Source organism: Larus michahellis, chromosome 3 (assembly GCF_964199755.1).
Source record: "Larus michahellis chromosome 3, bLarMic1.1, whole genome shotgun sequence".
Lineage (NCBI taxonomy): Eukaryota > Metazoa > Chordata > Aves > Charadriiformes > Laridae > Larus > Larus michahellis.
In genome coordinates, this window is record NC_133898.1 from 118,907,723 (window position 1) to 118,979,811 (window position 72,089).

Here is a 72,089-nt window from a genome sequence, read left to right on the forward strand (position 1 = left end):
CGATTGAAGGAGCTGGGACTGTTTAGTTTGAGGAAGAGGAGGCTGAGGGAGACCTCATCACTCTCTACAACTACTTGAAAGGGCATTGTAGAGAGGTTGGTGCTGGTCTCTTCTCACAGGTCATTAGCGATAGAACAAGAGGGAATGGGTTCAAGCTGCAGCAGGGTAGGTTTAGGCTGGACATTAGGAAAAAGTTCTTCACCGAAAGAGTGGTCAGACACTGGAATAGGCTGCCCAGGGAGGTGGTGGAGTCACCATCCCTGAATGTGTTTGAGTTGTTTAGATGTGGTGTTAGGGGATATGGTGTAGGGGAGAACTTTGTAGAGTGGGGTTGATGGTTGGACTCGATGATCCCAAGGGTCTTTTCCAACCTAAATGATTCTATGTTTCTATTCTTTGATTCTTCTAGCTGTTATGGTCGTTCATTTTTAATAAAGGTCAGGGTAGCTAAATAGCTTGTCAGATAGAGAAATTACACCTACTCATTTTGTCTAAAGAGATCTTTTTGGTGGCCTTTTGTACTGATATTCTGAGGTTTTATGAAAGATGTTATTACTCAATTCTTTGATTGATTGTTATAGAGTAAATATACATGCAGAGAGAGAGATGAAGGACATGGTGTGCCTGAGGCTGGGGAACAGCAAATACAGGAGTGCAGGAAAGAACACCACATTTTATGAAGGACTCAGATGAAAAAACTTTGGGAATATGACCAATATCTTGAGGAAAATAAAGCAGATACCTCATTTGAAATAATGATTTTGTGAGAACTATATGCCACAGTATTTCTAAGCTTTTATAACTAAAAGACCAAATCTCCAGAATTCTCATGACATCTCCCCAAACAATTTAACTAGGGTACAAATCAGTAATTTAGTTTTACTCTTCAATTAACCCTCAGGATGTAGCTCAAAATTTCAGGTGTGACTGAGGAAGGGATCAAGTCTGCCCAAATTAGGCATCTGATAAACCATTTCTCTGTATAACCTTCCCTTTCTTGAGTCTTTCGGCAGCAGCAAAGGCAGTGGAAGTAGGTGGTAGGTACTGTGTATCCTCAACTGGACAAGCAATTTCTACCATCCATACAGGAGGATGCTAGCTTACTTGTTGTCTTGACCCCATTGTGCTTTACCTTGCTAGCTCTTTGTTAGCTACAGGCTATGCAGTCAAGGTAAGCAGTTATTTTTGTTTTGAAAGCATCAGGGCCGACTTCTACAATTTTCAGATGGCCAGTTTTCCATGATGTCTACATTTCCTATTTAACTAGAAGCGATGCATAGAAAATTGCATGGGGTTTTTTTGTTTGTTTGGGTTTTTTTTTTTTCATGAAATTGATTAATTTCTAAGCTGCTAAACTGCAGAATTCATTTTATCATATTGTCCATCATCTTACAATTCCAGTTGCCTTCCAGCTGAAGCACTGACAGCTCTATCAAAAAGCACACATGGGCCAGGTGCACAAAACCATTTTGGTGCTGAACTGTATCCTGGCCAGAATGTGGGTATCTAAGCTGAAGTCCGGAGGCCACGAGGTCCTCTTCCAGACTTTATATACATTTTTATGCTTTAGATTTAAGGTAATTACCTTAAGCCAACTGAGGTTCACTTGCTCTTGAATGGTAATGTTCTGGAGCTTGGAGAAGGGATGTGGAGGGAAAGAGGTAGGTGGAAATTCACTGAATCCATCCTTTTAATAGATTTCAATCTCACCTGTAAAAAGCTGAAGGTTGGGAAGTACAAAGTACCTTTAGATGGAATGCCTCCACCCATCATGACAGCAGAAATTTTGGCAAAAATACTTACTTTCACTGGGGCACAGTTCAAGGTGTACTAAATGAGTGAGTCTGTAACCCTTTCGAACTTAGCCCTCTGCAAAGTTGTCTGTGAGGGTGACGGGGAAGAATTGTAATATTTTAAAGAACCTGTGAAGCTTCATAGCTCTTTAATTTATTTATGTGGAATGAATGGACCCAACCCTGTGATGTCAGTCTGGTAGGATGGAAAAGAAATCTAGAGACTATATTGCAGAAGAATTCACTGGCCCATACTAGGTGAGGCTGATGGAAAGAATTCTGCTAATAAATCAGACTTAAATCTCTAGTCAGTGTGATGCATGCACAGATTTACTTTCCACTGGAGAAAAGAGTTGGTGGGAGTTAATTCTTTTTATGTAACAACTCAGAGTCCAGTGATGTGTGGTGTGTTCTCCGGGAACACAATGTGTGACATCAGTCATGGCATTATATGTGCTGTTTTTTCTGAAGGTCTTTCTTGAATGAATTCCATTCAATTCATTGCTCATTCATACATTAGATACTGCTGTGTTTTCATTTAGCTGTGCTTTATTTTCAGTGAGTCACCATCCATGGGCAAAAAAACCCAAACTTATTCAAGAAAGAAACATCAGAATAACTATAGTGTCAATATGTGTTGTGAAATAATGTGTTGTATGAAATTACTTCTGGTTAATTCTATCATAAGACATAAGAGTATCCTTCAATGGCATGTTGGAAGATGTAAAGAAGAAAGCATACAAAATAGTCTCAACCGGAAAAAATCTATTATTTCAAAGTTTGGTTTTTTGTTAGCAATAATCAAGCCACAATTTTTTAAGGTCAGAATTTTCCTTCTTCTGTTGGGTAGAACATAAATGAAATCTTGATCAGGATAGAAAAGCATCTTTACTTAGAAAGAGGCTAATTAAGGTATTCATTCAGTTCAAGTGCAAATAACAGGAGAAAATCATGTTCTGCCAACAGAATAAAATAATTTGATAGTGTATCAGAAGGAAGCTGATCAGAAGTGTGTCAGGAAGAAAGCTAAAGAGCAACACAATACAAAATTAAATACTTAACAAGGCACAGCAGATACACAAGACGAATTCACTGCCCATTTCAGACTGCTATTTGGGACACTTAGTGTCATGACTTTATTTTTCTTACTTTCTGGATTGGATTACATCCACATTCACTTTATCATCATGACCTCTGCTGAAAGTTTTCTAGTATTTGATGGAACTGTTGTGGAACACTTGCTACTACTTATTTCCATACGTTTTTCCATTACCTGAGAAAATGAGTCATAAAAACCTCTAATACAGCTCATAACCATTTCAAGAGATCTATCTGTATAAAACATACAGATGATGTTGTTTGATAATGATAATGAAATGGAAATATTTGACATGGAAAGAAGTGTAAGAACAGTAACATTTTTAAAGAATGATGAGAACTTTATTGGTCCTTATTCTGTAGTCCTTTGGAATATTCTTCATACTGCATGACAAAGAGATGACACCAAATTTCTGATCAATTTTTGTGCAGACAGATAGTAACTTTATGAAGTACTTAAAGTATTAAATCTCCATTTATATTTGTAGTTGTTTCAGATATGATGTCTATCTCTTGAATCAGCACAGTATGAGCATTGCAGTCTAATAGCAAAGCACTCATGAAGAGTTTTGGTTATACTTCTTTCATTCTGATAGCACTGTTCCCATCAGTTCAGTTTTATTCTGTTTCCTTGGATCCTCTTACCTCTACAAGGAACTGTTGCTTTTAGACCTATCTATCTATTGTTCTTTGATCAATTAAAGAAAGATTTTTGTGAAATTCTTCTCTCCCTTTTTAATTACTATTAATTGATATAGAAGCCAGACAGTGCTGACATTAATGGTCCTTCCTTCGAGTTTGATCACCTCCATTTGAAAATGAGCGCTAAAGGTGCTGGTATGAGACCTCATGCAGTACAGCTCTGCAGAGAATATGTGCCCAGGTCATACAGCAACAGGTGATCTGCAGCCTGCATAGGTCACTGTCCTTTTTGTTGTTTATTTCTGATTAACTTTGTTTCAGTTTTTCACTGGACTCGTTCATCTTTCTGCTTGTACTTACTCTTTCTTTTTCAGCTACATTTTGTGCATAAGCACTCAAGAGATGTGGAACATCTTTTTGTTCTCTTTCTACATGGATTAACACAATGAGGTCTTGTCCATTGTAACGTCCCTATAAAACAACAGAAATACAAAGAACAGCAGAGAATATCAACCAGATATTCCTTTTGGCTGTCATTTCCATGAAACCACTCAAAACTTCTTCTTTATTCCCTGATCTACATTCTTCAACACCAAGACTTTTTTCCCCCTATATTCCTGTATTTTTAATTCCATCAATTTGTGATGATTGAGTTGGTTCCTCCATTTCCCTTCAGTTACAAGAAATCAGACCTATATTGATAGCCTCTATTTTACAGGATTTCTGTAATTCTTCCACTAATACTATTGTTCGCCACACTTAAAATGGCTGAGATACTGGGTTTCCATACCTATGGTTAGATACGTTTTTTCCCCCATTCTTGTTCTTTCTGTCTTTTTCAGCTCTTCTTTACATTATGTCAATTTGTGCTGACTTGCAGCAGCAAATACAAGATTAATACTGTTGAAAGACACATGTTTTTCTTTTTTAAATTTTGAGCTACAGGAAAGCAGTCACTGTCCTTTTTTGTGTAAAAATAAAGAAAAAGTTTTTTTTCTTTAATTTTAACTACAGAAAAAGAATTAAATTCTTGTAGCTAAGGAAGGCTACCATGTATTATCCCATCAGAGCCTCTCAGGTCCTTCTTGGTGAAACAATTTTTTTCCTAGTTTTAACTATGTTTACTTGGAAAGACAAATATGAAAGGTTTTCATGAAGTGGTAGTTTGTTCCAACGAAATCAGCTGCAAAAAAGGAAAGTTTTTACAGGACAAATAGCCCTTAGTCACTACCCAATGATGATACTCAGTGCCCAAAAAGCCATTCACAGCTGACCGGTAAGAAAAAGCTAATGAAAATTATTCTTTTATACAATATCTACCTAAATACTGAGATTGTTCTGTGAAACACAGGAACAGCTGGACTTAAGAAGAAATTAATCTATTAAATAATTAATACCTGTGTCTACATCAACATAATATTTTCTGTATATTATTTATGCAATGGTGGGAAGCCATTTCACTATTTCTGCCTATAGAAACATAAAAGCTTACTGTAAAAACAATCCTGGCATCTCATTAAAAAAGTTACATTTTTCAATTTCCTTTTGTGTAAATCCATTTCCTTCAAGGATTTTATATTTATGCTTGTACAAGCAAAGCCTGGATAATAAGGCATAACAAAGTGTGTGGAATTTTAATTTAAAATTCCCATAATGCATATAAAAAAAGAGATATGATATATGAAATGCTGAAATACAGTTATGGATAAGCAACTGTGTCTCATTGTTTTGTTTTGTCTTAAGTCCCTGAATGTTTCTTGGAACTGAAGATGCCAGGGTGCTTCTCTGGACATACAGAATGACAAATATTCACAGATCTGCAGGCCTTCCTGAAGGTGGCTCCATTTGATAAAGGTTAAGTTAGACAATCCAGGATCAGCTCAACTGCAAATTCTTATCAGAGCGATTGGTCAGAAGAGGAAAACCCAGCGATAATTGCTCAGATAACAGGTATGGATAATGTCATAAAAAAATTTCCATGAAATAGTTCTAGGATTTAACCAATGTATTCTTGAAATTAATCAACAGAGCAAAGACTGTACGAAAAATATCAGAACAGTCTTTGCTCATTTATATTGTATATCTCAGTCTCAGTTCTGAACTAAAGACTGTCTTAATTAGTATTTTTTTCCTTTTTTTTTTCGATTCTGAGTACTAAAAAGTACAGGTTCATTAGACTGTATCTCTTTCACACATGATTGTTTTCAGGTTCAGTGAAATAAAGAGACAGAGAGCAAAAAAGACCGTAAAAAGAACACTTGTTTATTTTAGGATAGTGCTCAATTCTGCCTCAAATTACTGCAGCTCAGGATATAGATGAAAAGATAAAATGTAACAAGCTTCATTTCAAATGAAATTCTAAAATAGGAAATGGAAGAGGAAATTAAATTCCAGTATAATTCAGAAGTGAAGAAATATAGATTCAAAAACTTTGAAAACCAGAGAATATAATTATATTTTGTATGTTGATTTTTAAAAAAAAAAAAAGAAAGAAAAAAGTGGTGAAATATTTTTAGTTAAATTACTAACATATAAAACCTTCCACCTTTGTTAGCAAACGTTTTTTGAACACTGGGGTTTTCCATGGTATTCTAATGGCTCAGTGGCAACGAATGAATAATGAAAAGACGTTATTTTTCCACTGTAGAAGATAAACATTTAAAACCCTACAGAACCTGAGATATGTGGCCAGATTGTTCTGGAAGTCAATAGAGTTCTACCAGATTATCTGAATCTAGACTAGCCTTTGTCTCCAAACTCAGGTACAGCATCTTTGAAACATATTGCATCAATTAATCATTTTCTGTTTGATACATTTTGAGAGAAAGGCTTTAAACCTACTTTAGGTACTTCAACATTGTTCATAGCATCATATGTAATATTTATATATATTCATCAGCCAGTAACGCCTTCTCCAAATCATTTTTCTTACAATTCTGATGTAATGCCCCACAAATTGATGATGACATTATAACTAACCCCTTAAACCTGTGTGCGCACAATGCTTGCATATGAAAAAGTGTTATTTATTAAGACTTAAGGCAAATCCAAAATTAATAGCAGCATTTGTGGTAGGTGGCTGAACAGATCTACAGGACAACAAAATCGTAGCTTCAGCTACAGCAAGGGGCCAGAAAAGATCTTTCTCTGCTGTGCAGAGGACTTTTAAATCTTTGATGTCTGCTCCTGTCAAATAAATATAAGATGGTGTCTATTTATACTTATTATGTGTAAGTATTATGTATATTGGAATCCAATAAATCTTTACTACATTGTACATGTAGTGGAATTTTTGCTTTCTGATCAATACGGCACATAATTCTTGGGAAAATATCACAACATTTCCCCAGAAGCTGAATCACTTCAGTATGAAACCATTTTAAGAAAAATATTCAATCGATTCTGTCTTTTTCTGTCTTGAGCTGAAAAAGAGTATGAATACTACAGACATGTGAGTAGTTATCTAAGTTAAGTAGAAATGGATTTGATAGAGTAAGAAGAACTTTTTGGTTTCTGTTTTTTCAATAACTTGGGAATAGGTTCCCAAATTTAAGAATCTTGTCCTACACTCAGGAAAGCTCCAAAGAATTCAGTCAGGAAGGAAATGGCACAGGTGAGGTGAAGAGATGAGTACATAGATGAAGACTGGAAATTACATTGCATAACTACAGAAATACTAGTTCTAGCTGCTGGCAAAGCAAGATGAGAAATGAGAGAAATAAAAAAGTAGCAGCCTTTCTGTACCACAGGGAGAAACCTACGTTTAACAATTTTTTATGGTTTATTTTTAAGAAATCTTAGAAAATTGATATTCCATGACTCTCACCTCTGTAAGGATTTAGGAAGACTTGGAAAAGGACAGATGTTAATTCTGTGAAACAGTCTGAACTTGAAGGCATTTTTTTCTACTTTCTGTTGGAAAATTAAAAAATCATTGTGTCCTGCTGGAAGTTCAAGGCTATTCTTCTTAGTGTTTGATCTGTAACACACCAGATGCTTTTTATATGTGCATTAAGGTTAATTGTTATTTTAAAGTGGTGGGTGGGGTTTTTTTGCTTTTTTTGGTTTTTTTTAATAAGAAGTAGCAGTTAAATATTTAAGTATCTTAGTGTCTTTTGGTGATTGTTTTTGTTTAGAAGAACAGCATTTAAAATCTTCTCTCCTGTTCTCTAAATGACTCTGTGACTGTCAAGCAAACTGCATACTTTTAAGGTTAAATAAATAATGACTTTTAAAAAAAATATGGTCAGCAAAGAGCAATGAGTTAACTAGCTTCATGTAAATTCTAAATAACGAACACCTTCTATGGTCTGTAGAAAGGACATTTCTGCTTTAATAGTTAAATAACGGTTGAGTTTAGAAACTCAGAAAAATATTCTGAACATTTCTGAGTAATCTTTTTATAAAAATATGGCTGCTCAATGGCTTTTAATTCTGCTTATTTTTTTTTCTGCTTGTATCAGAATGCAGTAAACTCCAGAAGAACCAGAAATTGACAGAAACATTTTATTTGAAAAGATTTCTATAAAAAGGTATTTCTGTCAAAATCAAAGTGTTTGGAAATAAAATATTAAACTTAATGTTGTTAAAATAATTTCATTGACAAGATAAAATTCAGTAACATATAGACATTTCAAATGAACATAATTAAATTTTCTGTCATTTTGATTTATAATGCCATTTTGCTTTCAATTTTTCACTCTTCCCCCTTTGTCTGTCTAGTTTTCTTTCCATTCTATTGAAAAAAAAAAAGAAATGAAAGTATCAAAACAAAAATGCAAAAGGACATTTAAAAAAAAGAAAAATGACATTTGATTTTTTCAAAACATTACTGCTTTTTGAAATAGAAACTCTCACTTTTTGGTGTATGCACTATTTTCAAAAGAAAAGTCTTCCTGTGTCTGTGATAAACTATCTGGAATATGAATAGGAAATTAATTTTCAAGTTTCAATATTAACCATGGAATAATAAAGAAATTCTTTTTTTTTTTTTTTCCTTTTTCTTTCGGATACACGTTTTGCAAGTATATTCTCCTTTTGATAGTGTTTTAAATGCCATGAAGATAGGTTTCCTATTCATCAATAAAGGCAAACATTTTGGTTTTCTTTGAGAGTTCCAAAAGTTGGAGCAGAGGAATCCTTTTTTCCTCACTTTCTCTCCATTGAATTGCAGCAAAATATAGGGATCCAAAATTATTCATATAGTGATAAAAACAGGCATATCATTTTTCAGGGTTAAAACCAATTTTGGGGGAAAATAACAGCAGAACAAATAATTGGTAAATCTTGTGTTGGCACAAAAATTAAAATTCATGCAATATTAATGAAAATTATTATCCTACTTTTAGAGAAAAGTATTGTACTCCACAGTCATTCTTTGCAAGATTGATTTAAGCAGCAGGTTTTCACATTCATTCTTGCCTTTCATGGTCTATAGTATATAGAAACCGGGGACCATTCTGTTTGATCAAGGCAGTTAATGCAGTGTCTTTTCCAGGCCATGAAGGCAGCAACAAATCCATCATGAGGTCGGGAAGCACAGCAAAGTAATTCTTGAAGGAAATGTCTTCTTAACAGAGATATAGTTAAACACAGCTGGAAGCTTTTTGTTAAAGAATTGCATCTTTTTACATTAAAAAGCTAAATGTTAACACTAATTCATCTTAAAAGCCGAATGTGAGCATCCTCACTCAATTCTGGCCTTAGCCAAATCTCATTTCCATCAGGATCTCAGGTAAGGGGAGACATACTAAGAAAACATGCTTTGAATTTGAATTTTAAAGGATTTTCTTTTCCTGCTTAGGTCTGTGAAGCAGCTGACTGTGCTCTTGTGCCCAGCTCCATCAACATCTCTTCTGCAAGCAGACACTCACAAATCCATGCTGTCTGAAATGCCCAGACATAGAACACAGGTTTGATGCAAAGTCCCAGCATCTGTGGCATTAAGTTGCAGCTAAGGAGCCTTCAGCAGGACTCAACGGTTCAAGCTGTACCACCACCACCAGTGCGGCTCCGAGCTGGCTCCTGCCCACCCAGGAGGTAGCACAGGCATTTTGTTATCACACCCAGCTTTTATTATCACACATCCATTATAATCATTTAGTTCTGGAAGTCTGAAATTGTTCTGGTCTCCTAAGAAAACACAGGTTCTCCAGAAAGAATATCAGCACTATAGTTTTACTTTTGTTGGTGACAAATCTCTAACAGCAGCTACAACCTACATCAGCTTTTGCTCTAAAGCATTTGAGCAGAGAACTTTAAATAAAACCTCTATTATAATTAGAAGAAACTATAATCATCATAAATTGCTAAAATACCAATGTTATGATAAACAAATCTGACAATATCAGTGTGATAATTATTTTAAAAAATAAATAAAACATGTTCCGTCATGCTTGACAAATTTAATTGCGGGATGTTTTTTATATGCAGAAGTTGCAGACTGTTAGTGGTAATCAAACTAATGATTTGTCCTTGCCACTTAGCAAGGTTTATTTTGTCTTAGTGAAAACATAAAGGTAGCACAGTAGGCATACTACTGGCATCTGTATTAGGATACACATGAGGTTGATATCCTTCCTGTACAGAAGGATGGAAGCACTGTGGAAATTTTTATTTTTCTTCATTTCCCTATTCAAAGGGTACTCAGAAACTGAAAAGAAGGCAGAGATATTTGTGCCTGTCTTACTTATCAGTGTAAATTTTGAATTATTCCTGTGATTGCAAATGCTTTTCTTATGTCACTAGAAGATATAGGAAAAAAGGAGAATTAATGCTCCATCCCATGTTACCAGCACAGGGCTTTGAGAAGAAAGTGAAGAAAATCCCATTTATTAATCAGTTTCATCTCATTCAAACTTGCAAGTCTCTGAAGGAGTCATCCCAAAGGCTAAACTAAGTATGTTTTAAGTCTGATTTCTTTGTTTTGTAACTTGGAGCAAAAGACAAGATGATTTCACCTGGCCTCCCTCTTCCTATATTTTTACTGATCTGATATATATTGTTTTTTCCTACTCTTCTAAGCAGCTCTCAAACTGAACACTATTCAAAAGCACTAATCAGTCCTGTCACTTTAACGTTGGAAAGAGACTCTTCCTTCGCTATACAATTATTCATCTCAAAGTAGCTGAAATTGAAGTGGAGGTTACTGTTCTTTCATATAATGATATATTCACTATTCTTATTTCTTTCTGTTAGAATCATAATTCCAACAAGCACACTGTTGCAATTTAAAACACCCTTCTCTGAACTCTCTGAGTGGTTGATTTGAGGGCTTCTCTCTGTTTCTCTAAAAGAAGAGCTGTGACTCTGAATTTGACTTCAAGATTTTGCATCCTACTGTAAATAGATAGATTTCTGTTGAAAAACTACCAATCCCCTTTCTTCCCCAATCGCTGCTTGTTTTTCAGGGGGGAAAAAAAAGAAAAGAAAGACCTGATGCCTCTGGCCTGCCAACGCTTGCAGATCCAGGGTCAAGAAAAAATGCTATATTCACTGCAGCTTACATTGTACCTCTTCTGCAGAGCAATAGGAAAATCTTCCTCTGGTCGCCAGTAGGTACCGCGTCTGCTGAAATGTTTCCATGGAGACAGGGCATCGCTGAGCGCAGCAGCTGCGGCCGAGATGCCTGTTACAGCCCTTCCACAGGTTCCGTGTTTATTTCTGTGGCTGACGGAGCACACAACGAAGGCATCTCCCTTCTTTAGGAATCGCATTTTGCTTGAAATCAAATGCTTATTTCCTGAAGAAAATGTAAAGCTCTTTCAACTACACAAGGGGGAAAGAAAGAAACAAACGTGTAAGCATGTCACACAAATTTCACTATTCCAGTGGTGCTTGAGGAAACTTGAAAGCCCTGTATAGCTGACATCCTGTTTTCTTAGTTTGGGCTTTATTTGCATTTCAGATTTATTTATTTCTACATCTAAAATCAAACAAATATCGTCTTCTTTAACATGAGGTAACTCTAACTAACCCACTCCTTCGCTTTCAAATAAAAACGATGCTTCACCCAACATATCAGAATGTGAGTGGTTTATGTAAGCACTTTTACCTCTGAATTGGTTTCTCAATCACAGAATGGTGTTTGAAATGTATAATTATGATTGAAAATTTGTGTATGTTTTGTTTGGATTGAATTATTCAGCAATTATTTTTTCATTAGAATATACATGTTTGCTTCATCAAGGTTAATGAGCTGAGAGGAGGAAAAGCTAATGGAAATGTATTTTATTTCAAGAAGCAGGTATTCAGTTTTCTGTCTGGTTGTGGTGTCCGAACCATGCCTCATTCCGCAACACTTGTTGGAACAAGATGCTCCTAGGAGAAAGGCTTTGGCATTAAACTCTGGGATGTGCTTCACATACCACAGGTAGGTAAAAAAGAAGGGGTTCTTTATGAATGTGGGAGCGAAATACTGACCTCATTAAAGTCAGTGTTAAAACTGTATCTTGGCTTCTTTAAGGTATTTTTTAGCAAACCCATTAAATTATTAGTACTGCTATAGAAAATACTGATAAAACTTCATTTTAGATAGTTCAGACTTTTCTAGTCACCAAGACTGAAATGAACTAAAACTGGAAAGAGATGCCAATGGAGTGCTAAGATGATTTTGGAAATGTATTATGAAACACTGAGTGTGTTGAGATTTGTTGAGTTTGATCAAGCAAAAGTTGAGATACACTGATTCTTTATAAATAAAAACTTTAATAACTTTAAGTAACTTCAAAATTATAAGCACTTGTAAGACTCAATTCTATTTAGTTCTTAGTAACATTAAATGCTTACACGTGTTCAGCTGCTGACCCAGCTCAACATGTGTTAAACCAGTCATCAGACATGGGTCCAGAGGAATGTTTCTCTCCTAATTAGGAATAATTTCCGCAGAAGAAGAATTTCCTTTTTTTTTTTTTTTGTAGGCTGAAGCATTGTCGTCTGGGAATTTTATTGACAAAGATCCAGGAACCTGCTATGCGGATGATGATCTCACTTCCTCCTGCTTTCTTCCTGTGGCACAACATAGTCCTTTGGTAGGTGTTTTTAGGTAGCATTCCCTGTCCCACGGTGTTTGCGCTTATGCGGGATAATGTTATTTGTTTGCTAGCACTGAGGTTCAGGCCTGCACGCAGTGACTCAGGTGGCCTCTTACAGTGTCCTGTCCCTGTGCTCTGCTGGATGGAGGGTCAATATGAGTATGAAAACAGAAGTCACACGCACAGGAGCCTGTTGGGTCCCATTTGACTGAAAACATTATCTCCCATCAGAGCTACTCATGTCGTGGGTGACGTGTTGTCTTTGCTGCGAGGTCTGTGAGGGAGGCAGGAGAACTGTATTCAGCCTGGTGTAAAAATAAGGCAACCCCAAGGCACTGACTTTTCACAAATGATGCTTTCCCTTTTGTAGTCACACAAGACACCCTGCTTGAATTCAGGGAGCTCCTGCAATGGAGGAACCAAAAGCCTGTGAGAAATTCCAGGTTTGATGCCTGTCCTAACATTTCCTAACCTCTACCCCCCTCCAAATTCAGTTTGCTGGAGCAGTACTTTCACTTGCTGTTGAAAATGTGGAAATATTTCTTCTGTCACGTTCTCATCTCACGTAGTATTTGCAGTAAACTGTATTGTAGCTATTTCAGATTCAGCTCTAGTGATCTTCAGACTCTTAACTCTCATTTGCCACACCTCGCTGTTTTCCAGAAGTTTGAAAGGTTATGATTTATTAAACAAGTTAGATTAGTGGAGAGTTGTTCTGCTTCAGAAAAGGCTCTTAAAATCTGAGCTGGCTCACTGCAGCCTGGTGGATATGTCTAATCTATGCTGTGGTCACTGATGTACCCAGGCTCAGTGTGTCCTGATCCAATGAGTGTTACAGAACGATTTAACAAAAGATTTGGGTCTATTCCATCAGACTTGAAGAGCCACTCAGTATGACCCAGAGATGAGGATGGACAAAGAGATTATACAGAAATTATTTTGCCCCAAGATCTATATTCTTATCGCCCTGCTTGCTTGTCCTCAGATTAGAGGACCTCGTGAGCACCAGTCAGCATTAGACACACAGGTGAGCAGAGGATGACATTCAGAACTCTATTTCTCTTCAGCTGAAGACAGAAATAGGTAAGACAATATCACAGCGAAGGTTATCTTCAATCACTTGATGGAGAATGAGCCATCCTATTTTCAGAGCTCCTCTCTGAACAGTAGAAGAAACCAAGGTATTAATCACAAAGCCAAATCTTGTCTTTTGCTTCCCTTTAAGAGGTGATCAGATGCAGGGAATGCTTGACCCTTAAGTCTGTTTACTGTGGAGGACTGTGCCTTCACTGCTTGAACACAGGCGTGGTTTCCGCTCAGCTTTGCAGTCGAATTTAACAGCCATCTTGAGCTGAAAAATCACACAAGGACTTTCAGGATCAAACTTATTATGCATTCAGTATCCCAATACTCCATCTGCTGTTTCCTTGTTCCATATCCCATTAACAAATGCTAAGCTGCAGATTGTTTTTCACATAGTAATGAGCTGCATAAGTATGCAAACAAAACAAAAGTTATATATTTCTGTTAGAACAAGTGCCAAGAACACCTCCTGTTGCAACACTACTAATGACAGGATAGCAACAGTGGAATAAAGAGAGTAATTTGTAGTATTCCCAGGTCAGCTGCACACATGGTTTCTCCAAAAATAAGTAAGTGAGGCAATTTATGCTATACTTACAATGCACCAGATTCATTCCTGCTTTAATTGCAGTAGCCTCAGTGGGTCTGTATCATAGAAGAATTTGGCCATGCCGTTGGAATGCTTCCTACAGATGGTGGTAAAAAAAGGTGACCAGCATAAATAATGTCATTATCCCAATTAACTGGAATTGATTAATTCATCCATCCATTTCCCAAGTGATTATCTCCAATTAAAATAATTGCCTGGATAGCATTCCATTGCTAGATCCCTGGGTGAAACAGAGATCTTCTAAATAGCGTTTTAGTCATATGCCAGCACAACCACCACTACCTGGCAGTAGGGAAACACATTGCAATCCGCTACAGTTCAACATGAGGACAGAGGAAGCTTTGGAATGTCTCTAAGAGACACGGACTCACATACTATTATTTGCCTAAGCACAGGGTTACTGTGGAACGGGACTTGATTTGTTGCAGAAGGCGAGGGGATGGTGCCTGCTGTAGAGAGCTTACATTTCTAAGCAAGCACAGACACAGATCAGGAGCACAAAGAAAACTGTGGGACACCATCAGTAGGCATAGCCAGCCCTGGCAGCGGCACCACAGCAGCCTCTCACTGTTGTGTATTTGTGTAGGCATCACAGTAATGGATGGTTTTTCAACCACATCTCTGAAGGTAGCTAGCTCTCTTGATGCTTGCAGAGATATCCTCCCAGCTGTGAAAGCAATAAAAAATCTCATGACACCTGTCTGAAAATGTAAAGCATGGGCAGGGGAGCCTGACACCACAGACCTACCAGCGGCAAGAGTCCACTTTCCGATTGTGATTAGGAGATGATGGGTGTGACAGGGATGCCTTGAAAAGGCAGTTTCTGAAATCTCCTGTGACGTGTGAGAGAGATACAGAGTAGTCATTTAAAGAAAGGGATAACAAGCTCAAATGTGCTGGGTATGAGGAGGATGCCTGTAGCCACAGTATAGCATCTGCTAAGTTCAGAGGAAAGGCTGTTCTAATAAAATGTGAGAATACACATAGATATATGCATAGATGGAGACAAAAAACTGTTTCAAATAGATGTTTTGTATAGAAAATATGCAGAATTTAAGCATAGTTTGCATCTAAAAAAATTTAAATTCAGGGCTGAATAGGATGCTCAAATTACTGGGCTGCATAATCACTCAGTACAGTAACTGCTATACTTTTAAGAAAACGAGGTAGGAGAAAGCTAGGAATAAGAAACAAATTTTTGTTGAATCTGAGCTCCTTGCTACATGATGAGAAAACATCAAAGGCGTTACAATTTTAATTTGAGCAGAAAGACAGTTATATAGTTCTGAGAGACAACTGTGAGTTGTTCATGTAAGTAATAGCAAATTATTTTTATTTATAAATGAGATAGTAACAGGATAAGGCATGGAGGGAAAAATCCCCATTGGCTAAGTACTGGGGAACCCGGCAGAGAACAGGTAGAGGGATGAGAAGGATTGTTTATGGGACATACTAATAAAAACATAATGGAAATATACAGGGGGTAGGGAAGGGATAGATTAATGAAAACCAGTGCCAGGAAAACTGACAAGGTAGAAAGTGCCCAGCGCATCACAGAAGATGAAGCAGAAGTCTGGTTTTAAGCATACACAATGTAGAGTCTATTTGGTTGCTTAATTGTAGGCATGTCATGAGAACTGTGCAAGGCTCCTGCGTGGCCTCCAGCCACCCCTTCCACACTGTGTTGTAACTGTCCCTCCAGGCAGGTTTTTCAGATACCTTGTTGTGCCTCAGAGGCACTAGATGTCTATGTTTAGGTAACCAAATACTGTACTACAGGTGTGATTCCATTATTTTTACACTGAAAGGGTTATTAAGCATTGGAACAGGCTGCCCAGGGAAGTAATTGAGGCACCATCCCTGGAGATACTTAAAGGATGGGTAGACAAAGTGCTTAGAGGTATCGTTTAATGATGGTTTTTGTCAGTGTTAGTTGACGGTTGGACTAGATGATCTGAAGGGTCCATTCCAACCGAGGCAACTCTATGATTCTATAAGGTGCCTACTAACATGTTAAGGTTTTGCATTCACATTGCAGTCAGTACAGCTGGTGGGGCTTGTGGAGCAATCCATGTCCCCAACTGAAGTACGGAGCTACTCAAGTTAAAGTGCTTAAAATGCAGGTGTATAGTGTCACCTGAGACACGCTAGTGTATCTGGCAGTCATATGGTGTAAAACAATGAGATCAATGCCAAGACATAAAATGAGTATCACAAGAAATTAAGTCAATGAGCTACTTGAAGAACAAAACCATTTTCTTTCTTCTTTTTGCTCCCAACTCCCCTCCTTTCGAGAAAGAATTTGTTTCCTCACCTCCAGCTTAGACTGTGTCTGGTGAGACCCAAGATACTCAGGGATGAGACAAACACAAAATGTTGGTTACAGACATCAGCTTACTACAGCAAGCAACTCCCCATAGCTGATGGCCTCTTGAGAAAATTAAGAATTTTAACTAGGACTGCTGCACAAAGCATCTTGAGGAAGGTTTATATGGACGATGTTTATTTTTGGGTATGTAGGTAAAGGACAACATTGCCTTCAAAGTTACCTTAGGGGATAAACAAAGAGGTGCGGGGTGGGAGGTGGAAGGAAAGGCCAGGCAGAAAGAGCAGCGGTGGGGTCTGCAGACAAGCGTTCTCCTCTGAGCGAGGTGCTTCCATTGCAGCAGGTGAAGAAGATGAAGATGACTACATTGATCATTTTTGCCATGCTTCTCCCTTAGCAATATACACTTTCCACTTGATCTGTTCAAATTCCCTGTTAGTTGTTCCTATTTATGATGTTATTAATGCTGATTGGAGTATGCTTAATCAGGCACAGGCATGGCATGCTGGCTGGTTGCTAAGCTTTTGTGCATGAATATTATTGGGTAATAGTTAATAATTATTTAAATGATACTATCTATTTTGTTATACACTAAGTTCTAGGCTTTTTTTAACAAACTAAAAGCTACATGAGGTTGACATGGAGAAGGGGTGAATCTCACGTTGGTGTTAATTTCTTCTTACAAAAGCCTGTTGTAGCAAAGATACCTGGACTTATAGGTGCAAAGCAATGAGAAATACATGTGAGAAAAACAGCATGAAGCAAGTTGAAAATACTGCCCTCAAGGCTTTTGGAAAGCATTGCTGAAGTGAAAAGCTATGGAGTTGTGAGCAAAAGGCAAACAACAGAACTACAAATGGAGGAGAGCCCTTTGCATTGTCCAGGTTAAGGGACTATCTGAGAGGACCATGCTAGTTCAGCTGCACAGTTGGAGGTGCTCACAAGAACTGTTTCCTTACTAACACAAATCACTGTCTTAGAGTATCTTTTAAATATACAGCTACAGAATATGTTTTACAACACATTTGGGTTCTCTCTCTGTTTGTCGTGGTCAAGTATTACTCTGAGAATACAGACATATTCCTAAACCCTCTCATTTGCAGTACAATGTATGTGACTGCTACAAGGGATTCTTAAAATGATGTTCTTTGTAATGACAGGTCTCAGAATCAGTAGTAGAAAGACTTTACATTAATGTTACTAGAACAATAGCAGTTCTTAGTATAGGGAGATGAGCTGGTATGAGCCACAGGATGCACCAAGCTGCAGCGAGTGAGAGGTCAATTCACCTTCTAATGCTACCATGAGCTACCTAAATGTAAGCAAATTAATCCGTTCTTCATCAGTCATTGTTTTCTAGATTTTACATGTTATGGTCACAGCTACATCATCTTGGAACACTTTAGCCTGGATATGATGTGTACAGACCTGAGGGTGTACAGTGACTAAAGTAAAATGGTTATTACAAAGACTGTAGGAAAAATGTTAGTTGTTTTGGGGGTTGGTTGGGTAGGAGGGATCAAGCATCCAAGAAGTGAAACAAAACATGCAAACAAAAGAAAGTCCTTTTGTTTATCTAGAATAGAGTTTTTTGTTGTTTATGAAATTAAATTCCAAAATAACTTTTTGTGAATGGAAAGTGTCAGTTGACTCATAGCTAAACAGAAGATGGGAATGAAGGGGCTAGCTTCACAAGATGGATCTGAAAAAGCTTAGGGGCTAAAGCAATTGTGTCGGGAGTCCAAGCTAAAATCCCTTGTCTGCTTGGGGAAAATGAACCAAGGTCTCCTACCGAGCAGCTGATTGTTGAACACCTTTTTCTTGGTGTTATTCAGGTTTACCTAAAGACCTCTCACTGTCTAGAACAGGGACTGAAAACGTTTAAGCTGAAAGTTTGGAATCTTAACCGCTCAGAGAGAAGAATACCACGCAGTGAGAAACATATTCAACAACTTTGAAGGAACTGCAGCCAAGGACACAAACTTCAATATAGCCTATGCTGGGGTGCCTAGAGCATTTGCCCAATGGGTAGGAGGCTCCAATTCAGACCTTTTCCCATAACCCATGTTCAAATAATGATTAAACTAATACAGAATAGCTGTGGAAAGTGTCAGAAGTGAATTAATGTGTCTTTAGAGGGAGAAAAGCAGGACACAGGGAAGGTAGTCAAAAGCGGTGGTATTCAAAAGGCAAACTCTTGCTTTCTTCTATAGTTTCAGGAATACAGTTTCAAAAGCTGCTTGACATAAGGTCACTATCCATTTCAGGGCAGCTGATACTACTTTTTTGTCCTATCGTTATTATTACATTTTCATATAAAATACCCAGTTCTAAATAGAAAAATTTTTCAGATACATGAAAAATATCAAAAGTCCTTTTGGCTACCTATAAACTTGTTAGCAGATAGAGGCATGAGTAAAGACACAGCATTTTCATTAAATTTTGCACGCTGGCACTGTGTCCTAAGGTAATAACAAAATGCCTATAGAATTGATGCAGTTTAACATGATGTCAGTCAAATCTTTGTAATGATTTTTCTTTTGTATTGGGTTTGTCACAAACAGCTGTTCTATGTGCCCCGTCACATTGTTTGAAATAATCTCACTAAGTCTTCTGAAAGCTTGATCAATTCTACCAGTGCTTAATCAGTTTTGGAGGGTTGACTGTTGTTAGATCAATGGTCCTCCTCCAAGTCTAAATCTATTGGATTTTAAGAAATTTGATGAAAACTGCTCAGGTCAGCGGAAATGAAGACACATAACCAGGAACACCTATTTGAAGACTGTCGATATGGCTATAAGCCCGGCAATTCAGTAATCGAAATAGGTTTTTTCCGAAAGACTTTGAGGTTTGCACGATAAAAGTGAAGATGTTTGTTTTTATGAGAACCGAATAACATCAATTAAATTTAAAAAACTTTTCTCACAGTAAACTGAGGATGATTAATTGGGGTTTTTATTTTCTTATTTTTCGTATAGAAGGATATAATACAAATAAGCCTTCATTAGATATCAAAAGCTCTAAGATCATAGCCATCCAGTTTGAATAAAAAAACTGACTAAAGAACAGCAAGTACCTTAATGTAAGAAAGAGAGAACATGTCACACAGGTAGCTTGCCTATCTAAACTAAACTTTGGGATAAATTTTGAAAAAAGAATCAAGGGATGGAGGTAAATGGAATAAGATGTACTATTGCATTACCAAAGATATACCATGCTAAATTAATCCAATATTGTTCCTTGAGAACTATTTTTAATGATGGAATACGTATGCATTTTTATTCACCAGGACCTTACAAAGAGAACTAAAATGTTGTAAATGGGAGACGAGAGAGATTGATTGAAAAAGGCTGAAGCAGACATGATCACAGAATCATAGAATCATAGGAAAGTTTGGGTTGGAAGGGATCTTTAAAGGTCATTTAGTCCAACTCTCCCTTCAATGAGCAGGGACATCTTCAACTGGATCACGTTGTTCAGTCCAACATCACCTTGAATGTTTCCAGTGATGGGGCATCCACCACCTCTCTGGGCTACTTCTTCCAGCTTTTCACCACCCTCAGTGTAAAAAATTTCTTCCTTCTATCTAGTCTAAATCTTCCCTCTTTCAGTTTAATGCCATTACGCCTTGTCCTATCGCAACAGGCCCTGCTAAAATGTTTGTCCCCATCTTTCCTGTAGGCCCTCTTTAAGTACATAAAGGCTGATAGAAGGTCTCCCCAGAGATCTTCTCCAGGCTGAACAACCCCAACTCTTTCAGCCTGTCCTCATAGCAGAGGTGTTCCAGCCCTCTGATCATCTTCATGGCCCTTCTCTGGACCCACTGCAAAAGGTCCATGTCTTTCCTGTTCTGAGGACTCCAGAGCTGGATGCAGGGCTCCAGAGCTGGATGCAGGACTCCAGGTGGGGTCTCACCAGAGCAGAGTACAGGGGCAGAATCACCTCCCTTGACCTGCTGGCCAAGCTTCTTTTGATGCAGCCCAGGATGCGGTTGGCTTTCTGGGCTGCGAGCACACATTGTCGGCTCATGCCCAGCTTTTCATCCACCAGTACTCCCATATCCTTCTCAGCAGGGCTGCTATCCATCCCTTCATCCCCCAGTCTGTATTGATTCCAGGGGTTGTCCTGACCCAGGTGCAGGACCCTGCACTTGGCCTTGTTGAATGTCAGGATGTTCACACGGGCCCACTTCTTGAGCATGTCCATGTCCCTCTTGATGGCATCTCATCCTTCAGGCGTGTCAACCACACCACTAAGCTTGGTTTTGTTTGCAAATATACTGAAGGTGTACTCGATCACACTGTCTATGCCATTAATGAAGATATTCAACGGTACTGGTGCCAAGACAGACCCCTGAGGGACACCACTTGTCATGGATCTCCATCCGGACATGGAGCCATTGACCACTACCCTCTGGATGTGACCATCCAACCAATTCATCATCTACCAAACAGTTCATCCATCAAATCCATTCCTCTCCAATTTAGAGAGAATGATGTTGTGGGGGACTGTGTCAAAGGCATTACAGAAGTCCAGATAGATGATATCCGTAGCTTTCCCCTTGTCCACTGATGTAGTCCCTCCATCACAGGAGGCCACAAGTTTGATCAGGCAGGACTTGCCCTTGGTGAAGCCATGCTGGCTGTCTCTAATCACCTCCCTGGTCTCCTTGTGCCTTAGCGTAGCTTCTAGGAGAATTTGTTCCATGACCTTCCCAGGCACAGAGGTGAGGCTAACAGGCTGGTAGAAAAAAATAAATATATTTGGAAGCAGCCCTGAGCAGCAGCTCATTACTTTAATAACGCCATTTACTTATGTACACCCTCCCCCCGACAAAAGGGGGCTTTAGCTAGAAAAATAAAGGGAGCTGCATGGGGGAGTGTGTGCCAGAGGATGGTGCCACGTCTCCTGCTCAGGCTCTGCCCTGTGATCTTCCTCCTCTGTTACCATGCTGTCATGGTCTCCCCACAGCAACAAACATCCCTGGCCTTTGTTGGCCCTGGACTCTCTCACCTGACAGCCCTCGCTGCCACACCTGTGGTCACCCCCTGGAGACAGAGCCAGGAGACTCCAGACAGAGGGCTGGCCCCTTACCCTCAAGGTGTTTAATGACTGGCAGGTAAACCTGGGCTATTGAGCATCATGAGGCACATACAACAAGACATCAAAACCACAACAGGACTCACTGTCCCTGGTTACAAGGCTGCTAATGTTTCTTGTGAAAAACTCATACTTGCAGACCACTATGTATCCTTCCCATCTGTCTTGTACTTTCATGGCAGGAGAAAGGGTGATCATGGAGAAATGTTGGAAGTTGACATTCTGAGCAGCAAGTGGAATCAACCATGCAGTGACTATCAGTAATTAACCATGGGTTACTACCAGTGTAGAGGGAGATTAGTGTCGGGCACACGTGAAGGAGGGTTTCAGTGGTGAGCGTGGGACTGGATCCAGCAAGGTCCTTACAGTCCTGGGCTGAAGGTGAATCTCAGTAGTTATTTCCTGAATGTAAGTGATAGTTAGAAGTTACACTGCCTCTTCGAAAGTTGTACTATTGTTCCTCAAGAAAGTGAACAGTGTGACTTTTCTAATACAGATGAAAGCATAACCATAACTATATATTTTTGTTTGTAGTCCCCATTTCAGAAGAGTATGCATTGATTCTTAAATAAACTGTTATCTCTTAAGCTTTTGTTTCCTATTTCATTGCTAAAGAATTGTGTCCTTTTTTTCGCAATAAATTTACATTTTAATTTTACACGTATATATGTAATGTTTATTTTTTGTAATAATAAGCAGCACAGATTAGGTCTTTAGGAACAGCAGGTTTCCTGCTTTTAAAGAGTAACAAGCCATTTCTAAGGGTATTGTCTTGTGCTGCTATTTGGGTCAGGCAAAAGAAAATCTTTGGCACCCTTATAATATCGCTTCCCAAGGGAAGGAGCGTGCTGTCTGTGATAAAAACATGAGAAGACCTTTGAAAGATCCAGGAATAAGAAGCATTGTGCCAAAAGGCCTGTCTGAAATGGCCCTTTCCAGACAACTTGCAATCCTGAAAGTAGGAGTTCCCTTATTTTTGCTATTCTTTGTTCTGATTTACAACACATTTTTACAACATATTACTGAGGAATCATTTGGAAAATGTGTTCGGAAACATATAGTGACATTGAGTAGCTGTCAGGCATTTAAATAAAGAAAACGAGTGTGTTTCACATATACCTGCAAGGGTGGCAAGGAGTCCCAGTTTGGCTGATTTACTGTTGCATTCTGCATCACTTGTCATCATGAACCCAAGTTAAACATTTGGTGGCCAACTATGTTTGCAAAATTTGTTGTATTTGTTTTCATAAAGTGGCCGAAAGTCCCAAAGTGCCTTTATGGTAGTAAGACCAAGACTGTATACCCACTTCCTCGTTCCTTGTTGCCTCACTCAGAAAGGAGGGTTGGTTGGGTGGCTTTATTCAGAAAAGGCATTGGATACTCCTACTCCCTCCTTCCTTCCACAATATTTCTCCATCTTGAAGAGAACAGGAACCACCACAGATTTCTCCATTCTTTTGCCTGATCCAGGGCTCCTCTGATTCTGTTACAAGTTACCCAGAACATTTTCTTCTTAAAAAAAACCTGTTTATCTTCTTACCTTCCCCACAAGACCCCATTTCCTTTCTTAATGGAGAATAATATAGCTAATTTTAAAGAAAGAGTTTGAAGTCTTAACTTTGCTGTCACCGCCGTGCCACCACAAAAGCCACGCAGGTGGTCCACTCCCACTCTGTCTTAACAGGCGCAATCATTATTGGCTACTGTCAGCGAGGTCCACTTATGTCTGTGGGAGGGCTGCAAGAATGAGTTCCGTAATGCCTTGTCAACAGGCATTATCTTGCAGCGCCCTCTCTACCGAGCTCTACAGTTCCTCCCATTTCTCTTTCACACTGCTCACCACTCTCGTACTGCTGCTGCCCGTGCTTACTTTAAATGACATAAAAAACTGTCCATGAGTGTAAGCCATTTCTCAGTTAAGTCAGCTTTGAAATTTGATGTCCTGTTTCAAGCAGTTATCTCTGCCAGGAAATTCAGGATTATAATGTTTCTCAAGCCAGGACAGTAGTACACTGTTGTCACTGGGAATGAGTGGCTGGGATGGGAAGGCACTTCATTGTGCCCACATCACTGAAGTTTAAACCAAAAGTAAGACAGACGAGGGGGTGGAAAAGAGCAGCAATAAGAAACTCAACCTTCCTCTGAAACCTGGGAAAGCAGATTGTCGTAAAGGAGCCTATCTCATGGTTACAGTCCTTTCCTGGAAACAAAGTTACTCTATGTCGTTTGAAAAGGCTAATGAAGCTGAGCTACTCCATACCCAGCTCATTCCCTTCATTGGCACTGTATGCCCATCCATTTTCACTGTTCTGCTACTCATGGAAGGTAGAGAACTAAAGAGCGTATAGCATCTATAATCCTGCACACGGAGTTTAGGCGGTGACTGAGTAAACTAAAAAGAATTTTCTCCTTCTCATCTCGGCAGCTGGAGAAAGTCAAAATCCAGTCCCAAGCAGATTTAGTGAATTGGAGAGAAATGACAGCTGTTGCTGTGGTGGAGAAGGCACGACTGGTCTCTGCACCTGGGAGGTGATTGCCTGCGCTTTGCACAGCTGCAAGCAGCAACAAACAGAACGGGATGTCTTCTCCTGATCTCTAGATGCTTTCAACCATTTTTAGAGCACCTGAAACACTAGAATAAACTCAAACAAGTAAAAGATCAAACGGCAGCAAATTTTCTACCTCTGAGTAATAACCAATTAGAACAACAACAAAATAATTGGGAGTAGTGAGGCAGAGAGCGTATAAGATATGTCCTCCTTCAAAATGGCCCTTTTATGTAACAGCAGCCTATTCTAAACACCCCTGAAAATAATGAGCTGCAAGCTGCAATTAGCATGAAAATCAGAGATCAAACTTTTCAGAGAAAAGTTTGAAACAAATGCTAAAGCAAGGGGAATTTTGTGAAGAGAGTCCTGCCAGAAGATCTTATTTTTCTTAGGTCAAAGGGTTCCTGGCTAAAATGCCTTGCTGTCCATTGCAAGGAAACTGAGCAGAGGACTTATGGCAATCTTGTTATTAGTTAATTTTCAATAGGAGATGACAACAGAATGAATACAAACCATGTGTATGCAGCACAGTATGCTACATCTTGCTCTGTTGCTTGGATTGTGAACAACACCTCGGTTGATGTGTTCGGGACTTGACTCTGGTGTGAGTCAGTGGCGTGAGCCCCTGGGGTGCTGCTCTGAACTGCAGAGCAACTGTGCCCAATACTGGGCTGTCATTAAATAAGTATAAGAAGTTCTTTCAGAGGCATTGATGGGAACCAAAGTATATTTTAATACTAGAATGATATTCTAAGTAGAAAAAGCTAGGACTTTTAACTGCAAAGTCCCAATTTTGAGGTGTAACACAAAAGAATGAAAATTAATTCAAAGTACTGGGCTGTTCTGGTTTCAGCTGAAAATACTTTTCTTTCTGGTAGCTGTTGTGTTTTGGGTTTGGTGGGAGAAGGATGCTGATAATTCATATTGGTTTAGTGGTTGACAGGTGATGTTTTACATTAGTCAAGGACTTTTTCACCTTCCCACAGAAGCTGAGAGGGAGCATAGACAGAACAAGCTGCCCAATGGAACATTCCATACCATAAGATATCATGCTCAGTATATAGATGGGGGTTGGCCAGGGGGCAGGAATCCGCAATCACTGCTTGGGACAGGCTGGGCAACTGATCATTGGGTGATGAGAGCGACTTGTGTTGTTTTACTTTATTTTATATATTCTTTTACCATTATTGTTATTATTATTGTTATTTTCTTTTTCCATTATTGTTCTACTAAACTGCCTTTATCTCAACCCATGAAGGTTTTTTTTCCCCTTTCCCTTCCTTTTCTCCTTCTTCTCCCTACCCTTCTGGGGAGGAGGGGGAGAAGTGAATGGGCACTTGCATGCTCCTAGTTGCTGTCTGCGGTCAAACCACAACATGGGCTAAAAACTCCATCTTAACACAATTTGAAATGTCATGCCAATATGTAGGAGGGAGCTGCTTGGTCAGTATCACAAAAATTTCTTTACAGTATTGGACAGGGAACTGCTGGAGAGGGTGCAGCAAAGGGCTACCAAGATGATGAGGGGACTGGAACACCTCTCTTATGAAGAAAGGCTGAGGGATTTGGATCTCTTCAGTCTGGAAAACAGATGGCTGAGGGGGGACCTTATCAACACTTATAAATACTGAAAGGGTGGGTGTCAGGAGGACGGGGCCAGGCTCTTTTCAGTGGTGCCCGGGGACAGGACAAGGGGTAATGGGCACAAACTTGAGCATAGGAAGTTCCACCTAAACATGAGGAGGAACTTCTTTCCTTTGAGGGTGGCAGAGCCCTGGCACAGGCTGCCCAGAGAGGTGGTGGAGTCTCCATCTCTGGAGACATTCAAAACTCGCCTGGACACGTTCCTGTGCGACCTGCTGTAGGTGACCCTGCTCTGGCAGGGGAGTTGGACTAGATGATCTCCAGAGGTCCCTTCCAACCCTATGATTCTATGATTCTATGATTCTATTGAAGCCCTAGCACACAATAGTATTCTTATCCTAAATTTGAGACAAAAATGCACAGTAAAGCTATATTACACGTGGAAATCAGACTCTGCCTTACCTTTCACAGTGTTCTGCCAAATACAGAAACAATCTGTATTTATCCCTGAATCTTTGGGGCTTCAAGGGAGGTGAAAGTAGTCAAAAAGGGTCAGTTAGAGGAGTAAAATGAGTTGAAGTTTCAGAATTTGGACCTAAATTTATTGCTAGAATAAGAGAAAATTCTAAAAATTTTGGCAACTCATACTGTCAAGCCTTGCTAAAATTAAGTCGTACAAAATGCATCATTATTGAGACAAGAATATAAGCAAGCAACTAAAACTATAACAAGAATAGAAGCTATGACCCTGGGTGATTCTCTGCAAAGATTGAAATTTATATTTACATTTGCAATAAAATGTATATACCATAAAAGTGACTGTGCAAACTATACATGCAGAAAAATTAATATCTGTCACAATGAAACAGTGAAATACCCAACATATATCAAAGACAGGAACCTGAATCTGTCTAGGACATGTTGATTAAAATCATAGACTCCTTCAAATTACTCATATTAATGAAGTCTAATCTGTTTGAATATTGCTGTGATTTTTTTGTATGTTTGTTTGTTGGCTTGTTTTCCATCAGGAAGATTCTTTTTGTTTCAATTTCCTGTAATTTGTTTCGCAGTCCGCAAAACAAAGAACCTCTTTAGGAGCTCTTCAATATCTGTCATTCTCTTACAGTATGAATCCAGTTAGATTAGGTCTTCAGGCAAAAGTGGTGACTTGTTTTCATTATTAAAAAAGTACTTTGTTATTCGACATGGTTTTTTTATTATTATTTTGTTTTCTTAGTTGAACACAAGGAGCTCCCATCGCAGTCCTGAAAATAAATAAATGAGAATTTGTCAAGCCACATTTTTAGGAATAAAGGTCATTACTCAAGCTCTAGGTGATAGTTAGAACGACTTTGTTAATACCTGCCTAGAGTTCAACACCGCTTTCAGAGTCCCTGCAGTTAACCTAACATAATCATGAGTGTCTTCTTGCAGGTGTGGGTTTTTCTATCAGCATGTGCTTGACTGAAAGCATCTGATTCCCAGCCTGTGCCAGGACAGCAGATGCTGTGCGAGTCATTTCAGAGTGATACAGTGTGTAGAACTCATGACTGTAAAAGTAATAACTTTCTTCTGAGATCTTATTCCAAGATATTTTTGAAGTATTTTCTTTTGAAACCATTTACTTTGGAAAGTTTTAGGAAGAGAAAACCAAGTATTTTTCTTATCTGTAGGTTTGGTTCTATGTTATTTTCTTATATTCACGGATGTTGAATGCTGACAAATTAGTGGGTTGAGTAAACTTTTGTCCATGGTTTATCTCTGGGCTTTGTGCAGAAATAAACTCACATAAAGTCTACTGATAGAGTCAGTCCTGGTGATCTGCAATTCAAGGTGAGCCTCTGAGAAAATGGCTACAGATTTCTGATGAACAGACTGAGAGAAAGATACAGCACAAAGGCAAAAAGCAGAAAGTGCCATTACTTACTATGGAACAGAAATAATCAAAATGGAGGGTTCTAGGTTAGAATCACATCATGAACCTAAGATTTACTGTAATTCCGACGGAAATTAAATATTGGAACAGGCATTTAAGTAACTGAAGGAAAACTGCTCTGATTGCAAGGCAATTGTCATCACTGAAATCACTGCCAGCTCCGTTCAGTTCCTCTCAGTTATGTCTGCAACTGGCGTGGAGTGCAGAGCTTCAGACAGGTCTTTGAAATAAGCGTTGAAAATGTCAGCTGCATCCATTTATACAAGACAGTACAAAACTGCCTTTATTATTACTTTTTTTTTACTCACACTTTAGGAGCTTGGGGTCAAAACTGTTACTCTCTTAAAATCTGAAGAGCTGTTGCCTATTCTGGAGAAGGTAAAATTTCTGTGAATCCAGGGTATGCTAAAATTTTAGACTCCTAATGTACAAAGCCCCTTAAAGCAAACGCCTAAAATGCCTATATAATCTACAGTGAAAAGCAGGTGCTTTTGAAAATCTCTTGTCTCTTTAAGCTGAAGAGAGACAGCCGATTACCAATGGCCTTTGAGCATCGCTGGAAATAGCAAACAGAAAACCTGCAATTTCTGAGCTGTCCCCACTGAATATTGTGGTTTTAATTTTATATTCTTATATGAAAGTGTACTTTAACCTTGTGCACCTTTTAACACCTGAGCCGCTAGATAAAGTGACAATCACCGTTACCTCCTCTTCCCACAAACTGGAAATGCAGGGGTTTGAAAGACAAGGACACAGCACCTAAAGGAGAAAGAAAAAAGCCTGTTTGAAAATGGCTTATGACCTTTTACCGTTGTTTCTGCCTCTTAGGAGAAAGACACCAACCACTTGTGTTGGCTGCCATTTACGACATTTTTAGGTCATTGTCCCCTCTCATAGATGGTATATAGAGTTTAGACTCACATTCAGGCCTCTATTGAAGATGTTTACATCCTGTTGTATTTTAGCTGACAACTGCTGTTTGCATATGCCACGCTTGGTGAATACAAAATCAGAATTGGCCAAGAACCAAAAGCTGAGACATCTTCAGTTTTAGTCCCTGTGCTAACATATCGTGCTGCCATGGCTTAGCTATCCGCTGCTGTCTGTTTCTTTTTCTGAACTGTAATCTGCCTCCAGTACTTGCACACTACACAGGAGAGGAATTGAGAGGATTGATAGTGCCCTAATAGAGCTGTTAAACACAAATCTATTCATAATTATTATTATCCAACAACTGATTTCCATCTACAGAAAAAAAAATTAGTCATGCTCTGTTGTAATTTATTGATCTGCAGTTAACTTTACTGGGACTTGATCCTCTCTGGTTGCAAATGAACTACAAAAAAAAATATCATACTTCGGAGGGATTTTTCCTCAGTAGCATGTATTATATATTCTTTAGAGAAAGTTTGTTTTTTTTTTTTTTTGCAATGAAATAGCCAACAAGGAAGCTCAGTTTCTAGTGGCTTTTAGAGCTTAAATATTAAAAAAAAAATCACAGCTAAAAGAAACCTTTCTACAGTTAACTCTTCAGCTATCTGAATTTACATATATATATGAATAGATATGTATATGTGCCTATGGTACATATCTATCTATGTATCTATCTATCTGTCTATTTTTACTTTTTTTTTTTTTTTTTTCCCCCAGAGCTAGACACAATCCCTGCGTGCTCACAGGAAGAATGGAGGCTTCCCCACAGTTCTGATTTTAAAAATAAAATAAAAAAAATTATTAAAAAAATCCTGCAGGATCAATTTAGCTCAATTATGTTTGTTTCCCGGCTACAGAAGAAAATGACACTCATTCTTCCTTTTGTATGCGATCTGACTGGGAAGTTCCATCATTGTATTTCTTTGCTGATTCTCCTGCTAGTACTCACTGCTTTTCACTCTGTCTTCATCTGCAATTTATCCGGTAAGCATCCATATCATTTAGGCTAATGTAATGGTTCAGAAGCATTTTTTTTTTTAAGAAACTGAAATTTAGGATGAAAAGAAGTAGAAATCAGAGCACACAGCTTGAACTCTCTTTGAGTTACTTGATTTTGAAAGTGTCTGGAACATGTAGTCATCCAAGCTCATTGCAGCAACAATGCCAAGAGAGTTATGACATATTTTTATTGCAAAAAAGATCTATTTTAAATGTCAACAACTTGTTAAGTCAGTGCTTTCACATTACCTCAAGTTTAGGGCTTAATCTCAGGCCCATACAAACAATTTCAACCTCCTTAGCAGACTTTAGAAGAGACAACAGGAGCCTATTTCAGTGATGAGTCTCTGGAGCGCAGGTCACCACTCAGGCTCCTGAGCTGGCTGCCCCTTTCACACACTAAAAGCAATCAGAGCACTACACCTGGGTACTTGTTCTTGGGCTAATGTTGCTGCCCAGAACCGTACTGCAACAAAAAAATTAATAACGGGGCCCATTGTACTTACAAGGTGCTGCACTATTCACACTTGCCAAAAATCAGATTCACCAAAGGCTTTGTCAGTGCAAGCTACACTCACACAGCTTAAATTCTGTGTTGATTTTGCTTCTTCCTCTGCCGTTCACCATCACCCCCCATTTCAGGAGGAGTTTCACTGACTCCAGAGGCAGTCAGAGAGCTATAGGCCTGGATCTTTGGCCCTGCTGGAGAACCACAGTGAATGCCATCAGCGTGACTCCAGTGCCATGTTAGTCACATCCCGTATGCCAGAGAACTGAGCCCCTGCTCTTTGGACTACCCTACTATGTCATCCACATCTCCAGGAGTTCTGCGTGATGACAGACAACTCTGGGAATTAACAGTATACTAACGGCTCCTGACATTCGCAAGAGTTTTCAGGAAATGATTTGGCATAATTAATGCATAATGATTCCCCTTTGTTTTTAACAAGCTGGGCATTTGTCAATGAACCTTTACACCAGGCAAGGATACCTATGACTCTTTTAAGCCTCTGTTAAAGATGAACTGATTCTAACAAATTGTCTTACGTATTGGCTGTTTCTAAGCTACATAAGAACATGCTGGGGAGGTGGAAAACTTTAAAAATAACTGTAATTAGAAATAACACTTTACAAACACCCTCCTCAGAGGCAAATCACGTGTACATATCTACACAGATTATAGACTATGAGCAATTTGCCCACTATCCTCTAAATTCAATAGATATTTAAAAGCTGCATACATTGCACACATATTAACAATACAGAGGGCAACTGATGGAGCTGGCTGGCAGCATGTCCCATCCTGCAATCAATAACGTTAAATTGGTCCTGGTTCTCAATGCTCTCCCTGTCTATCTTCGAAAAGTCACCTGTGGTCTGATACTCTCATTTTTTACCCTGTTTGACCAGTTGCAACTTTGAAACAAACTGAGATAAATATTTCATTACTTTAGCTGGAGTAACATCCTAGTTTGGCTGGAGTTTTATTCACTTTTGCCAAATCATTTTTTGAGGTGGAATTTAAGATTTTTTTTTAGTTAATATTGGTACTTACATCATCTTTAGAACATTATTTATTTTATTGTTCTTATGAAATCAAAGATTTCAATCATAGAATCTTCATGGTTGGAAAGGACCTTTGAGATCATTGAGTCCAACCACACACACACAAAAAAACCCCTACAATCTCTTCCACTGGAGCATGCCCTGAAGTGCCACATCTAGACGTTTCTTCAATACCTCTAGGGATGGTGACTCAACCACCTCCCTGGGCAGGCTGTTCCAGTGCCTGACCACTCTTTCAGTAAAGTAATTCTTCCTAATATCTAACCTAAACCTCCCCTGCCGCAACTTCAGACCATTTCCTCTGGTCCTGTCATTATTCACCTGGGAGAAGAGGCCAACACCCACCTCTCTCCAACCTCCTTTCAGGTAGTTGTAGAGGGCAATGAGGTCTCCCCTCAGCCTCCTCTTCTCCAAGCTAAACATGCCCAGCTCCCTCAGCCTCTCCTCATATATCCTCATTTAATATAATATGCAACAAAAGTTGAAATATTGACTAAGTTTCTTCCTTATTATTTTTTTAATGTCACTATCACAAATCAATGTGGCATGCTTATTTTCCTTGTTTTTCTCTAGTTACACGTTTTTTTTTCCTCTGAGCTTCATTTGTGTTGGTCAAATACTAGAAAATAACTTGCAGATTTTAATATGACTTAATTTTTAATACCATTATTGAATTTTGCCCCCAGTTGGTATTCTAATAAATGTATTTTTATTATAAAGAATGGACAGCATATTTTTGTTCTATTTTTCAACTTCAGATCAACAAACCTTAAAAATAAGCAAGCAGTTTATCGTAAAACAGTATGGCTTAAGTAAATCCTGCTTCCCCTCCTTTGAAAGGCCACCACCAAGCTTATAATGAAATATCACTGTTCTTGTCAGATAAATAAAGTAAAAACATGCAAACTAGCTACTTTCCTCATGGATTGTGGTCTGCCTACTATGTGCTACTCAGATGTTAATTTTGAAAGTTGTGTGGAATCTTGTGTTACTTTAGACAGAAAATGTGTGGCTCTGAAAAAAAAACGAGTTCGGGTTCCTGTTTATGAAGAAAGGATAAAACAGCACTTCTGTGATGTCAAAATGGCCACGGTTATTCATGCCTTTATCTCCAGACTGAGTCAGAGCAATGGATTTTACCCTAGCTCTGTGCAATTACTAAAATTGCAACAGCAAAACAGGTCATCCATCATCCTCATAATGCTATGAGAAATATTAAAAGTGTACCTTACCTTCAGCCACATAAATCAGAGACTATTTGCTATATTGCTAGCAAGTTGCTCATAATTAGTATGAACCTCTCTTTTATACTCTCTTCTTTCCCTTAAAATGCTTTTTTATTGCCGTATTTTTTCTCTATTTTTTATGCTAGGAATGAAATGGAAAAAATGATATGAACTAAATATTCATATTGGCAGAAAACATTGTAAACAGATTGTCAATTGATGATTAGTTGGCATACAAAACTGTAGAGAAAAATATTTATTCCATTGCTTTGAAATATCTAGGGGAAAAAACAAATTTTATTTTTATATTATATATATTATATATAACATTATATTAAAATATAAAATCATCAAGAAAAAAATAACTATTTCTTCTGTTTGCTGATTTGGCTCCTGGACAGTAATTCTGTTGAGGAAAACTTCATACCCTTTTCCCCTCCAAAAAAAACCCTAATATGTATTTTTAAAATGACATTTTCTAATTAGATGCGAAATCACAGCTCTGCTGACATCTGTAAAAGCTTTATACACAGATTTCGGTGGAAGCAAGATTTTACCTCAGAGGTGGTAAACTTCGTTTTCATCCTGACTGAATGGCTTTAATTAGATAAGTGAATTAACCTCGAGGATAAGAACCTGACAGTTCAACAGCATTACATTTGGACTGTATGCAAATTTAAACACTTGAAAAGAAATAGCTACCCTTGTATCTATAAAAACTAAAGAAAACAATGGCCGTACTTTGCCTACCTTAAGGAAATATCTCAAGCTGCAAAGTCTGCGCTTCCGTGTACTAGAGATCCAGAATACCAAGTAAAAAGGGAAAGAAGGGATGGGACACCCAAAAACATCCGAGACAAAAGGGGATATTCTTTTAGTAAAACAATAACTGATTGTCTTCCCTGGAGCTGGTCCATACCTGTGATTCTGCTGTGGCGATCATGTCTTCTTTTTCCATTTAGAAATCACCAGACAAAAGGGGAGAATAGAATTAGGTTAGCAAAATACTCTAATTTCTGAGCTATATACAAAGAACATTATCTAATTCAACAGCAGGGAAAATTTAAGGGTATCCAGAAAAAAAAAAAAAAAAAGAAACTAACCCTAAAAGAAGGCATTGGGCCATCACAAAGTAACTATTAATCCGTTGTTGGTTTCAGATAATGGATTTTGTTGGTTTCAGATAATGGATTTGACTATCAACCACTGAACATCATGGGTAATGATCCCACTCACTGACCTACAGAATACTTCCTCATTTTGACCTGAAAAAATAAAGTGTCCCCAAGAACCTGGTCTTAATGGAAATGAAATTAAAAACCTTTCTGAAAAAAAAATCAGTCTGAAGTGTGTCAAACTGATCTTTGCCAATGAAAAATGTTTTTTTCAAAAAAGTCCCAGGCAACCATAAATAATCCAGAACGAGAAACACAACAATTCTGTTGTCCATCCTGGGGGATAAAGGCATAAAAATATCAAAATAAAGCTGACTTTAAGGGCTACTCCAAGTAAAATAGAACAGAATAATAATTCTGTGAGTACAGAATATCTTTAACGATGCCAAGGCAGATGTCTTAGGAGTTGTAAAATTTTAATAACACTGTGGGGCTTCACTGACTTTCAGCCCTGGTTCCCAAGCAAAGATTTAATCTCTCCCTTTAACTGTGAAAAACCTCTTGCAGTTTTACAGGTCTTGAAGACTTTACATAGCTTCGTACTTTCTATGAAACTCGAATCATAATCTCCTGTTAGCTGGAGTTCTTTCCCTTCTATCTAATTTTTCTTCAAAGCAAGAGGTACAGTTTAGTGCAATTGTTTCTTTAAGTATCTCACCAGGGGTGGCTGTTACTCACTTACATGAAGTGCCTCCACTTAAAGTGCCAATTTGCACAGCAGGACCCTGCAGAGCAGTAGTAGCAAGAGAGGGGATATTTAAAGCAGTATTAAATACAGTAAGAAAATGAGTAGAAAAAACAAGCAAAAAAAGTGGAAAAGGAAAAAAATATATTATTGGCATTAGGAACATGGAGCTAAGAAAAAGTACTGAAGAGAAAAGCTGTGGAAAGAGTGGCTTAGAAATTAAACCATAAACATTGCTGATCACAGTGCACTCTGAAAGGCAGATGCCATGCTGGTGAAACTTTTGGTAGAGGAGAGTATTCAAATTTCGAATGTTCAATTCAATTTTAACATTAATATTTTTGTGGGGGAATAAAAACTGATTTTAAGAAAAATGGTTCCTTGTGTCTTGGCTGTTCCCAGGAGAATGAGAAACCCAGGTTTAAACCCCTAGTCTGAACCAAGTGAAGAAATGAGTTAACCTAGCTCCATCCTCTGCAATCTTCTTACCAAAGTGTAGTGGGGAGGAACCCCTAAAACGCCAGTCGCTTCCAAATATGACATGAAAAAATTATCTTGCTCAGATCAAAACCTGGAGTTCTTCCTGGCAGGCACATATGAAAGGTGACGGCTACCATAAGCCATAAAGACGTAAAGATAATATTTTTTTAATTGTTCTGTTCTCTACAGCCATAATTCTATTTTGAATCTGTTAACTTTGCTTGACATTCATTGTCATATTTAGGAGCCTTGAAACAGCAGATGATAACAGACTTCATGTATTGTTACACACTCGGATTTCTTTGATCCTTCAAACTTACTTATTGGAAAAAAAATTACTAGTTTCTCATTGTTTAAATTCATAGACTAACAGTGATAAAGTTTTCCATCATAATATCTGTATTTATCAGACCACACTATGTAGATGAGCCTTATATTTGCTTATACGTAAGTACCGCTAGAAAAATTTTAACCACTACAATATATAATGTTAAATGGGTCCACTAAAGAACAGCTGTACAAGGTCTTAAGACTAACAAACAGGAGTGTGAAATGTAAATCAGGTTTCATCTTCCTACACATGTCCAAGAAAACAAGACTTCTTTTTTTTTAATATTTTGCAGAAAACACTGCACGTAGCTCTCCCAGCCAATAAATCTAGGAGCGAAGCCCTACCAGAGCCTGTGAACTGGCAGCTCCTGCCAGAGAGCATCCCACGTCTGGTAGGCTGAAAGTTCTCTGCTTGCCAGAAACAAAGATGTAACATCAGGGCCACATTTTTAAGAAAAAATGAGCTCCTTCTCCATGTGAAAAAAGCACAGAAATGGTACTTAAGCTTCTGTCCCAGTCTTTTAAAGGCACTAAATGAGGTAATAAAATGGTTCTTTGCTGCACCAAGTTCAGCTCTAGATCTTCGTCGTTAAAAAACAAACTCTTGAGAGCGGAGTGATTCCAAAGCAGCAGCGTGGGATCTGACTGCCTGTAAATGAGGACCACAGCAGCAGCTTTCATAACAGGAGGAGCTAATGCTCTGCTACCCGCACTCCCATCAAGGTGCTGTTTACTTGCAGTACACAATCTCACTGGTAGCCTGTGCTGCTAAGCGCCATCACACAAAATGAAAAGTGGTCCCCGACCCCAAGGCCTGACACTCAGCATATAAAACCAGTAAATAGAAACCAGATGAGGAGCAGAACATGAGGGATATTCATAAATAGCATAAAAAGCAATGGTCAAGGCCTATCAGCTGCTTAGCTAGTCTTCTTAGCACTATTTATTCCTAGCTACGGGGGTGGAGCTGTTTTGCAGGGTGCTTTTACCAATTCACTGTGGTGCTCAGGATGAAAGCCTGAAGTAGAAAGCAAATGTTAACAACAAAAGAGATGAAGCAGAGATGGGCACAAACACCAGCAGCTTTACAGTGAACATGCTGAAGGACAAAGAGTCAAGAGCATCAAATAAGAATGTTAAATGCTTTTATATAGAGGTTTTGAGTGAGTATTTGCAGTAGCAAATTCTCATAGCTGAAGAATTTGAATAGAATACCAGGTGGGTTATGGCATTAACCACATTAACCATTGCAGAAGCACTATCTTGTTTCTTTCATAGATGAAGTATATTTGAATAGAAAAAGATTTGAATAGTGAAGTCTAACAAAGCATAAAAGAAGACACAGATTTCAGGGTGACACTTCATTTTCTTCCATTGACATAGTGGCTCATTGCGATCTGGAGACATGAAACCACAAGAAACGATCAAATCATGCGCAAAATAGTCTATAAAGGGATGCAGAAGGAATGAAATCCTAGGATGGATATTTTCCTCACTAAGAATGAGACATTAGGAAACAGATTAAGTAAAAAGACATTGTTTTATTTGAACAGGATATTTTTTATGAAGAAGTGGCACAGCCTTTTGTCCTATCTCCCTTCCCTGGAGAAGGAAGGAAGATAACGCTGAAAGCATTATGGATTCCCCAAAGCATTCCCCAAAGCAATTGGAGAATAATTGGTCTGATCTCTACTTATTTTGATACTGTTCAGTTAGGCTAGATCAACTGAAGGTAGGTTCAAGGCAGGGAAAGTGAGCTGGAGACTGGAGAAAAATGGTTATTTTGTTAATAAAATTTCCAATAAAGAGGACTACTGGGAAAACACACCTTACTTTAGCTTTATGGGTAATGCTTTGTTGATAGTATACTACCTAAAACTGCCTCTGGGATTGAAATCAGGGGCTCCCATCTGCTGCCTGAATGGCCCAACCACAGAGAAAGTAGATAGATAACAGCAAAAAGCCTCTATTTGATGTTCCTGCATAAACAGATTATGAGGGGAAAAACAAATAAAAATCCACGCAAAACATCTTTACATCTGTTTGAATCTAAATTTCTTTTTTCTGTGCATGAACACTTGGAATCGTAGACCCTGATGAAGCGTCAATAAGACCAGAGGTGAAGAGAGCAAGATAGTACTGATCCTACAAGAAAGCAAGAGTCAGAGCAGAAACATGAAGGGAAACATGCCAGAAGCAGGAAAGGAGCTGAACTGAAGTGTGTGCTATTATTTTTATTATTGTTCAAGAAATAGTAAAGGCAAGTTAATGCACTATCAACTAAGCTAAAAGCTTCCAGTAAGTCAATTCCCCTGGTAACTTCCAGTGTTCAAACACTTGTTCCTCAGCAACTCTGAAATAACTTGTCTCTTTTCACTGAGGAATGAGTGCACTTAGTGAAGGGCTCGAGTATATTCACAGGTAGGTAACAGAAAGGATCTGAGCTTCATCCACCCTTACTTAATAGTAACTTGGAGCAACTTGTTCACAAGCTTGTTCCCCAGCAGAGGTTAAGACAAGAGATTCGGGATCTAGTTGGGTAGGAAAGCTTACCTTTTTCCATGTTCTGGGTTTGACTCTAGGTCATGCCTAGGAATAACTAGTAATTTCAGTCTTGGGACACGCTCATCCAATGTTGTTTTGTTAATGTACAGCTGAAGCAAATACTAAACAATAGCTATGATCAATCATTTCACCAACTGCATGTAGCCTCTGCAAACGCCAATCGGATAGAGATGGATGGTGTCACTGGACAAAAACATTCCTAAGAAAAGGATATTTGAAATTAATGGGTATTTTTTTTTTAGTTCAGACTCAAAAGTGAGCTCTCAGTTCAGCTAATTCTTCATACGGATGCATCCCTGTTGAGTTTTGGGTACAGATGAGTACAAACTGGCCTGTTTGTAGGAGTTGGCCAGACCAGAAACAAAATTACCTTAAAAATTGCCTGCCTCCTGTGCACTCGGTGCTGGTTTCAGTACATTACACTTCTTTAATTCTCTCACGGGTGAAGCATTTTTAACCAGGGAATGAGATCACTTGCCAAATAAATGAATTAGTGCATTTGACAGTTGAAGATAGTGCATGTAGGTCCACTTAATTTTGTCTCAAATGAAGCTGAGAAAATAAAGCTACTCTAGTCAAAACAGGTCTTTAAAGGTCTTTTGTCACCTCAAAGGTCTGCTGATTGTGTCAGTGGAAGATTTATTCACAGTGTTACCGATTTTCCCATTCATGACGTGGACTAGGACTGGACCAATCAAATCATGTGTGTTTGTAATTAACTTTATGCTTCAGTAGCTTAGGGATACTGTAACTACGAATAATTGCCTTATGATTTCATGGAAGGGATTCAGTTACCTTTTAGCAAGTGGTAAAGGTGACATAGGGTAAATCACTTTACATTCATAGAAAAATGTGCAGGCAGCCCTAGTAAAGTACTGGGTTTTGAGCATTATGTTTACCACTGAATAACTTAAACACCAAAAGGCAGATGCTGCAATCCACAACACAGCAGAAGTTTATGGTCGGCACTTCAGCTCCCTACACAGAATCACATCACAGAATCACAGAATGGTTTGGGTTGGAAGGGACTGTAAAGATCACCTTGTTCCAACCCCCCTGCCATGGGCAGGGACACCTCCCACTAGACCAGGTTGCTCAAAGCCCCATCCAGCCTGGCCTTGAACACTTCCAGGGGGCATCCACAATCTTCCTGGGCAACCTGTTCCAGTGCCTTACCACCCTTAACAGTAAAGAATTTCTTCCTGATATCCAATCTAAATCTACCCTCTTTCAGTCTGAGGCTGTTGATGACTTGAGATCCCACAAAGATATTCTGTATGCAGCTGCTTTAACCACTAAGGACAAATCTATGGCTGAAATCTTTCTCTTGGACCTCACACCTCCACCTGTTCTAGTCAAAGAAGAAAACCTCACATCCCATAGGGGATGATGCACCTTCCTGGAACATTATTTTAGGAAAAGATAAATCATCCCATGGGACGAACTTTCTCTCTCCATTCCCTACAGGAGGAAACCAGACAATTAGTTTAGCTTAAATGAGAAATTTTTGTACAACAAAAGTTTGGGGACAAGAGTCTAACATGAAGTATTCTTTTACCATTGAGAAACAGGATGTCCTCTCAAAAAGTTAATTGCATTAATGACAATTGTTAATTGTTAATGGCATGCAGCCATTGAAATCAATTTCTCTAACCCTTTTAGGCATCTTCTAATATTTGAATTTAAAAGCAGTATCCCTCTTCTGTAGACTATGAATTCACTTATTTCATTTAACTGATCTACAAAAGTTTTTGCATCATATTTATAGTAATCTATTAAAAATAATCTTGAAATAACCCCAAATAAGCACTATTATCAGAATCTTTGCTATCTGGGACTAAATCCCTCAGTAACCAAAATCTTTTTGCAAAATTTAGATTTTTTTTTGTTGTTGTTAGAATTTACAAGCTCCAGTGAAGCTTCTAAATTATATATCTATTGAATACTTGTTACTCAGATTATAATTTTTCCCATTTTTATTCCCCACTAAGAATTTGCAAATCATGATCCCTGCAGTGTAGTCTGATGTCTGAGGCTGTGTTTTGAACTCTTTGAGAGAAAAACAGTCCACTTTCTCCAGCTTCCCACCCACCTCAATTATGTTTCTGTTTCACCTGCCACTCTTAAGGGAGCTTGACGGAAGATCCATAGAAGGACAAAGCTACCTTAATCTTTAAAAATTGCCATGCAGAATTTTTAGATAGTTTTTTGCCCGATGAAAGCTTTAGGCCTCATTAAGTGCCTACGTTCTGTGAATGATATATAGGGTGATTTAAGGTAGTTTTTCCCTTGCGGTTCAACGCTGTTCAAGCTCCAAAACTAAAGGCACTGTACATATGGTTAGTTTGCCTGAATGCAACACCATATGGAATGGCTACACTGCTATAGGGCAGCCTGAGCTCGTACCTCTCTCAGATCTTGTACAGACACAGCTTCTCATACAGAGGTACTTGAATACTCTCAAAATCATGCTGCTTTTCATTTTGTAGGCAGTGTTTGTGGGCAGTAAGTCATTGGAACAACTGGAGGACTATATAAGCTAGCTGATAGAAAATGCTGAAGCAACGCTTTGGGTAAAATGAGCCCATTGCTGTGACTTCAGTGTCTGTCTCTGGAAAAAAAATTAAGTACCTTATTTCCAATCTCTATTCATCACCCTGAATCTTCCTTTGCAGCAAAATGTCCAAGTCATTTTTTCCCAAAAAACCCCCAAACAAAACAAACAGGAAAAATAAGAATAAAATCTTTACCTATAGCACAGCACACCCATCACTTAGGCGCTCCAGATAGAAATCTTTGTTGGCAACAGAAACTTGATGTGGATATTCCAAGTATAATACCAGATAGGTTTTAGACTCATCTCCCTCTTCCCATGGCTTAAGAATATACAAATATTTTTCATAAAGGGGAGCAATGTTAAAAGCACGTTAGCTAATGCCAAATCTAGAGAACCCCAAACCAGTTGTGCCTATGTTAAGTAACGTCGATGTGAGAAATGGGAGGTGGAGCTTGTCTTTTTTCAGAAGCAGGAGAAAAATGTGGGTCTTTATCCCAGGTGAATGCCCCAAACATGGAGTTTCTGGATTAGAGGTGTGTGGATACAGGTCTGCTCTGCACAGGGGCTGATGTGGTCGCCGTGCCCCAGGACTGCAGTAAGGTAAGGACCTGCGCAGGTAAATGCTTGGTATATCTTGCTGCTCAATACTGAGCGGTTCTCAGCTTGCCAAAAAACAAATATTGGAAGTTTACAGACCTTTGCTAATATTTTGGGGGATATATAGTTATATGTCATATGATTACTGAATTAGGGGGTTGAGGATATGGACTTTGACCCCTATAGGGAGAGGCTGACAAACTCGTGGGAAAGCCTGAAGGTTTCTGAGGATAAAGCTTGTATGTCCTGTTTTCTACTGGGGAAAAGGCACTCATTCAGAAATAATACTTTGAAGTACAACTAAAAATCAGTGTGATGCTAGAATTAAGACTATAGAGGGCTTGATAGTAGAAAGGATTTATACATCAGGAAATTTGATTTCTAATATAACACAGGAAGAGCAATGGTAGCACATTTATAATTCTGGAGTAAAGATGAAAACCGCTGTTTTGACTTAGCTCAAGGATTGCCATATCATTTATTCGTCAGGAAATGTAATAATTAGGTTTAGATATCAGCCATAATTTGTCAGGCTCTCTCACAATACTGTTATGTTACGGATGTTCCCTACTGTGGAAATGGGGAGGCTGTACTCCACCTGAAAAAATATCATAGCTTGTTTTCTGAATTATTGACGTATCAGAAAGCTAGATCTTGGAATGTTTAGGGGCTGATTTTCTCACTGACACGTTTTAGCACGGGTGACTAATACGGGTCAGTCACAAGGAAATAACAACAGGAGCAGCCCTTTCCAAAGCATAAAATGAAAAATTTATTCTGAAGTCCCATGTCATCACTACTAAAATATCCCTGACTTGATAACAAAAAAGAATAAAAAGCACAAAACAGATAGTAGCATTCAAGTAGAAAGATTTGATATCTTACAAGTATTTTACTTATTAAAGATGCATTTCCAAGAGATAAAACCAACAAGTCATTCTAATAATAATAATCCCATGATTGTATGCAATCATGATAAAATTGCATTTATTACATGCAAAAATATAGTTTGTGAATCAATATATGTGTTCCCGGCACTTAAGAAAGGCAAATTTCACAAAACTGGAAACATGAGTGCAAGAGAGTAGGAGGAAAAAATTAAATGACAAAAATAATACCAAATTGCTTTAATAATGCTTCATTGCATATATAATATCTGTAATTATTTCATAAAGAAAAAAAGCATTCTAATGATTAAGAATTGAGTATTTATAAGAAGCAAACAGAAAAATAAGTTTGATAACACAGAAGTTAAAATATGTGGATGAGTGATACTGAAGTAAAAACATACTCATGAAAAATTTACTGAGAAGGGAAAGGGGGAACGTTTTCGCTATACAAGGACAAGAGCAGCGTGAATCATCATCGTATCAGACAAATACATTCTATACTACAAAAAGGAAGGAAGTTAAAGGTGTATCAGGAATTGCTTGCAATGCATAGAACTCCACAAATCATATCTAGATGCATCAGTGCGAAGCTCGGATACAGAACGTACAGTGTGATCTTGATCACTGGAATCAGGGACATATTTTCAGTGTGACCAGCCTAAGAAGATGGATCTGAAGATAACAGAATCCTGTGGTCTAATGAAATCCCAGAGCTGCCTGTTCTGAAAACACTCCTTCCAGGCAAACCAATGCCTCCAAATGTCCAGCTCAGACATCACTGGACTAAAATTAGACATAAATCTGCCTGTTGTAGGGCTCCAAGGATGCCAACCCGAATCTTCAGTTCCTAATCTCAAGTAATTTACACTGAAACTTCACTCAGAACTATCATTGCTTCTCATAGAGAAGGATCGTCCCTGAACAGTCATCAGAAGAGGGGCACGAACAACTTCCCTTACATCTAAGATTGTTTCCTTCCTTACATTCAGAATGAGGTTTTAACATATTTCTCTATGAGTGGCCTGGTCCATTAGCACGGTTTGTTTATTGCAGGTGTAGTGACAGACCACTTTTTTGTGCCTTCCAGAGGCATATGGCTTCCCAGCAAACCATGAAACAGTATTTATCTTTCTCCTTTCTCAGCATGGCTCCGATCCATAATTGAGCCCTTAATTTCTTTTCTCAAAGAACTAAAATCTGCCTGTTAAACTGCCAGGTGCAATGTGATGTTAATGACTGAGTAGTGCATAATTCTGTAGTATTAATAGCTATTTCTAGGCAAGTATGTACCTGTCCTATTCATTAATTCCTTTCTGACTGTACATTATTCTTTCTCAAACAGTATTTTTCCTTCTATCTGTTGAGAAGCTCTTCGTGTCCCTCTTGGTTTTTCTATTTGCTATAATTAGTTTTAAATCACATTTCCTTAAATTAGAGAGTTTTCAGCCTTCTACACCGAATGAAATTTCATGGCTTTTGAGTTGGATATCCCTTTTCAAAATTGATGAAAAAAAAATTAAAAGCCTTGCTAATAACTTATCATACAGGTCAGAAACTTTAAAATTGTATGTTCAAAATTAATCTATAATTAGCTCTTAATATTTTTAATACACACTGTTTCATCGTTAAGGTGGTAACTTCTGAGCACTCAAAGTTGCTAGAGAAGCTCTTAGATGTGAGGAGGAATTGTAAATGAGAGCATTTATACACTTGTTAAACGTGTTTTTTTCTTTTTAAAAGAAAGACAGATAGAATCTAGATTTTTTTTTTTTTTGGCTTTGTGATTAACCAGGATAATATAGTGCATCTTTTGTAGTCTGAAGGCAGGCTACAATGCCATTTTCCACTATCACAGTCTTTCTGTCTGAGAAATAAGTGGTTTGCAGCACAACACAAAGCTGAAAAGACATTAAAATGAATACTCCTTCAGTCTCATTTGCATAGCTCAAGTTGCTCTGAACATGGTATCAATGACTGCCCCTATCCTGCTCTGTGGGGGAGGACTATCCATACTGGAGCACCTGTTCTGCACTCCTCGCGTTGGCATCAAAGGCATCTCTAAGGGTCCCCAATTCCAACTCCAAACCAGATTTGTCCCCTTTCAAATTCCTGTGTCCCAGTAATCATTCCTTCTAGCAGCCAGTGCCACACCCCACCTGTCTGCACCATGCATGACCTGTTGAAGGTCCATTTGCTGTGTCTCCCTTCCACGCCTAGGCACGGCACAGATCAGCTGTTAGTAACTGAGGTGCAAGGGAAGGGTGGAGGAGGCTTTGCCCATAAGACTTATACAGACACCTTTGGAGATTGTCTCCACAGTGTAGCACCATGAAGGATGTATTTATTGAGAAGTTATGTCATGGGCTCGGTCTTTCACTGCAGCCAATGCAACCCAGCACAGATTTAGTGCGTGCCTGGAGTGCGGCAATCTTTTCTGCTGTAGGGCCTGTGCAGGCAGCTGCATGCCATGCTGTAGTGGGCGTACATCACATCATCCATATGGTCAACTACTTGAATGGCTACATGGATCGGAATTCACCTCTTTTCTTTCCCTATACCTGAAGTCCTGAAACGCAGAGTTTGGGAGCCCAGGAGAGAAAGCAGTTTGCGTCACCCATGGGTCTCCTGGATGTCTTAGAAAGCACATCTTACTGAGCTCATCTGGTGGGTTATGTGAGCAACGCTCTGATTTCAGGGCTCAGGTCTTGTCCTCTTATGTCTTTGTTTGGATTGTAAAACGACAATTTATTTCAGTTAGATAACTTCTGCTTCAATGGGGGCTGTGCTTAAAATCAATTCTGCAGAATTCAGCCCTGTAATGAAGTAACTTATTTCTGGACTAAAATTGCATTTCTTGCACACCCCCCATCTCTCTCAGAATTGTAGAGGTGGGCTGGCTGCCAGTAAACATTGGGTGAGCCCTCAACCATCACAACAAGTCAAGAACGGGGCTTGTTTTGATCAATGATAATAAAAGTCATGACATTTATGCCAGTAAAACACCAGTTCGCATCTGTTCATGATGGTGGTTAAGCTCGTAGGTGACACCTGTTTCACTTGTGAGGACAGACTATACGTGCCACTATGACCGTGTTCAGTGTCACTGAAATGCACAGCCCTGCATCTGTTTACTGGCAGTTCTCCAGCAGAGCAGGTGTGCCGCTTCTCAGGCTGCTGGTTAAGGGAATACCCTTGTAAATCACTTTGGTCCATTAGATATGAGGATACTCAGGCCCCCAACAGTGAGACAGCAGGACCCCGCCAGTGAGATACGAGGAAGAGTTTGTGACTACATGGTTTTGTAAAATCCTGAATTAAGATGTATAGAGGATGGAGGGCTGGATAGGCATATCAACTAACATCACATAATTCAGTATTTTTCCATTCCTGAATGATATGTTTGCTGCCTGTAGCTAAAATAAATGCACACGTTGCACACATGGATTTCTGACAGAAGAAAAGATGATGTAGGAATAAGACAAAAAAACCTGAATGGTTATGCATGGTGATTAATAATGAAAGCCTTGCAGAGAAGCTTAATGAGAGTGAATCAAACCCAAATAGTTTTATTTATGTTTGACATGAAATGTGAAAAGGCCATGTCATTCCAGAAGGAAATCTACCCACTACCCTTATACAAACTGTATAAGAAATCTCACAATGGTAGGTTTGTCTGTGGCATAAATCTATTGATTACTTTGGGGTTTATTTTTTATCATTATGATTCCCTGGATGAAGCGCTGGTATGGAGACAACCCTTCTCACAAAGACCCTCTGAGTACATGCTCTTTGATCAGAGGCTCCAGGGGAGCACAGCTACAGAGCCGCTAACTCTCTGAACTAAAGTAATCCAAATAGTTCAGTCAAGATTTTTAAAGGATGACCTGGATCCCTCTCACACACTGAATAGTGCTTTGTACGATGAAGTAGGGACAGCACATAAAAACCCAATTATTTGATTTTAGATATATAAATGAATCTTCACAGGAATGTGAAGTAATCATGTTTGTGGTATTCTATGACTTGGGTGCCGATTCCTTTTCAAAATATGATCTAGATGATCTCTCCAGGCAAAGATGTTAACGCTGGGCTCTAAGTCAGACACAGTGAAGTGCATCATCTCCTGATGAGGGCAGACTGCATTCCTCTCTGACTTTGAGGTCGTGCTTGTCAATCAAGCTGCAATTAACTAGTAGTAGTGGTAAACCAATTAACGCTACCCGAAAGGTAAGACAGAGCGCACTTCATGTAAGTTATTTCTAGACTAATGCTTGCAACCAAATGCCCCAGTGTTCTGTATAATCAAATGATGCATTTGTTACTACTATTAAAATGTTGACTGTTCAAGTACTTTGCTGACTTTGTTATATGTCAAATTACAATTACCACAGCTTACAAGTAGTGTGTTTATATGCATGTAAGAAACGCATACATACCTTTCTCTGTGTATTCAGCACTACAATAATGCTACTCCTCCTGGTTGCTTAGCTTAATGAAACCAAGTTTTTAAACTATGTCCTGAATGTACATTTCCTGTCTTATAATTTTTTCAATAAAGACAAGTAAGAAATTTGTGTCAGTATAGGCGAGGGACTGTTTATGCCTTTTCTTCATCATCTTTATTGTGACTGTTATTGGTAGAAACTGAAAGTTAATGTTCTTCAGGTGAAAAACATTAAATCAACTAATTACATTTTCCAGTTTAATGAAAGAGTATTTGTATATTTACTTTGGTTGATTTAGTAGATTTCAAACCATTTTCTTTCAAAATATTTTTTTCAAAACTCAAACAGAAGTCTAAAACCAATTGTAGGAGCCATAGGCAATGAGCTCTTGCAGTGGCTGGTAGGTAATAGAGCAAAAGGGAATGATAATTTCTTGTTTATCGCTCCTCAGTTTTTTCCCCTGACTTCCAATGTCAGTCATACAGTTGTATTTTTCCTTACAAGCTTTTACTTTTTGATAGGATGTGCCCTTATTCTCAAGGCAGATATTTATGGAGCGTTTGAAATCAGTTCTGTTTGCTGAGGATTTGGGAGTTTTCTGCTAACGGGAATGAATTTAAAGTTTTTCCTAAAAGCCACATTGTTACTCCTCAGAATGCTTTTATGCTTTCTTTATCCTGTACACACTTCAACAGCAACCACCATTCTGCTTCCTTCACTTTTCTTCCTGTTTCAGATACAAAAGAAGGTGACAAGCTCTCATCTTGATGCTGTCATTTTTATTTCCCGATGCTGCGAATAAGGTTGCAAAATATGAGTAGTTGTCTAGGTCACAAAACCTATGTAATGTGTAATGAACACAGCTATATTTAAGCCAAATGAATGACTGTTTTTACAGGGTTCAGCATTTTTTCTAAAACATTGGTGTTTTCAATTGGAAGACCATGGAAAATGTCTTGGCTGTACACTCAGAAACATCATTGTGCACCAAGTCTAGCCATGAAGTTTATGTAAGTCCAGTCAAGCTACCACCTTATCTTTGGGTAGGAATGCAGGTACTGTGAGAATGATCAGGGCAGCCTATATTTGGGAATTTATCTGCAGCCTGCTCCGTTAGCACCTTCAGCAAGTCTTTAATCGAGAGAAGAACTGCAGTAGCTCTTTTGAATGCCTAATACAGACAATATTGTTTACTTTCTCAGTGTCTTAGAGGTCACATTATACTAGTGAGATGAGAAGTAGAATCAGAAGAGAGATGAAATAAAACTATTAAAGTAGTCTGAGGCCTGTGACTAACTTCAGTAAGAAGCTGAAATCCTTCTATGAAGATAAAGCCATCTGTCTGAGACTACCATTACAGGCAAATACTGAATTTGAAAGTAACCTAGAAATTCCAGGCTATTAAGGGAGTATCCAAATTACTACTGAACCAATGTATTTCAGCCATTAAAGGAAACAATATCCACTCTTTGTAAGAAAAGAAAGTCTCCTACAAATCTTCATGGAAGCAATACTGAAAAATTGCAAACAGACCAACACTTAAACAGCTAAATTCGTAGAATCATAGAATCACCTAGGTTGGAATGGACCTTTCAGATCATCTAGTCCAACCATCAACTTAACTCTGACAAAAACCATCACTAAGACCATATCTCTAAGCACTACGTCTACTCGTCTTTTAAATACCTACAGGGATGGTGCCTCAATTACTTCCCTGGGCAGCCTGTTCCAGTGCTTGACAATCCTTTCAATGTAAAAATTTTTTCCTAATATCCAGTCTAAACCTCGCCTGGTGTAACTTGAGGACGTTTCCACTTGTCCTATCGCCTGTCACTTGGGGGAAGAGATCGACCCCCACCTCTCTACAACCTCCTTTCAGGTAGTTGTAGAGAGCGAGAAGGTCTCCCCTCAGCCTCCTTTTCTCCAGGCTAAACAATCCCAGCTTCTCAGCTGCTCCTTGTAAGACTTGTTCTCCAGACCCCTCATCAGCTTTGTTGCCCTTCCCTGGACATGCTCCAATACCTTAAAATCTTTTTTGTAGTGAGGGGCCCAAAACTTGACACAGTACTCCAGGACAAGGGCAATAGATTTAGATAAGTTACGCAAGACATTTAAGTTGTTCTGGCAATCAGCTGCTCACCGAAAGAATTTCAGTAACCTATGGGGTGTTGTAAGAATATTTGTGGTATAACAGACCAAAGAAAATCCCTAACTCTCTATTTCACTGACCTAGGAGCCTTTCAATAGCAACAAATGTGAGAAATCTCAACTCCACCTGGATGCTCAAGCAAAGCCAACAAGTCCCAAGGACACAGAAGTCCAGTGTTACAATAGTGTAACTTGAGTATAAAAGACTCTGAGAAAATTGCAAATTAACACCTTGATAATAACGTGAAAGTTACAGCAGACACATGTGGTGTTGCAGGAAGAAGATACTCAACAGGCTTAGATAATCAGAGTTTTTAAAATGTAACATGAACAAACAAAGGGAGATCAAAGAGTCAGTGAATGACGGGTGGAAAACTGCTGGTAGAGAGAAAAAGTGAATCCTGACCTAAAGCATTTTACAGTTAATCATTAAAATATATCTTTGGTATATTTAAGCTATATTATAGCTACATCAGTAAGGAATTTACTTTTTTTCTAGTATTTCTCTAGTATTGTCTATAATAACTTCAAATCTCATTAGACACTAAACCACAATGATTTTTGGCTAACAAAGGCATCAACTAGTAATTAATGAAAGTGGCTGAACTGTTCATACTACTGACCTTGAGTTTGTATGACTCCAGAAAAAGCAGTTTTAACTCCCTTCCTTCTATTTGTAATTGGTCAAACATGAAGTTTAATTTTCAGGTAGCAAGATAATATAGAGAATGAGTGGTATTCATTTCAGAACATTTCGAGTCTCTCAAGAAGATCTCAAGTTTCCTGAATCTCTGGAGAATATCAAAATTCTCACAATAAAATGCTCTCAATATAGCCTTCAATCTGTTTAGAACTTTTAAGGCAGTTGGATTTACATTCAAGACAGTTTTTCTTTTTAAAACCAACTGAACAGACTTTTGAAGTTATGGACTGTCTGGTAAAACTATGGACTATACCTTTCTTAATCATGCCGTAGGACCTTCAAACTTATAGAAGGACATTTTTCAGTACTAAAAAAAAAAAATGCAGGCATCAAGAAAAGTAATTGCTACAACAGCCCAATTCCAGTTTGCTTCTGATTCATTAACCTGACTGTTATTAATCTAATAATGCATTTTTTTTCCAAATTCACATAACAATTAAACATTTCCCAAGGAGTTTATTGAAATTGTTATAGAACACTCTCCAGGTACACCTACACTTGTAATACGCTGAGTGATTCCATAAGCAAGACATTATCACGGAAATACTACGCAATGCTACTTGAAACAGACAAACTGCAGTAACTAACTATTTTTCCTTTTCCTGAAGATAAGAAGGTGTTGTGAACTTTTCTAGCTTATGGTTAACTTTATTTTTATGTGCGGTACCTTATGTGAGTGAAGAGTTCTTTCTTGACCCCACATCTTGTACCATAATGCACTGGATTTGATTGTTTCATTCTTTGTTAAAATCAGTTTCACCTAGCTATGAAAATGTAACCAGCTTTTTCTTGGCAGTGGATAGAATCCTTTTTCCAATCTTCATGAATAAAGGCTTTAGGAAAGAATTTTATTCTACTACTTCTAAAAATACAGTTTTGTAATCTTAACTCCAGGCTCAGATCATGAAACCAGATACCACAAGCCTTAGCAGTATTCCCTGAAAATTAATAAGACACTAAAAATTGAAAAAGTTGTCTAAATTCAAGCAAGTAGAACCTGTCATTCGAAACTGAGGGATTAGGGTTGATAACCTTCCTTAACTTTGAATAAGACAAACAATTTGAAACACACTTTGGGATATGAAATTAAATTTGAAATGAGAGGTTGACAGAAAAATGAATTACATTCATTACAACCTGTCCTTTATATTGATTAGTTGGTCATCTTTACTGTTGCTTAGTATTTATCAAGTAGAGTCAATAATCATATTCTGAATACTAATGTAAACAATATTATATATGCATATTGCAACACTACAGACTCACTGTATAATGGCTTTTAATTTGAGGACTGCATCATTTATAAACTGTCTGTGATCAGATCCAGTTTAAGCTCCTCTGTGTAACCATACATTAGTTGCCTAGCTCAGGCTTCTTGCCTTTGAAATTAGTAATTAAATTTTAAAATAATTAAACATATTCAATAGTGACGCTGACTGTACAACATTATCCCATGCTCCCTATCAGGCAGAATTCTTCCCTGTCATAAGCGCTAATATTTAAAAGACAGTATGTGAATTTCAGATCAAAAATAGTTCAGAGTCATCAGCATACATAACTGTTATCATGCTTTCATTGTATGCTTTCAATCCATATATTTTTCCTGGTAATTGCTTGTCAAAAGCTGCAAATTTAATTTTCTGGGATTTCCCTTTGCTCTGTGGAACTATGTAGTTTCCCCAGCTATTTTGGTGTTTTGTCAAAAAATGAACATACAAAGTTTTGTGATGACAGTTCAAAAATAATTAAATAATTTTTGAGGAATCATTTGATGCCAAATCATATTGCAAAGATACCAGACATCAGCAGATATTTCCGCATATCCAGACAGTTTAGTGTTTCCTGGAGCATATCTAGTTTAAAAACAGGTATGCTACACTGCTTTCAACACTGCCTTTCATGTTAAATCCAAACTACTGAGGATTGGTACACAACCCCACCAAGTCCGAGTCAACAATGATGAACATTTTCAGAATAGTGCCCTCACCCAAGTTGACCCAGCAATCTTAATTTCATGGCAGAAACAATTCTATGTATTTTTCCTATTCAGTTCACACAGAAATAAAATGCTATTGATACACCATATGGAATGATTTCAATGGCAGATAGTACATGATTTCATAATGTGTTACAGAACTATGGAGTTTCTATGACTTTTTAAAAGAGCATATGGCCACTGATCACAAAAATCACCTTAAACAACGTTTTCTACTATGCTGCCTGATGAACCTTCTTCCCACTATTTCTGTTTCTTAAGAAAATAATATCTCCATTATTAATTTAGTGTCTCAGCCTTTTCTGCAAGCACCTGTGCATGCCATATTGTTCTAGCATTATAGCTTCGGTGGAAAAATATTCTCTACCTCTCACTGCAGAATTCACACAGCATCTCTGCCCAAAGATCCCATTTCTGGGTCAACAGCCAAGGGAGGTATAAAGGTCAAGATGAAAGAGACATTAATGAGGGATCAGTACTCCACAGGAATCGAAGGAAGCTAGGCTTAATTGGGACCTAAATTAGCCATCCTTGCACCTTTTAGCCTGCCTTTAAACTGGAAAAGGTTGAGAGGAGCAGCAGATCAAGAAAGCAGGTGACCACAAAACTAATGAAAAGACACGAGTGTCTAGATAATCAAATGATACAGGGCAGTGCTCAGTAGGTTCAAACAGTGTGGGTTTAATTAGGGGCAACTGTGATAGCAGGTAAGAGGAGAAACCTGTGCTTTCCTAATCACTGAGCTTGGATTGATACACATAGTACATTGGTGTTTTACAGAAAAATAGCCACAAATCTTGGATGCTGAAACAATCAAGGTTGTGTAGATAGAGCTTACAAAGCAAAGAATACGTCATCAATGCCTGGGATAGCAGAAAGAGGTAGTGTCAACAGCTTATAGTGGAATGGACTTGAAAGCAAATCAAGGCCTTGTGGAACGGCATGCTACCAAACTGCTGCATGTGTCAGAGGAAACGCGTGAGCACCTTAACCTCCAAATCACAAATAAAGGAAAGTAAGGCACTTAAGCGGGCAGTAAAGCTCTCATTTGTATTATTATACTTCACAGAGTCCCTCTAGAAATCAAAATATTTTGTACCACAAAAGCAGGAAAAAAAAAGTGAGGAATTAATTTCTCAGAGGCTTACAGCATACCACGGGCCTATCCAGGAGTCAAACCCCAAGTCACAATCCACTATTAAGGACCATTTGGACTTTACAGTAAATTACTTCAAGTTAGGAAAAACAAAAGAAACTCGAGACTTCCAGCTCGTGCTTCTCTATCTCACTTCCATTCTCCAGCTGTTGATCTAGCAAGACAAACTCTTTTAATCTCACAGCAGCACAATTTATGTTTTTCTCATGACAAACAACGGGACAGAAGGAAGATTGTTATTCCCAGTTCAGTTTTGGTCACCTTTATTTCTGTTCAAATCTTTCCCTACTTTTTTCACAGTGGAGAGTGGTGGTGCCCTGTGAATCATTCATCCAGTGACTGCTGAGGGTGTTTCCCCTGCTAATTAATAACTTGTTTAGAATGATTTTTTTCAGAACATAAAATATACCTATGTTTTTTATATCTTTTCTTACTTGCAACAAGCCAGTCCTTCCTGATTCCCTTTGTTGATCAGAATACAGCTATTTTTGATATCCTTAAAATTTTTCCTTGCTATCAGGAAGAAGACAATTAAAGTCCATGTTACACAGTAATCTGAGAATCAACACTAATAGGGATGAAATGGAAGAACTTTAAAATCAGCTTTTCAAGTCCACACAGCTGCATCAAACTGTAAATGAACACAGATTTCTCGGAGATAACCAAAAATGTCTAAAATTTACTTTTCCTTGCCTTTGGGGTACTCTGATTCATATTCTGGCTTTCTCAGTATCTTTTTTTAGAAAATACATATCTTACAAATCCTTTCTTAGGAATTTCCATGCCTTTTTCTTTCCCCATCACTGAGCATGTATTTGATACACAGATAACACAACCATCTCAAAGTTATCTACTTGCATGCAAACTGTCAACTTGTACAAAACAAAATGAATCTGAGATCCATGGATGCAAAGCATAATCTGAAATGGCAACGAAAAGATTTCCAGGAAGAAATTTAATACAGTCACGCAATTCTTTGCAAGGAAATACTCAGTGATAATGAATTTAGCTCTTTGGAATATTTTCCATGTTTGTAAATGAAAACTGGCTACAAGCATCCTATCCACAAGAACAAGCAAGACTATTTTTATCGTGGTGAACATTCCTGAGCACAGTTTTCTAAAGCATTTATCTTGCTCTTGCCCTTCCTTTCTTTTTTGCATTGGAAACTGCCTCAGTGCCAATTTTGGTGTCTTGTTACTCTGAGACCCTCTGAGGAGGGTGAGATGGCAATCTTGTACCTATCTCTAGAAGAAAACCCAGTTCCTTGTTTCTCAAACTGTTCCTGTGCCTCCTCTCCTTTTAGCATCGGAGATAACAGAAAGGAAGTTTCACGAGCGTTGATCTCCCCCAGGAAGCTCAATAATTACCTGTAAGAGTAACTGGTAAAAGTTTGCCCTACCATGACATATTTTAATAACATTGCAGTACTGTAATGAAAAAGACACTATTGCTTATCCTGTAGGTGATTAAAAGAAAAACAAAGCACACAATTACTTTGGTTTTATCATACAAATATGAGAAAACAGGTAAAATTCCTAACTGCCTACTAGATAGCAAGGAAAAAAGTGCATTTTGTAAGCATTATACTTATAAGCGTATGTGTAAAGGAACTTTAGAAAAGAAAGAAGTGTATTAAGAAAATAAAGCTGACAGAGTTTAAACTGGGGTGACAAAACACTTTGTGATTAGTGAAAGTGGAATAAAACTGAAAGGAAGCTATTGCTCAGTGATTGAAGAAGGAAACTGCCAATAGAATTAAATGGAAATATCTAAGAGAAACACAAATGCATTTGCATTAATCCACTATTTGGCTCTTTTTCTCTAGTCTCCTCCTGTCCATATCTGTCAGTACACAAGCACCCTTTCTGTTTAGTATCTCTTGTTCTTTTAAGGAAGACGGCAGCAAACAGAGAAAGAAATGTTTCTAAATCTTCCAAGACAAAATTTTTCACGTATAGCATAATGATTTGCAGGCACAGCAAGGAGGCAGTGAAAGAGATAACACTGTGCAACTGTTGCCTTATGAAACACACCCGTATAGTGCTTAGCTGTATTTTTCCTATTGTTTATAACCCTATTAGGAAAAAAAAACACAACAAAAAACCACAACCCTATCTGTGTTTTGTCACATTTACTTGTCTTTATTCGCAGCCATTTGTTAGTTTTTCATCTAATAATTGATTATAGAATGGAATAATATCACTATGCTATGGCAATTACCTTCCATGATGTGATGCAAGACTATGGCCATTACTCCAGTGAAATGTTGCAGCCAATTAAAACCAAAATGAAACAAAACAAAACAAAACAAAACAAAACAAAACCCAAACAGAAATATGCCTCTGTAAAATGTCAATTATATTTCTAATAAATACATACTATTTCTAATAAATACATACTATAGACAGACCTACTGAAAGGATACTTAACTGGCTGTACTTTGTTGTTACTTGTAAGAAGACTTACGCAAGGGGAAAGTTTTATTCTGTATTTTCCTGCTGATGAAATCTTGCCTCCAATGTCATTGAGTTGGGAATATTTTTCAGATGGTAGAGTTTTGCTCATTAATTTGATGAGATTACCTATCTGAAAATTTGGAAGATAAAAATTGTCATCTTACTGTTTTCCTTGAAATGATCCTCACAGAAAGTCCGATTAGGAAACTCAGCTTCATCTTCAGTCATCTTTTACGGTGTACCATTCCTTAGTCCTTTTTCAGGGTTTAGCAGAATCTGTGAAATAGCGTTAAGCTATGAGTAGCTTTACGTTGTGAAGTGTCCAAAGGTCATCTTTTTTTATAAGCCTTCTTAGTGGATGCTTCGAGGCATGACATCCTTGAGTTGTCAGAAATAACTCTTTTTATTCTTTCTTTTGAAAGAAATACACTTTACAAGTTTCAGGCTAGTCTTAAAATATTCCCTTTACATACTCAGCCCTTTTAAATTTTGATCTATTCTAAGACCCCAAGGATGGTGTTTTCTTACTTTTGCACAGAGGAATACATAAAGAATCAAATTGTAGGCTTGATCTTCTCATCAGGTGGACAAAGTCAGGCTAGCAAGAAGTAAAACGTCAGAAAAAAAAAAAAGTACAACCATTAGACATCAGAAACAAAAAGTGGAAAACAGATTTGTGTACTTTAACAAATAGGCTTAAGAGGTAAAATAATGTATTGAAAGAAAGGCAATACTGCGCTCTTATTAATTAAGCTTGTGCTCACATTTCCCGTTGCAGAAGACATAAGACCTTGACAGAATGTGTACAGTGGGATGAAGGTCTATGTTAACATATATTTGAGTGTCTATACATGATCTAAGTGTATAAATTGTATTACTGAGTCAACTGAAACTAGAGGAGGAGTCAACGTGCTGTAGACACACAAGGTGCAGTTCAGTTTTTTAGTGCCTTATGAAATGTACAAGCACCTTGGGTGTGGTTTCCAAAGTGCGTTGTTCTTTATTTGTTCTTTCTGTTGCATGTTTAAGCAATTTTTTTTTATTTTTTATTTTTTAAATAAATTGTTGTAAGAGCTTTGTCTCTCTGGGGCAAGACCTATTCTGAGTAAAAACTGCAGGAGATGAGGCTGATTCTTAAGGTTAACACTCAACTCCCAGAACAGGGAGCCTGTTGGTTGGGGTCAGACAGGCTGCAGGGTAGACTATTGTAGAGTTTCCAAGCAACTCTTAAGGCAGCCTGCTGTTCTGGCCACGTCCATTTGTCTCAGTGTTGTGGGAATTAACGAGATTTAAGAACAATCCAGGAGACAGATGCCTAAATTGATGTTTGAATGCTACCTTGGCTGTTTCTTTCCAGGGAAGGTGGTTTAGTACAGGTCATAGGGAGAAGCAGTACTGGATCTCATCTGTGAAGTGCGACAGAGCTCTTTTTATACACTCAAGTCTACAAAGCAATTAAAAAATAGCTGTTCCACCAGGATAAACAGGTTTCCAGCTTTCTGAAGTTTAGCACATACAATAAAAATTCAGACACTGTGTTGCATGAGAAAGATATAGTTCACATTTTTTGGTGTTGCCTGCAGGAGAATAAATAGTGCACAAATGCTAACTGAAGAGTTGTAGACAGAAGGCAAAGACTATTGGTAGATATCAGGGTAAAAGAATTAATTTAATTTTTAGTCTATTTATGAGATCAATAGCCTTCTATGAAGGGTATCTCAAATGGTTAGTTTAATCATCTAAGCAATAATAATATATGCAATACCAGAAAATTCATTAACTCTATAGGGATTCTCCATGTGTATACAAGCTTTCTCTTTCTCTCTCTTTGTGAAAAACTCGTCGCATTAAAGGGAAAACAAAGGAGCAAGGCTAAAGTTTTTCTCTCAAAGAATACGAAGAATTAAGTTTCTATTTTGTAGAAGGAAAAAAATCTTCCTCCTACTCCCATGATAATCAACCAGAGGTTTGAAGAAAACCATCTTCAATTCATGTTCCTTGTTTTCTTCCTCCTTCACACACTGATTTGCTTTTACTGTTTTGTCCAAAAAAAAGAAAAGTAAGAGTATGAAAGAGTATGATTCTCTTTTTTTTATGTTTTATTGTGAAGATCTGGAAGTTTTTCTACTTTGGGGAAAGATTGATAAAGGGATATAACAAACCTGTCGTGGTGTGATAAAGGGCAAGTTTACTATTTTTTTTTAATGATCAGAATTTACACATGCTGATAGGAATTATCATAACTCCAACAGCTTACCGCGTCTGCAGGTTACTCCTGCAAGTTACCTGCATGCTTGAAGTCAGACTTGTACAGTACTAGTTGGCAATTCAATGCCTGAACTTCTCTGTAATGGTCACTCCAGTTCATAGCTTATCCCTGTGGTAGCATCTGCGTGTCCATGCTAAGCAGGGGCAGAAGAGACCACCACACTCCACCTCCCTGTCCTCTGTGTTCCCATGAGGATTTCATGCTGTTATGTCTATATATATGCCCTGAGCTGGACAAATGGGGAAAGTCAAATCAAACCAGAGAGTCAGAGTTATTTGTGGAAATAAAAGCCACAAAGCCTTTTGGCAGTAGCATCCCTTTCATCTACCCACGTAGGTCACAAAGGCAACTTTCTATTAGCTCCTGAGAGTGACATTAGACCTTGGAGCCCTGGTTTTGGTACTGGTCAAAGAAGAATCACGGAATCACGGAATCACGGAATCTTCAGAGTTGGAAGGGACCTCTAGAGATCATCTAGTCCAACTCCCCTGCTAGAGCAGGATTGCCTAAAGCACATCCCTCAGGACTGCATCCAGGCGGGTCTTGAAAATCTCCAGAGAAGGGGACTCCACAACCTCCCTGGGCAGCCTGTTCCAGTGCTCTGTCACCCTCACCGTAAAGAAGTTTTTCCGTGTATTTGAACGGAACTTCCTATGTTCTAGCTTGTGCCCATTGCCCCTTGTCCTGTCGCTGGGAACCATTGAAAAGAGCCTGGCTCCGTCCTCCTTAAGCCCCTAAAGAAACAGAGGAACCCCTTTCTCTGTGCGTGCTCTGATTCATGGACATGCAATTCCAAACTCTCCTGGATATTCCCACTGCACTGCTGATGCTGACTGCAGACACAGTGCACAGAAACAAATTGCTTTTTCATTCTCACCACAAAAACCTGTCATGACAGCTAACATTTTAGCATTCTGGACACCCTGGGCAGATTTTAACTGGGTTTTTCTGTTTGGTAGGTTGAAAGCCAAAAAAGGCAGTTAGATTAAGCTTATTTAAAGGACAGCTATGAATGTTTTATGTCTTGAGTCTATTTACATCATCAATTTACATCAGGCCAACCTCTGTCTCTGTGGGCTACCTTTTGGGCTAGTGCATTGGGATAACCTGGTTAAAATGCACCTCTGATAGCTGCTGTTTCTTCCCCCATTGAACAACACATTCTGCCCTGGCCGTGTTCATTCGAAGCAAAATGATTTAACTGATTTTCAAATGAGGTTTGAATCAGAAAATTTGTGAATGTGTATTCCCATAGATTTAAATAGAAGGGCACATAAATTCATTTGCATTAGTTATAAGTGGGCATAAAATAAATAAACACCACATACAACTTGAAAAGCCCTACCCTCTGGAACATTTTCTGCCTCACAAATGGGAAATTCAGAGAACACATTAAGAGATTTTGCTACATGCAATCTTTCATAATGTATTAAAGTGTTGATCAAAATGAACTGTAGATCAACACATTAATCCAGTCCTGTGAGGAATACAAGCTTTGGAAAACTAAACAGAATTTGTTTTCTCATTTATATGGCTTGAGGTTCTTGACAGAAATCAGTTTGTGCATAGAAATGAAGCAGTTACTATCTAAAAATCACCTCAATTATTTCAAAGAAGTAAACACAATTGTTACTCAAAATTCTGTATGGAAATAAAATCTGAGATTTAATTCTCCCAGCTTAGTGTATTTTATCAGTTTTTAAGCAACCACTTCAAGTTATGTCTTTTTGAAATTTGAAATTTGAGAAATATATCTCCACTTCCAAATTTATTTTTTTAAATTAAATCCAAAAAGCCTGATACTCTCTTTTTGAAAGTGTTAAGACTGCTTTACAAATAAAAGCAAAAACCACCAGTAGCAGAAACCAGGGAAGAATTGATTTTCCTCTAAAAATCTGAAAGAAACTCAAAAGAATTAGAATTTTTGCATTCACATTATGCTTGCTTTTTCCTTTAATAAAACCTGGCTAAAGCTGTTGTGTTTTTTCTACCACTCTCAGTAAAATTCCCTTTCTTTCTCAAAACAAATTTTAATAGGCTTAATTACATCCATACAACATAAACAGTTATAAAATATATATTGGTCACGGTGACCAAGTACAAAGAAACTGCAGCCAATCTTCCTGTATTCTCCCCAATTCTCCTCCTAGTTGGCCTAAAATTTCTAGTCCTGAGCATCAAGAGCAACTAATAGGATTTTTTCCTTTTTTTTTTTTTTTTCCTTTCATCTGGGTGTGCTTTCTGGTAACCATTTGTGGCAGACATCTCTCAGTGTATCCTTGCTGCATTTCTCCTTGGGCCTTGGGTATGATACAGAGCCCAGAAAAGTGTTTTCTTGAAGCAGACTTCCATGGATATCTGAATTCTTCAGTGTTTTTTATTAAATGAGAAGTAACCAAATCTCTCCGGGCTCCAGGGAGCTGTATGACACAAAAGAGGGGTCAAAATGATTCACTGTCAGGTGTGTAACAAATTGGATGCCATTACATGTAATGCAATGTAAATACATACTACAATTTTTGGCTGAGTGCAGGAAATGGTATGTACCGAAATGTCTCAGTTTTCGTTCTCACCTTGCCCATGAGAACTATGTGATGCTTTAGTAAATTGTAATGCATACTTGGAACAAGATTCATCTAGAAAGCCACTGCCTACTCCAAATAGATTTGTCTCACACTCTCGTCGTTGAAAAGAAAACAGAGGTACTCTTGTTAAGAGGGGCATCAAAAGCAGGGCAGCAGAACAAATTTTAGAGATTCCTCTTTTCCTCCACTAACTTCAGAATGGGGTTTGGGATAATTAACTCAGACCCTGACAACAGACTTTTAGCTACCTACAGTTAGGCAAAATGATTTCCCCTTCATACAGTGGAACAGTTGTAGAAGGTATGACTCAGCTTTCCATTTTCCAGCCTCACTGGGTTTTCCTAATTAGCTCATTTCAGGTCATTCAACACTTCTTCCATCTCCAGGCAAGAACCCCCTTGATATTCCAATTACAAAACAGAAATAATGTATAATTTTTGAAGTAATGAAAACTAAATTACTGACTAAAAATAAAAAGGGAAAACTCTTTATGTAACTTCATCATGTGTTCATTTGTTTACAGAAGATTTATCATGAAATCCAGGAAAAAACATAATTTTTAACTACAGAGTGGAGATGATTGTTATTACTGATTGATGAATACCTTGAATGAATGAACCATAGAAGGTTCAAGAATTTTTCCAGACTTTTGTCAGTACATATTTTTGAATTTTACACCTTCATCTGAGATAGATTTTTGTACTGCACCATTCCAAAAGGACATGGAATTCATTAATACTTAACAAACCTCCTGCTCCTTCACTGCCCTAAAGTTAATTGGTAATTTCTGCCAGCTCATTTCTGGTCAGTTTAAAAAAATGTTGGGTATTTGCTGGGAGACAGCTCAAACACTTGGATTTCTAAGTTTGTTTCCATGTTGGTGTGATTAATGATATTGATCTCAAAGGAGAGAGAAAGGAACACACTCAATCTCTTAGATGTCTTTGAAGGTGGGAAATAGCATTTGGGAATGCATGTGCTGTTACCAGCTTGTCTGCTTCTTTTGAACTATTCCTTTCACTCTGAGGGAAGACTTCCTGGATTTGTGACATTGCAAAGGTAAACTGTTTCTGAAAAATTACAATCAATTACTCTTGGGATTCTCATTGTCAATATTTTTAAAGGCATTAGCTTCAGACAAGGGTTTTTCTCCTACTTTTAATTTTTTTTTTTTTTTGAGGAGGTGGCACCAGTTTACCTTTTCCAAATATCATTTAATCCAGAAAACTAAAGCAAGGAAGAGAAGTGAAATATTTAAAAAACGTCAGACAAAATGCAATTCTTCTTCTGTAGGTCAGCATATGTTTGCAGAATGTCCATGAAAAAGGGAATTTGTGCTGCTGGAAATATATGTTTTAAAAGTGCCAAGATAACCAGTGTATGGAGGTGAATAACCTGAAATATGTTCAAGGTCATTGGTCGGACGAAGAACAGAACCCACAGCAAAACCAAATTTCCCCAGGAAGAGATGTCAGTCGCTCTCCCTCCATTTGAAGGTACTTGATAAAGTTCAAGATTCAAGTTCTGACTTTCTGAATTGTTTCAAAGGCAGTACTGTAGTGGAGGATTTGTGCCAGATGGAGATGGTAATGCATAATTCCCTGGAGTTTAAAAAAAGATACAGTTAATAGGGTTTTTTTTTTAGAAGTATGAATGTTTTGAAGACGTTTGGAATGAGTTTGGGTCCATTTCTCTAATTCTAGAGCAGAAAACATGTCTTAAAGGCCTGTTATGTTGAAAACACTATAGTTGCAATGACTCTGTCATGTTTACATGGGTATTGTCAAATTTCCTTTTGTTTATATCACATAAAATACCCATGTATCCTTTTATGACATTATATTGAAAATTTATTCATAAAACTATCCTGAAAACTAAAAACATCTCATATCAAATGAAGAGAGATCTAGTGCTAACTCATGAACAGCTAATTTTACACTCGTTAGAAGAATACAATTTATTTTGTTTGCAACCCAAAGTTACTTTCACATGGAAGTTAAGCCATTATGCTTCATGTTTGTTTGTTCATGGAGTGTTTATCTTGAAATATAGAAAGAAGATCAGAAATAACTGTGATAATCTCAAGTAACTTCAAGCATAACCAAAGACATAGGACTGTGATTTGAGGAAGGAATCTTTTAAAATAAAATAATATCCTGATTTACAGTCTTCAAGTGATGGAGAATCTTCTGTATGTCATGAAACTTATTCCAATGAGGTGACGGAGTTGTTCCAGTGAGTAATTGTTCTGTTTACTGGTCCCTGAATGCTCTCAGACTAAAAATAGACACAAGGCACAAGATGTCACCAAAATAAGGCATAATTTCTGCTTTAACATTCTAACCATACGATATGCTTTTTTCATTAGAGGAGGCTTTCTTTAGTCTTGGAAAAGTTAGTTTGCTCACTTTTCAATCTGTCAAATCAAATGGAAATTTTTTAAACTTGGATAGTTGTTACTTAACAAACTTTCTATGATCAGTAATTAAGAAGAGTTTCCTCATTTTTGAATGGTACATTGACATAAACCTGCTCTTTTCCAAGCAGAAAAAAGTGTTTAGTCAATACTGCCCTTGCAATTGACCTTTTTGCTATCTTTATTGAATCTTTATCATACTGGAGTTTATTTCTAAATATTTCTCCATATATTTCAATAATATCTTTTAAATGTACATAACATCCTTAAATATTTGGCTAATTGAAATCCAGTCCAAATACACGGGCAATGTAAGTACAACGTTTTGCTTTTTCAAAGCAGCAATCACAAGAATAAGAGCCACAAAATGCAGTCAGTATTTGTTTAGTGAATTAATCTCAAAAAATTTTAGTCCTTCAGAAATTCTTTCATGGTAACAGTCATTTAAAATCATTGTGTATTTTCATAGCCTGCCTCTCGATAATGTACATCAGGAAAATATCTATTTGTGAAAGGGCTTCTTTCTGGAGTCAGAAAAATATGACCAAACCCGTATTCCAGTGATGGAGCAGGAACATGGCCATGTTTCTGCCTGTTGGAATAAACAACCTAGATGCAGCAAGCTTCATTTTGCCAGAAAGAAATTAATTTAAAAAAAAAATAAAATCAAACGTAAGATTCTTAATACTATGTTCTCTCATTCTGAAATCCAGGTAGGTACAGTGAAATAACTTAAATGTTAAGGAATATAACTAAAAAGCAAACACAAAATAAGTCACTGTAAAGCATTCTTCTTGTGGCTGAAGTGTACTTTCAGTTTTGAATTTTTAAACTCATATAAACCTCGTTGTTAAAAACAGTTAACCGAACAAAAATCACCTTCTATAGATTTCAGAACTTGTGTCAAATGCATAGTGTGTAAAAAAATAGCAAAGTTCTTGAGAACTAAGGGGGAAAAGTATTTGACTCGCATCCAGCAATATTTCTCAGTTCAAAAAAGACACTGAAGTGCTGGAGCGTGTCCAGAGAAGGGCAACGAAGCTGGTGAGGGGTCTGGAGAACAAGTCTTATGAGGCTAAGGGAAGTGGGACTGATTAGTCTGGAGAAAAGGAGAGTGAGGGGAGACCTTATTGCTCTCTACAACTACCTGAAAGGAGGTTGTAGAGAGATGGGGGTCGGTCTCTTCTCCCAGGTAACAAGCGATAGGATGAGAGGAAATGACATGAAGTTGTGCCAGTGGATGTTTAGATTGGATATCAGGAAAAATTTATTCACCGAAAGGGTTATCAAGCATTGGAACAGGCTGCCCAAGGAAGTGGTTGAGTCACCATCCCTGGAGGTATTTAAAAGATGTATAAATGTGGTGCTGAGGGACATGGTTTAGTGGTGGACTTGGCAGTGCTAGGTTAATGGTTGGACTTGATGATCTTAAAGGTCTTTTCCAACCTAAATATCTCTATGATTCTATGAAAGATTTTTTGATTTACTTCTAAATTTAGGCAGCTGCTTTAGAAGAGATGGTTTAAGGCGCAGTTTTGGACTTGAGCGCCCTACGCATTGCTTCAGAATCTGGAGTTGCTTTTATCTTCTGAACCATGGTGACCTATCCAAGGTGGTGCAAGAAAGCCCGGAGGAACAGTCACCGTGTTGTTTACCAGTGCTGGCAGAGCTGATGGGTCAGTCAGAGTATGGGTGCTCGGTGTGAGGCCGGTGTCTGATCCACAACAGGTCTGAATTCAGCAGCCTCTGAGTACCATTCATTATTTGACCCTGAATCATTTTGGGTTTTGTTAAAAAAGAAAAGCTTTTATTCCTTGTAGAGGCAATGCCAACTGCTTCGTCACCTGGGCTGAGTCTTTCTCTCTAGATTAAACAATACTTTATATGAAACAGATTATAGAATATTTCCCGTGGTAATGGAAAGCTGAAAAAGAGCACACAAATAAATAGTGAATTAATTGCACAACTATATCTGGAAACAACAAGATTTTGTGCTATTAGCAAACAGTTGCTCCTAAGGGGTCCAATTCAAATAATTTTATTCACATTTGATAACTTTTTCTTACCCTGGTACTGCAATTCACAAGATAATTTCCAGGACAAATTCAGGCACAAAGGTCTGTCAAAAAGGATATCAGAACAGGCTGTTGAGGAGCCAAGATTTTACTTTATTAAACTCATGAAGTAAATATGCAAGTAAATGTTCTTAATAAAGAACTATTTTTAAAGTGCCTAATAGCATAGTAAAAGTGGCTTAATAAAACTGCTCAGACAGACTTGACATTTATAGGGCTTTTCTGTGGAGTGATATATAAATAACTGTCTTAACTAAGATCATCAACCAAATACATTTGCACTTCTTTGCACCTGCAAGCTAGCCATGTGAAAGAACATACAAAAATAGATGATCCCTTTCAATTTATTAAAAAAAAGAAATTAGATGCTCATTTTTTCCACAAACCTAGTGCTTAAATCCACACCAAGAAAACAAACTAGGATATTAATATTTAACATGAACAGCTTAAATAACTTAAATAGCCAGAACAACTTAAATGTCTTGCGTAACTTATCTAAATCTATTGCCCTTGTCCTGGAGTACTGTGTCAAGTTTTGGGCCCCTCACTACAAAAAAGATTTTAAGGTATTGGAGCATGTCCAGGGAAGGGCAACAAAGCTGATGAGGGGTCTGGAGAACAAGTCTTACAAGGAGCAGCTGAGGGAGCTGGGGTTGTTCAGCCTGGAGAAAAAGGGGCTGAGGGGAGACCTTATCGCTGTCTACAACTGCCCGGAGGGAGGGTGTAGAGACGTGGGGGTTGGTCTCTTCTCCCAAGTGACAGGCATTAGGACAAGAGGAAATGCCCTCAAGTTGTGCCAGGGGAGGTTTAGACTGAACATTAGGAAAAAATTTTTACACTGAAAGGGTTATTAAGCATTGGAACAGGCTGTCCAGGGAAGTAATTGAGGCACCATCCCTGGTGGTATTTAAAAGACGGGTAGACGTAGTGGTTAGAGATATGGTTTAGTGATGGTTTTTGCCAGAGTTAGGTTGATGGTTGGACTAGATGATCTGAAAAGTCCCTTCCAACCTAGGCAATTCTATGATTCTATGATTTCATGAGTGAGTTAATTCAGTGAGATAGATACAAATTTCCTACAATCAAATATCCACATCAGTAGTCTAAGTAGGTGTCCCATTTTGTGACAAGAGAAGCCGAACCTGCTAGTTAAAGGTTTTCATTAAGTTTTGAGAAAAGAGAGCAAGCAAAAGTCCCCAAGGTGTTGTGACTAGCTTGAGTTACGTTGTTGTATTTAGATTTCTGTTCTTGCATTCCAAAAATAACATTGCCTGTTTGACTTGAGTCTCCCTCCATGTGGCCTGAAATATTTCTATTTTCAGACTCAGTGTATGTATGAATTCCTGTTGTTGTTCAAATCCATGAGTTCCAAATAAACACATTAGCAGGCTTTAAAGTACTGGTATAAAATCATCTAAAGGGGATGCATGTAGCCTCTATATGAATTGGAAGTCCACCCTTGCCTTCTCCTTTCTTTTCTTTGATGTCCCATGAAACAGGAAGCGAAGCTGGAGCACATGACAGGAAAGCCAAGGCCGCCTTGGAATTAAACCTGGCCAGGGATATCAAGCTCAACAGGAAGGGCTTCTACAAGTATATTGGAAGCAAAGGGAAGACCAGAGAAGTTGTGGGCCCACTGTTGAATGAGACAGGAGCCATGGTGACGGAGGATGTGGAGAAGGCGGAGTTACTGAATGCCTACTTTGCTTCGGTCTTTACTGCTCAGCCCAGCCCTCAGGAGTCCCAGGCTTTGGGGAAAGTAATGGGTAAAGAAGACTTCCCCTGAGTTGAGGAGGATCAAGTAAGGGATCAATTAGATCAATTAGATATTCACAAGTCCATGGGTCCCGATTGGATGCACCTGAGACTGCTGAGGGAGCTGGCGGAAGTCATTGCTGGGCTGTTCTCCATCATCTTTGAAAGGTCCTGGAGAACAGGCGAGGTGCCTAAGGACTGGAGGAAAGCTAATGTCACTCCAGTCTTTAAAAAGGGCAAGAAGGAGGAGCCGGGGAACCACAGGCCGGTCAGCCTCCACCCCTGGAAAGATGATGGAACAGCTCGTTCTGGGCGTCATCTCAAGGCATGTGGAGGGAAAGAAAGCTATCAGAAGTAGTCAACATGGATTCACCAAGGGGAAATCATGTCTCACTAATCTGATAGCCTTCTATGATGGCATGACTGGATGGATAGATGAGGGGAGGGCGGTAGATGTGGTCTACCTTGACTTAAGCAAGGCGTTCGACACGGTCTCCCACGGCATCCTCATAGGGAAGCTTAGGAAGAGTGGGCTTGATAAATGGACAGTAAGGTGGGTAGATAACTGGTTGAAAGACAGAGCTCAGAGGGTCGTGATTAGGGGCACAGAGTCTAGTTGGAGGTCAGTGACGAGTGGTGTTCCCCAGGGATCAGTACTGGGTCCAGTCCTCTTCAATATAGTCATCAATGACCTGGAGGAGGGGATAGAGTGCACGCTCAGCAAGTTCGCCGATGACACAAAGCTGGGGGGGTGGCTGACACACTGGAAGGCTGTGACGCCATACAGAGAGACCTGGAGAGGTTGGAGATCTGAGCAAAGAGGAACCTTATGAAATTCAATAAGGGCAAGTGTAGGGTGCTGCACCTGGGGAGGAATAACCCCATGCACCAGTACAGGTTGGGGCTGACCTGCTGGAGAGCGGCTCAGTGGAAAGAGACCTGGGAGTCCTGGTGGACAACAGGATGACCATGAGCCAGCAATGTGCCCTTGTGGCCAAAACGGGCAATGGCATCCTGGGGTGCATCAAGAAGAGTGTGGCCAGCAGGTCGAGGGAGGTCATCCTCCCCCTCTACTCTGCCCTGGTGAGACTGTGTCTGGAGTACTGTGTCCAGTTCTGGGCTCCCCGGCTCAAGAGGGACAGGGAACTGCTGGAGAGGGTGCAGCAAAGGGCTACCAAGATGATGAGGGGACTGGAACACCTCTCTTATGAAGAAAGGCTGAGGGGTTTGGGTTTCTTCAGTCTGGAAAACAAACGGCTGAGGGGGGACCTTATCAACACTTATCAATACCTAAAGGGTGGGTGTCAGGAGGATGGGGACAGGCTCTTTTCAGTGGTGCCCGGGGACAGGACAAGAGGTAATGGGCACAAACTTGAGCATAGGAAGTTCCACCTAAACATGAGGAGGAACTTCTTTCCTTTGAGGGTGGCAGAGCCCTGGCACAGGCTGCCCAGAGAGGTGGTGGAGTCTCTGTCTCTGGAGACATTCAAAACCCGCCTGGACACGTTCCTGTGTGACCTGATGTAGGTGACCCTGTTCTGGCAGGGGGATTGGACTAGATGAGCTCCAGAGGTCCCTTCCAACCCTGTGATTCTATGATTCTATGACCTCAGCTGAGGAGAAGCACTCCTATCCCCAGACTTCGCTTTGACTCATTTCTGAAAAAAAATGATGGACAGGAACTGCAAATGAGTGAGTACGCAGCGTATCACGGACAAAAGAGTGAACCTGTTCATGACTGATTCACAGTCATATCTAAGTGCCCTTGCACCAAGCAGTTACAAAGACTGCAATCAGATCCATCGATTTCCCTACATTCAGGATCATTAGTGACAGGTTTTCCACCCAAGTTTGACAGTCTGGCCATTTATGGGATATGGTGCTATATTACAATGGGCGTATTTTAACCTTATGCTGAATTACAAGGATTCCCTTGAAAAATGCTACAAGAGAGTTTCCCATAACCTTTATCCTTATCCTTGTTCAGTTGCTTCTTTGGAAATATTTCATTTCAGAAATTCAGTGTCTTGGTTGCTGTTATCGCTTCTGAACATGAATCTTGCAGTTTTTGTATTAATATGAAGTGTCTGCTAAATATTTTCACATGGACTTCGGCTTGAAACTTAGCTGTCTTTACTCCCCAGGGTAAAGGGCAATGAAGGCTAATAAAACTACAAGCTTCAGAAAAGGTAATCTTTTTGTTATGCACCATAGGCTATGTCAAAAAAGGAAACTTTTGGAAGGTTATTTTTCAAAATTTCTTCTCCCACACAGAGGAAGCCTCTTAGACCTTGGGGTTAAAACATGCAGATGGTGTCTTAAAGGGCAGCTACTGGGTTTTGATTTGTGAAGAAATTTAATGCATTTTCTTGAAACAGCTTGACATGCATCTTGCAGAGCTGAAACAGAAGTCTTCAACCAGTGAAGCGAGTGCAATGGAGCTTCTTCCAAATTTTATTCTCTTCCTCAACCTGAAGGTTTGATCTGTCCATGGTTTTATTCATGGAAAGGGGAGTTGTGCAATGGGCTCTTCCTTGGCCATGGAGGGTAAGGGGAGGAAGATGCTGCTTGCGTGTGAGGCACTGGGGAAAGCTGGTTGTGTAGGACAAGTCTGGGGCAAGTCTTTTTTTCTATGAATTTTCAATCCAGGATTTGTTTTCAATTGAGCCCAGGGGAACAGAGATGAAAAAATTACTTTCTGTCCCTAGACGTATTCAGAGAGATTCTGCCCTTTCTTCATAAGAGCTAGGATAATACAAGTCACCATAAAATGAGCAGAAACAAAGGAAGCATAAAAAGAAACAAAAATAGTGTTTGCACTAGAAGTGGTGAATGGCATTACCATAATGCTGAGGAAAGGAAAAAGAGATTCAGCAATAGAAATGTCTGGAGTAGTTTTTATTAGTTCTTTGTTTATTTATTTTTATTGACTGTGCCAGCATGAACTTTCTGTGAGACACACAATATACAGAATTCTGCCTTTCATAAATCCTAGAGCGGAGAAATCTGGCTATAAAAACACAGTACACTAATGAAGGGAAGTATTCAGAGAGAAGCTGTTTAAATAATTAAAATATCTGGCACAGTTGAGAAATGAGTTCTGTTGCCGCTTGCCATTTATTTTTAATCTTTCCAAAGCAATTGGACATTTGAAAGAAATTACTTTGAAAAAGTTAAAGGAGCAAAATTAATAAAAAAATGCCATTGGTAAGGCCATATTAAATTTATGAAAGGTTCTCTTATAACAGCAGAAAAATGGAAATACTGCCAGGTGATGAAATGAGTATGGTAGATTCTTATAATGCGCGACAGGGCTACCTGATCCTAGCAAAGATGTTTGACAACATGCAAGTAAACAGAGTCTCATAGGGACTTTCATGCTGTGCCTTTACATTTTTGCTGTTATAACTACAGCTATAGGAGAAAATGCATTCAATTAGCAGCAATATTTGAGGAGCTGGAGAAAGAATATGTTTCTGTTGTAGCAAGGTAATAATGTAGAGCTTTATACAGGCTAGTTCTGGTACACCTCCTGATGCTCAGAACTGGATTGAGACTTATTAGCAGTATTAGCATGCCCATCCACCCTGACTGAATAACTCACTGAGGACATGAGATATCTGGTTAGAGATGCTTTACTTATCTACATTTCATTGCTTTGTGCCACAAGCAGATCCAAAACACGAAAGAAAAGAAGTGGTAAATTAGTATAGTATTGCATTAAGGTTATCTTACCTTATTGTGAAGAAGCAGAGATAGCAATATAGCACCTTGATGGAAGGAACAGAACTTGCTGGAATTTTTTTTTCTTTTTCTTTCTGTGAACAACGCAAAGATTTAAAACATTCTTCCCATTCATATCTAAGCAGAAAAAAACCAAACTCCTGTAATTAAAAATATGAAAAAAAGAAGGTGGAGTAAGAATATGCCCATCACTAGCATAGAGGCGTAACAAAGTTGTTAGACAAAACTCTTTCTGCAGTTCCCAAAGGAAACAACTGTGTATGATAATCCAGAGTATTTAGAAACTAAAAAGGAGCCACCAAGAATCCCCAAGATGACTGATTCTTTCCAGTTGTTTACTTGTACTTTGGGGCCCTGTGTGATTTTTGACACCTTGCAGGACAGAAAAGCCTGTGCTGTAGCCTTGTGTTGTGCACACTATGGGTATACCAAATTTTCATGAAAATCATTACAAAACACGTTCTCCATTCCTATCACGAAACATATTGAGGCCATAACTAATGAATACAGAAACACACACAACCTGTGTAGTTTTGTTTATATTTTCATGCAAACACTTTTCCCTCATCTGATATACTTCGATTTCGTTTTTGTTGCTATAGCAGCTCTTTTGACAGTTAGGAATTTCTCACTTTCATATCTAAAGGCCTTTCCTGTATTTCCCATGGAATTAATATGGAAATATAGCATCCATAACTAAAGATGACAAAAGATGAGATATGACATGCTCGGAAATTGGGAAGTTCCCTGGGTTTGAGGTTTCATCAGGGAAATATGGAGAGTGAAATAATTTGGTTACAAAGGTGCCACATAATTTCATCACAGTTTTATAAAGCTGGGAATTCCTCTTGCCTAGTAATTACTGCCTAGGAGCTGGAGTCAGAAATTATCTGTTTGTTTGTTTGGTCTCATCTGTATCACTCACTCTATTACATTAAAATAAGTAGTTTAACCTGTGTACTGTTTCTCCATGTAAAATATTACCTTGTTTCACAGCACTGTTGCTCATTGTAAGCATTGTTTGTAAGGCAGTGCATATCCCTTATCTAACTGATAATGCAGAAGTACTAATATGATGTGCTAAGAAATTAAATAGTATATTCACCTTGTTACACAAGCCAGAGCAGTGCCTCTGTAAATAGTTCTTCCATTCCTTCAAGATCTGCTTTTTTCCCCTCAAGTGAGGTCATTCTTTCTCCTTTCAGCTATGTTTTAGAATGTTAATATGTTCTATAATTCTCATGATTACAATCTGCGACCAGTTTTCATTTAATATCTCAAACACCTTCAGAATTATCTGGATACTTCTGGGTACTTCCATTTACATTTAACCTGCAGTATTGCATCCTCCAGACTGCAAATCATGTTATGCTTTCTTCTAAAAAAATTTGCATTGTAATTGTCTAAGTAACAGAGTCACTACCTCAGTGGTTGATACAAATGACATTTTAATCTTATTTTTGTAGCTGAATATTTCTGAACAAGCAGCAATATAAAATACTGCACAAAAAATAAGGTCCTGTCTTCATCTTTAATAAGGTGATTACTTTTTTGTCATCTCTCATTGCTTTATCTTTAACATTATTTAGCATTTTTTTCTTATTGATAGTGGGAAACAGGACAGTGAACTTCACTGACAAAAATTGAAGTTAAAATGACATAGTTTTTTAATAAGATACCTGAGAAAGAATTATATCAATATGAGGTTATGAAAGCTAAGAATAATGGTTAAATGCTCTAAAATGTATAATATTTTCTCTTCTCGCATCATTCATTCAGCAAGTGCCTTATAAAGCTAATTACTATCTAATTTATTTTAGACTGAATAGCAGGAAGTCACTGCTCTCCTATGTAGTATAGCAGATAATCCATTAAGTAGCCCAGTAGGATATGAGGCCATGAGGAGCCTCTCCATGAGAAATGATCTATATCTTACAAGGAAAGGCAAGAGGCTGGCTGTGCAGGGGTATGTCCTAATCAAGTTATAAATGCCTGTTGCACTAATCTTCACCAAAATACATTTAAGATGCTGCAGAGCTGTAAAAGAGATCTGTGTCATTAGACATGGATGAATTTGTGTCCCTTTCCCTCGTGCTGCCATGCATGATAACCACAGACCCCGAGCTAGGCTGCAGCAGAGGAAGAATCAAGGCAGTTTAGTTACTGATTTGATAACTTAATCTCTCAGCAATCTTCCCAGCTCATACTGGAGCCTTTTCATTACAGACATCTCTGTCTTCTTCCCAGCTACCCATTTCCCAGAAATGGTAGGAAATGAACTATTCTGAGGTCCAGTGACGAGTGGTGTTCCTCAGGGTGCAATACTGGGAATGGTGCTGTTTGACATCTTTGTCAGTGACATGGACAGTGGGATCGAGTGCACCCTCAGCAAGTTTGCCGACAACACCAAGCTGTGTGGCACGGTCGACACGCTGGAGGGAAGGGATGTCACGCAGAGAGACCTGGACAGGCTTGAGAGGTGGGCCTGTGCAAACCTCATGAAATTCAACCAGGCCAAGCGCAAGGTCCCGCACCTGGGTCATGGCAATCCCAGGCACAAATGATAGGACACGGGGTAA

General features: G+C 38.5%; 1 long non-coding RNA gene across 2 annotated transcripts; it reads left to right on the forward strand.

Annotated features, from left to right (window-relative positions):
- Positions 1-5,203: 5,203 nt before the first annotated feature.
- LOC141740131 (uncharacterized) lies at positions 5,204-29,662 on the forward strand. Of its 2 annotated transcripts, XR_012585893.1 has the most exons (5): positions 5,204-5,483; positions 9,337-9,572; positions 11,773-11,904; positions 12,452-12,562; positions 29,407-29,662. It is a non-coding gene; the product is annotated as an uncharacterized LOC141740131 (long non-coding RNA). The 2 variants fall into 2 exon arrangements; XR_012585892.1 differs by lacking the exon at positions 29,407-29,662 and having other exon boundaries at positions 12,452-13,078.
- The last annotated feature ends 42,427 nt before the right edge of the window (positions 29,663-72,089 follow it).